This window comes from Podarcis melisellensis (assembly GCF_964234715.1).
Source record: "Podarcis melisellensis genome assembly, chromosome: 5".
NCBI lineage: Eukaryota > Metazoa > Chordata > Lepidosauria > Squamata > Lacertidae > Podarcis > Podarcis melisellensis.
This window is the reverse complement of record NC_138537.1, coordinates 83,596,538-83,668,626: the sequence shown is the minus strand read 5'-3', so window position 1 is coordinate 83,668,626 and position 72,089 is coordinate 83,596,538. Positions and strand designations below refer to the sequence as shown.

General features: G+C 43.9%; 1 long non-coding RNA gene across 1 annotated transcript; it reads left to right on the top strand.

Annotated features, from left to right (window-relative positions):
- Positions 1-48,054: 48,054 nt before the first annotated feature.
- LOC309369670 lies at positions 48,055-52,197 on the top strand. Its single transcript, XR_014168244.1, has 3 exons — positions 48,055-48,293; positions 50,870-50,928; positions 52,089-52,197. It is a non-coding gene; the product is annotated as an uncharacterized lncRNA (long non-coding RNA).
- The last annotated feature ends 19,892 nt before the right edge of the window (positions 52,198-72,089 follow it).

Below are 72,089 nucleotides of genomic sequence, written 5' to 3'. Positions count from 1 at the left end.
AGAAGTTGGAGAATTACTGAGCCAGAGAATAAACCTGCATTTACTTTAGCTATACCACTTGTTTGCTTATAATTTCATATGCTTTCATTTCTGAACTACTTTTGGGACAAATGCACACATCTGTTTTCGGTGGTGTCTGAATTTTCCATTCTATAGATAGGGGGAGCCAACATGAGGTCCCCGAAGCAAGCCCCCAATCTATTGTCATCCTTCTTTGTGCCAAGAGTGCATCTCACAAGGCGTCAGGTTGTTTTCTGCTGAAAAACATCTCCCTGGCTGCTTTCTGCCTCCAGAAGTTCTGTTTATCACAATCAGCGGTAAGTAGCAGACAGGCAGGCAATGCTTTTCAGTAGAAAACAGTCTAGATTGAGAGCACTTGACAGATCTGGGGCCCATAGCTGGTTTTTCTCCAGCAGAAAAGCGGCACACACAGTAGTTTTAAGCGGTTAATGGCTAACGCCATGCGTCGCTTGGCTCTAAGGCTCTATTGACACGTTTAGCAGAACCAAATGGCAAAGATTTTCCTCGATTGAACACTTCAGACTAGCAGTGTGTGTTGCATGTTTGAATGGCCTCCCGTTGGTGAGTCGGGGAGAATTTTAGCAGAGCATAAAGATGTGCAAGATAATTTGCTCCATGCAAACCTGAGACATGCAAACGGTCACCTTTCATGGCGCAGTCCAGGAATAGCTTTATTTTTTGGTTTGCAGAATGTACAAACTGGACCTACACTGGAGTGTGCTTGCAATGGAAATGTTGTTGTTTAGTTGTTTAGTCGTGTTCAGCTCTTCGTGACCCCATGGACCAGAGCACGCCAGGCACTCCTGTCTTCCACTGCCTCCCACAGTTTGGTCAAACTCATCCTGGTAGCTTCGAGAACACTGTCCAACCATCTCGTCCTCTGTCGTCCCCTTCTCCTTGTGCCCTCCATCTTTCCCAACATCAGAGTCTTTTCCAGAGAGTCTTCTCTTCTCATGAAGTGGCTAAAGTATTGGAGCCTCAGCTTCACGATCTGTCCTTCCAGTGAGCACTCAGGGCTGATTTCCTTCAGAATGGAGAGGTTGGAATGGAAATAGAAGGTATCAATAATGAGCACTCACACTTTACATTGTGGGTGTCCTTTGCGGAATCGCATGTGATGCTACAGTTCCCATGAACTTACTGGCAAACAGGGACTGGCCTGCCTCTCAGTGTTAATTTTTGGAGGTTGACGCCCAGCCTCAGTAATCAAGTTTCAATGCTGGGAGGTAGGGCCAGCCCCATATATATAAGGGGGTGGAGCCGACAGTATCCAGGCAGTCGGCTCTGGAGATTCACCCTCCCTACCCTCCCTTAGTTTAATGTTTTCTTGTTTGTAGGTTAACTTTTTTCTTCCTGTTTAGCGGGCGCTGCTACAGTCTAGGACTGGTTGCTGTTGAAGGACTGGGAAGAATTTTTCCTGCATTGGCAGGTTTTGTCTTCCCCGTAGCAATTCATTACAACTTTGGTGGTTATGGCCTTGGGTGGAATCCTTTAGTCTTTTCTTCCCTTTAATGGTGTGTGTGTGTGTGTGTGTGTGTGTGTGTGTGTGTGAAGTGGTGATTCACCCCCATGTGGTGACGATTCCAGGGTTCCCCTCTTAAAGGGGTTATATAATGGGTGTCACTGACCATACACCGAAAGGTCGTCAGTGAACTACCCTGCGTGTGGGGATATGGCCTGGATTGCCTGCTACACTTACGTCTCACAGAGCACCCCCATATCCCATTTAACCTGATGTGCCCCAGTTCCCCCTGGCTGGGGGGCTGGGAGGGATACACGCCCAAGACCTAAGCCAAGGTCTTCCTACATTTGGAAGTTTAATAAAGTTGTGGCCTAATTTTAATTCCATATAACATTGTCAGAGTTTTTATTCCTTCCTTATGATCCCTGGGGGCTGGGGCTGTCGCCCCCTGGTCACACAATATTTACTTATGCCATCGATATTCCAGTTATTAGCTTGACAATATTTTTTAATTGTGCTGCGCCTTGCTCAAATAATTTCCCTTGTTGCAGGAACATGTTTGTTACAGCTACGACGCCTGCTCCTCCCAGTCTTTCGGCCTTAACCCTTGTAGTTCTTCTCGTCCTAAGTGGGTTAACTGGCATAGACCACCAGAATTTCCCCTCGCTGCTATTTCTTCCGTCAAAGAAGGCCTCTTGTTTTAACATGCGAAAAATGGATGCAATTTAAGAAAATTAGACATTTAGCTTGCATAATGAACAGCCCTGATTTCTTTTTCTTTTTATCAATTTGCAGCTCTATTTTCTGCAATGTGACAAGTTTAAATGGCATTCAAGGAGCTTTTCATGGAAGGTGTCACTCTGTTTTCTTACTAATGCCTGAGCAAGTGCCTTGCCTATTGTCAGGTTGTTAATTCTCTGTTATTAAGTACTCAGGAGCTTCTTCCTTGAAAGGGCTGTCAGTTACCCCTGTAGAATGGGTGAGCTTTAGAAACCTGAGGATGTTGTCAGGTGTTCTGCACTTCCTTTCAACTGGCTGAAAACCCGAATCCCAAAAAGCAGTCGCTTCTTTGTAGTCTACTTTCCCTTTGTCAAGCTGTAAAATAAATAAATGTGTACGCAGTTTGGTGGGACTGGTGAGGGGAAGCAGCCAAAGGAGGAGGAGGAGGAGGAGGAGGAGGAGGAGGAAGAAGAAGAAGAAGAAGAAGAAGAAGAAGAAGAAGAAGAAGAAGAAGAAGTAGTGGAGGAGGAGGAGGAGGAGGAGGAGGAGGAGAAGGAGAAGGATGAGGAAGAAAGGAGTGGTACTGATATCTCCCAATATATTTTGAGGGGCAAATTCTCAAGCTGCTCCATATTTAGGAGAGTAAGGACACCTGGTTCATCATCAGCCTTGCCAAAAACAGCCTCACCTTTAACCACGGCCATTAGCATCATCCTCTGGCTGCCCATGGTTGAAGGTAGGTAAAGGTAAAGGACCCCTGGACGGTTAAGTCCGGTCAAAGTCGACTATGGGGTTGCAGCATTCATCTCACTTTCAGGCCAAGGGAACTGGCGTTTGTCCACAGACAGCTTTCCTGGTCATGAGGCCAGCATGACTAAGCTGCTTCTGGTGCAACAGGACACCGTGACGAGTGCCAGAGTGCACGGAAATGCTGCTTACCTTCCCACTACAGTGGTACCTATTTATCTACTCACACTGGCGTGCTTTCAACTGCTAGGTTTGCAGGAGCTGGGACAGAGCAACAAGAGCTCATCCTGTTGTGGGGATTCGAACCGCTGACCTTCCGATTGGAAAGCCCAAGAGGCTCAGTGGTTTAGACCTACAGCACCCGTGTCTGACACGTGGTAAAAGAAATATAATTGGTATTAAAAACTAAAGAGCCCTGAGCATGACTAGCCATCGCTTTTCCTTACCACACAACTCTGTGGCAAACATCTCTGCGATGACTTCTAATTGCATGGCAGGTGCGTGGTGCTTTAAAGATCACTTTGGAAAAGTTAATTAACGAAAGCTGGTTAATTAATACGAGTTAATGGACGGAGCCATCTCTCCGTTACCTGCATAGGGGAAAAGATGAGGCCGGTTCTCCAAAAAATTACCGGTGGGGAGGAGGAGCTTCACCACTGAACCTTGTGGTAAAATTAGTCTTTTTGGTGTGCTTGAGATTCCCCCCACCAGCCATTTAAACGGGAGAGCAATTTCTCCATTCGCATGCCTGGAGAGGGCAGAGAGATTGGCTGGTTACCTAAATAAAGAGTAGCAGTCTAGCAACCCACCATAAACCTCTATGGTAACAGGGTCCTTGCTGATATGTGTGTGACATTTCTCCCATCCCAGTCATTCCTGGGGGATCCTCTTCTCCCTCTCGCCATTTCTTTCTGTTGTTTTGTTTTGCCCTCCCTGCCCCATGCTCTCTCTGGGAGGGGGGGGGGAATGAAAAATGAAGTACAAAAGGAGTTTCAAATCAAACATAGCTGTGAGCACCGAGAAGTCGCCTACAAAACAAACAAACAAACAAACAAACATGGCCATGCAGTCACTGATAAGAAATGGACAAACCTTCCTTCCTGCAAATTTGAACTCACCCACCCTGAGGCAGAAGATAGGGTGGGAGAGGAAGGTGGCAGCTTAGAGTGCTGAGCTGGGTCTGCAGAACTGAAACTGTTCCCACGGAGAGGGAAATAAATAAATGATAGATAGATGATAGATACATAGATGGATGATAGATAGATGGTAGATAGATGATAGATAGACAGATAGATAGATAGATGATAGATAGATAGATAGATAGATAGATAGATAGATAGATAGATAGATATAGATAGATAGCAGTCTGGCTGTACTAGCATTCATTTTCCGCTTTCCTAGTCCTCTGGATCTGGGGAAAAAATGCTTCTCACTAATGAAGTTAAGTCAAGATAATTTATTGCTAATTGGATGAACAAATTTATTTTTTGTGCGCAGAAGAAAGCTTGTTGCTGGACATAGAAGATTCCAGTACAGCTGTTTGTAAATGCAAATTGCAAGTGACAGCCCAGTGCGGTCTTTAATGTTTAACCACAACAGCAAACGACTTTCCTTGCCCTCCGCGAGATCTATTTTGTGATAAGTCTCTGTGCAAAAGTGTGCAGGGGAGTGGGGAGATGTCCGGCACGATGGGAAATTGTAAGGGAGGCAACATGATAGCTTTTAGCTAGTCTTCATCCAGGATGAATGTGCAAAGAATCTTGGCTTCAATTGCCCGATTGCCCAGATCAAATCTATTTAGTGGCTCTGTCAGCCCAGCTTGGTTGCGAAGGCTATCTTCTTTCGGTCCTGCCACCCTCTCTCTCTCTCTTTGGTGATTACCCGTGGCCGAATAAGATTGTCTTCGATAAACACAGTTTTAACAGTGTGTCCGTTGGTGACTGTGGAGGCCATTTCTGGATTCACACGTCTTTCCACAGTGGGGACATGTTTCTGGGTGGGAGTTGATCACAGTGAGGGTTTGCCAAGCGTACCTTCCTCTAAGCATTTTTCTCCCTTTCGTCCTGAGTTCGAGTGTCGTCAAAGTCTATAACAACTTTGATAAAGGCTGTTCTCCCATTGGAGCGCTCGCAGGCCAGTGTTTCCCAGTTGTTGGTGTTTATACCACATTTTTAAAGATTTGCCTTGAGACAGTCTTTGAACCGCGTTTGTTGACCACCAGCATTACGGTTACCATTTTTAAGTTTGGAATAGAGTAGTTGCTTTGGAAGATGATAATCAGGCATCCGAACAACATGACCAGTCCAACGAAGTTGATGTTGAAGAATCATTGCTTTGACAAAGCCTTCTCGGTAGCTGCTCCCAGACTCTAGAATTCCACCCCTAGAGAAGTTAGACAGGCTCCCTCCTTCTGCCAGCAGATGAAGAACTTCTTAGTCCAGTAGGCTTTTGCATACACTCCAACATTTCTCCAATGGAAATTATTAAATAGGACAGTAATAATAATAATAATAATAATAATAATAATAATAATAATAATAATAATAATAAATATTATTTTATTATTTGTAACCCGGCCATCTGACTGGGTTGCCCCAGCTACTCTGGGCAGCTTCCAACATATATAAAAACATAATAAACCAAGAAGCGTTAAATAAACTTCCCTACAGAGGTTGTATAGTTATTTCTCTCTTTGGCTCAGGGGTGGCATAAATCCATACCTGACAATATTTCTCTGATGAAAATAGGGACATCCTACCATGCCCCCAACATTTCTCCGATGAAAATACTGACATTCTAAGGAAAAGTGTGACATTCTGGGATCAAATCAGAAACTGGGATGGCTTCTGTAAATCTGGAACTGTCCCTGGAAAATAGGGACACTTGGAGGGTCTACAACCATACCCCAAACCCAACCCATGTAATTTTGAATCTAAATGGACCCTTTACAGTTCTCAGAAGCAGACACCCAGAGCAGTGTTTATTACAGAATCCATTTTTTGTGTGGTTGTTGTTGTTTAGTCATGTCTGACTCTTTGTAACCTCATGGAACAGAGCACGCCAGGCACTCCTGTCTTCCACTGCCTCCCGCAGTTTGGTCAGACTCATGCTGGTAGCTTCTAGAACACTGTCCCACCATCTCAACCTCTGTCGTCCCCTTCTCCTTGTGCCTTCAATCTTTCCCAACATCAGGGTCTTTTCCAGGGAGTCTTCTCTTCTCATGAAGTGGCCAAAGTATTGGAGCCTCAGCTTCAGGATCTGTCCTTCCAGTGAGCACTCAGGGCTGATTTCCTTCAGAATGGAGAGGTTTGATCTTCTTGCAGTCCATGGGACTCTCAAGAGTCTCCTCCAGCACCATAATTCAAAAGCATCAATTCTTCAGCGATCAGCCTTCTTAATGGTCCAGCTCTCACTTCCATACATCACTACTGGGAAAACCATAGCTTTAACTACATGGACCTTTGTTGGTAAGGTGATCAGGGTAACAAATCTGAAATTAAGGAATTCTGTTTGCTCTCTAGTCCATACATTAAGAAATACTCTGCTCCCAGAACTTCCTGAAAGCAAAGGCTCTATCAATTACAGGGCAGACCAGTGTTCCTCCAGCTCTTGGGAAATAAATGTTTACAATGGTCTGTTGACAAACTATGTATTCATAAACTACACAGTAATAAATGCAACACATGATCTATTGTATCATCTTTATAATGTTTGAGCTCACGCTCATATGTTTTTGCCTCGTTTGCTCTTTTATGTAGGGAAGCAGGCCAAACCCCGTTGATTTAAATGGAAGAGAAAAGCATGTGTTTATGTCTCCACAGTTTAAATCAATGGGATTTACAAGCATTTAGCTTTGACTAGTTCATGCCCAATTTCGATAGCGGACCACAGGCAAAGTTTTAAGAGATTATGAGCAAAGACTTTAATGTTTTTATGTTCTGATATCTTTTAAAACTAGTTATTCCTAAAGGATACAGAATATAAGTGATGTGTGTGCATGTTTGTGAGTCTGTGTCTACTGTAAATGATTTTATATATATATATATATATATATATATATATATATATATATATATATATATGTACTGTATATATTTCAAGTTGCCAAAAATATGTTTTAGACTACAACTAATGTAGTAAACTGGAGGAAAAAGATAAGTCTCAATGTTCTTAAAAAATCTCTAACATTACAATTTTATCTTAGGGAAGATTAAAGCATGTTCCTGTAATTCTTAGTGAGTTGTAGGTGAATACCGTATTTTCTCCTCTGTAAGACACACTTTTTCCCTCCTAAAAAGTAAGGGGAAATGTGTGTGCGTCTTATGGAGTGAATGCACGCTGCGCCTCTATCCCAGAAGCCAGAACAGCAAGAGGGATTGCTGCATTTACTGTGCAGCGATCCCTCTTGCTGTTCTGGCTTCCGAGATTCAGAATATTTTTTTTCTTATTTTCTTCCTCCAAAAACTAGGTGCGTCTTGTCATCTGGTGTGTCTTATAGAGCGAAAAATACGGTAACTGCAGTGAATGAGCAAGGAAGGCTCTCGAATCGTTTGCAACTTGTGCTCATTTGGAGTCTGGCATGAGAAATTTAGACTTTTTTTTTACTGTATGCATTGATTTTCACTTTCAGCAGATTCAGTTTTGCTGGCCGCCAACTCCCCAGTTTTCCTGGTGTCTTTAATTGGCCAGCTGACCTCTTTTACTGACTAAAGCAATTTACTGTCAGGCTTCCTGGCCAGGCTCCCCCTTCCACTTCTCTCCATCTTAGGATCATAAACCCGATATTGTCCGATTCCCTCTGTGAGAAAATCCTAAACGTGGATAAACGGACTGAGACCTTTTGCTTGGTTAACCAAGTATATTTATTGGGTCGCTTTTGCAAAGGCGGGCTCCCATCACATCTCCGTGTGACCGAAGAGCCCCGTTCAAGCAGTGCATGAAGGTTTTAAGCCCTAACTGCCGCCCCTCCTTCGGAGGCTTGGCTTACAATCTTCCTGTTACAAAATAACACATTTCTAATACAACGTATACTATCCATTTAACTTATTGCCTTTTTAGGGATCGCAAGGTCTTAAGCTTGTTTCCTTCCCCTTTTCGCTGGAGGAACATGTGCTTGTTGCACAACCATTTCAGGTTCTGAAATTTTCCACTGCCAGCTTTTACGTGGCATATTCATTCTCTTTATGATGTTCGGGGCAGGCCCTATTCTCACAAATCCCCCCTCCTTTCCATGCTTGCCTCGAACTCACACAATAATTCCCAATGGTTCCCTTCTTCTTCGTCTGTAGGCACAGGTTCATATCTCATTACCATCATCTGGGTGTCAACATGCCGCTGTGCTTACAGGGAGAGGGAGTTGTTGATTGTCTTAACAAAAATAGGTAACACACAAGGGATCAATATACATCCTGCGGCTATTAATCCAATTAGGGCTACGATGGCTTGCAACCCTGGTAACTTTGGGAACCATGAGCCGAACAATTCCTTAAAATTCAGCCCCTCCCATGTTTGAACAGGAACATGAGCTAACTTTATCATTCGATCGGCTATGTCTTTCACTACCCTTCCACTGTCATCTATTTCAATACAGCAATTAGTTAAATTGAATTTTCCACAAACCCCGCCTTCTTTTGCCAATAAATAATCGAGGGCTAACCTGTTTTGCATAATATAAGTGCGACTCTTTGCACTCTCTTTAGCAAGTTTTGTTAGTGCTGAAGCAGTTTCATTGGTTATTATTTCTACAATGGCTTGCAAGCGGATTATACGATTCAGCAAATAAATGGGGTCCCGTCCAAAAGACCCAGCGGTTCCATCATTAGCCCAGGTAGCGGGGCCATAGTATTGAATTATCCTTTCGGGGGGCCAATCACTGTCCTCCCATTTTCCTATGCTGACCGCTCTCTTTTTCCGGGGTCCAATTTCATCATACACGGGCATACCCAGCCTAGCTTTCACTTCCAGGGGGAGCAAGAAAAAGCTTGGTCGAAGAGTGGCCAGTACACATGACCCCACCCAGTTTAAAGGCAAGCGATTATAAGCATATCCCCCACAGGCCCAATAAAACCCATCTGGGGTTGTCCATTCCTTTGAGGTGTTCTGGGGATCCTGGAGAAAAATCATGTTGGTCATGTTGGCTAAGGCTGGTGGCCAATCCTTGGATGCATTATTGGAGCTCCACCATTCCTTACCATTCCATTGTCCCAAACAAGGGGTATCTCCTACCCTTATACCCATATTGTCTGAACTGTTGCGAACAAAGCATTCTATTCCCACCAGGCTATTAGATATTTGCCAAACTTCATTACCTGGATGATGGTACGTGTAGTTTTTCTCATTCCTCAAGATTTCAGTATAATTTACCTCGTGCGCCACCCAGGGCCATTGGTTCCCCATGTTTGTTCCCCCACATACAAAACAATTCCTTACTGTTAGTTCTTTAGCTATGGTTTCAGCCAGGCTTAGAAACATGTTATATGCTTTTGGAGGTAGAGGTAAATTGTTTAGTTGTTGTATTTCTTCTTCGAAACTTTCGTATACTGATATAGGCTTTTTGCTTATCTTGGTAGTGTGAATCATTATGATCAAATACCCATAAGGATCCTTTCCAGTTCCATCTATCCCCAATCCAAGATGGATATATTTGGGGCTAGTGGAGGGTAGTTCCTTAGTCCATAGGCACACAGGGTTGCATTTCCCAGGGCTGCATGTCGTGGAAATTCCTGCTCGGGTAATATTAACACCTTCCGGACCCCGATACGGGGGTGATTCATTAACCCCCTTAGTATACCAATAATTGATCGTCCGGGTGGTCCCCACATTAGAGCCGGCAATTTTCTGGAACAAGTACTTATTTTCCTGGAGGTAAGACTTTTCCCAGCTCAGTGACCCGCAGGTAACTCCGGCTTGATCGTTAGGCCCCTGCCCCTTTGTGATGGCGGTGCATGCATCAAAACAAACATGCACCTTATCTGCACCCCTCGTAATGTTGTGGGCTATATACCCTTGCCTTTGCTGTGCCAGGGTAAACATGTGTGCTCTTTCTCCAGCCTTGTTTGCCGTTCCTCCTTTATACCCATACACATATATACTGGTTGTAATGGGCCCTACTGCTAGGGGCTCATAGCACTCAGTCTTATTTTCCTTAGTTCTGCACCTGAAATATTGGGTTTGATTATAGACACAGGGTTCTAATTTTTCTTCACATTCCGGAGCAACATTATAATACATCAATGTCCATGTGACAACAGTCCCAGTTTTTGTAACTTGGATGCAGTCCGTGCAGGCATGTTCGCCCGCGATTGCAGCCGTAGCCCATAGCAAAAGTGTCCAGGTCATCTTTGGCCAGTCCATCCTTCTCCTCCTCGAGCTCATCCCTCCTTACCTAGGTTCGTCGGATCGTGATTTTTAGCGGGTTGCTAGGGTCGACCCGAGCGGTCCAGTCCTGTGGTGCCTTTTTAACCCGGTGGTAGTGTGTCCACCCGTGCTCTTGGGTCCGTACTGCCGATTCAGTTGTCAGCAGGACTTGGTACGGTCCCTCCCAAGCCGGGGTTAGTTTCTCAGTCCGCCAGGTTTTTAGGAGCACCCAGTCTCCAGGCTGGTAGGGATGTTGGCTTCCAAGGAGAGGTGGTCTCTGTGCCAGAAGACCTCGTCTGTGAAGAGACAATAAAGACTGGGACAATGTCTGCAAGTATTTTCTCAAAAACATGTCCCGGAACTCTGGAATGGGGTTTCCCAAGCAGGCTAAATAGGGCCTTCCCATTAACATCTCGAATGGGGAGACCCCCATGTCCTTTCTCGGGGTTGTTCGAATTCTCATAAGGGCCAGAGGGAGGTTCTTCGTCCAAGGTAGCCCATTTTCCAAATACAGCTTTGTCAAATGTTTCTTAATTTCCCCATTTGCCCTTTCTACTTTTCCACTACTCTCAGGGTGCCAGGGGGTGTGTAGGTCCCATAATAATAATAATAAATTTTATTTATATCCCGCCCTCCCCAGCCGAAGCCGGGCTCAGGGCGGCTAACAACACCAAAATAGTGCGACATTATAAAAACATTATAAAAATTAATTCACCCCATCTCACCCCCAAGGCCCGCATTACTTCCTGAAGCACCTGTTGGGTGAAATGGGTTCCCCTGTCGGAATCCATCGCCTCCATCATTCCATATCTGGGAATGATGTGTTCCAGGATGATCTTAGCGACTACTTGGGCAGTCGCCCTTCGACTAGGAAACGCCTCCACCCAGCCTGTGAGATGATCTTTCAATACCAGTAAGTATTTCATCCCTCCCTTCTCTGGCAACTCTGTGAAATCTATTTGGACCCGCTGAAAAGGCCAGACAGCTAGGGGGCGACCTCCTTTGTCCCGTTGCTTTGCCCTGGTTTTATTCACCTTTTGACATATCAGACATTTCCAAGCCACCCCATGTGCCATTGCCCACATGTCTGGACTCCAATACAGAGACTTTGCGGTGTTAATCATAGCCTCAGTTCCTCCATGGCTACTTTCATGGATTTTTTCCAATATTCCTCTCATTGTGTTTTTATTCACCACCAATTGTCCTTCGACTGTTCTCCATTCCCCAGTCTCCTCTCGCGTGCATCCCATCTTTTGCAGGCGTTCCTCTTCCTCCTTTGAAAAAACACCTCCCTTTACTGGTCCTTCGATCACGGGGATTCTTAGAGCCAGTTCCTTAACCCCCGCTTCCAATTCCCCCTCCTCTGCGGCTTCTTTCGCCCTTTTGTCTGCCCACCGGTTTCCCTCTTCCTCGGGACTCTTTCCCTTACCGTGTCCCAGGACGTGTTCTACAGCGATCCGCAAGGGGGCCATCAAGGCTTTAAGAAGGCGGTCTACTAGTTTCCAATGATCTATTTCCTTTCCGTTGGCTTTTATATATCCCCGATCTCTCCACATTCTTCCAAACGTGTGAACCACCCCCCAAGCGTACCGGGAGTCCGTCCAAACCGTTACCTCTAGTCCCTGTGCTTCCTCGAGAGCCCGCATGAGAGCCATAATTTCACACTTTTGAGCTGACCACGTCCCTGGCAAAGCTGCCGCAACTATGATTTCGCCCTCCTCAGTCACGACCGCATACCCAGATCTCCTTTTTCCTTCTTTCACATAACTTGACCCATCTGTATACCATCTTTCTCCTTTTTCCAGTGGCGTCTCCTCCAAGTCCTCCCTTACTTTTGAGACCATTTCTATAGATTCTCTGCAATCATGTTCGTCCCCCTCCCATTCTTTTCGGGCGCCCGCAAGGAATTCGGCAGGATTTAAATTTCTATCCGTCCCTATCACAATGTCTTGGCTAGTTCTAAGAATTGTCTCGTAGGTCACTAAACGTCCCTCCGTCATCCAGGTGGCTGCCACGTTTGTGAGGATGGAGGAAATTTGGTGAGGACTGTGCACTATTATTGGTGCCCCAAATGTTAGTTTCCTGCTTTCTACCACCAATAAAGCAGCGGCTGCCACAGCCTGGATGCAGGTGGGCCAGGACCTAATCACAGGTTCCAGTGTTTTACTTAGGAATGCCACCGGCTGAAACCGCCCCCCTCTTTTCTGGGCCAAGACCCCGACTGCTACTTGTGGAGCTACTGTCACATAAAGATGGAACACTAGTTTTAGGTTGGGCAGTGCTAACACCGGAGCTTGTGTCAGCAGTTCTTTTATTTTTCCCCACTTTCGCTCATCATTTTCTTCCCAGGTTACCTTTTCCCCTTCCCCAAGTGTCTTTTCATGCAGAAACCGCACCACCTTGGCGTATTGATCTATCCATAGCCTACAATATCCCAACAGTCCAATCATTCGTCTTACATCCGTTTTTGTAGTCGGGGCTTTTAATTCCAGGATCCCTTTTACACGATCAGGGTCCAGCCTCCGGGTTCCTTTCTCCAACCAATGTCCCAAATATTTCACCTTTTCTTCTACAAATTGCAGTTTCTCCTTTGACACTTTCAGTCCCCAGCTCCCGAGGGCGTTCAACAGTTTAATTGAGTCCATCCTGACCTTATCCCTCTTTTCTCCCGACAGCAAGAGGTCATCTACGTACTGGGTAAGAGAATTCCCTTTAGCCGGGAGAAATCCTACCAATTTTTCACCCAGGGCTTGCCCGAACAACAAGGGGGACTCGGTATATCCCTGAGGGAGGACCGTCCACCGAAATTGCTGTTTTCGTCCGGTTCCAGGGTCCTCCCACTCAAAGGCAAACAAGTCCCTGCTTTCTTCCACCAAAGGGCAAGCCCAAAATGCATCTTTCAGGTCTATTACTGTATACCATTTTGAACTTGGCGAGACCTGGCTCAAAATCGTGTAGGGGTCCGGGACCACGGGAAAGCGGGGAACCACGATGTTATTTATGTTTCGTAAGTCCTGTACCATCCTATAAGTCCCATCCTTCTTGGGTACCGCAAGGATGGGTGAGTTAAATGGTGACATCGTGGGTTCCAACAATCCCTGGTCTCTTAACTTCTGCACCACGGGATTCAGTCCCTCCCGCCCCTTTTTATTCATGGGGTATTGAGGGGTCCACAATTTGACTATTCTGGGTTGAACCTGGATTTTTATCGGGCTGATGTTCATTTTTCCCACTGTTTCCCCATCCGCCCATACCTCAGATGATATTTGTTCCTCATCTTCCCCACGTAAGGTGTACATTGGGATCTTTCCTTGGAGGTCAAATAATTGAAACCCCAAACCTACCATCAGGTCTCTTCCTAACAAGTTGACTCCTGACATGGGGGCATACAGGAGATTTCCCTCTACCGTCTGATTTCCCCTACTCAGGGTGGTGGTTTCTAGAATGTCTACCTCGTTTGGAGACCCGCTCACCCCCACCACCCGCAGGGTTTTCCCCGTTTTTCTCATTCCCTTGACTTCCTGACCCACTGACGACCGGGTAGCTCCCGAGTCTACTAAGAACGTCAAGGGTTGCTTGTGGGGGCCCACCAATATGTTCACCAGTGGCTCTCCTCGGGCCCCCCCAGGAGAGTCGGAGGACCCCTAATCAAACAATGTGTAGAGTCCTTCGGCGGTATCTGGGTTGTCCGAGACCACCCGGTCCGCCGAAATCGTCCGTTCTTCCCTTCCTGTATTCAGTCCCATTGGTTGAGGGGCTCTGCATTCCCTGGCAAAATGTCCCCTCTTTCCACACCGAAAACAAGTCAGACGGTCCCCTGTCCTCTGTCCCGGTCTTCCTCCCCTTTGTCCCCTTCTTATCAAGGAAGGGGGGACCCCCCTCCCATTCTTTCTTGTGGCGTTTGTTTATTTGTCGCTGCTTGAAAGGCTGACACCATCATTTGGCATTTCTGTTTGTTTTTCGCCGTTTCCCTATTAACGAACACTTGCTGTGCCGCCCTGACCAGTTCGGTCATGGTGGCATCCTGCCATTCCAATTTCTGTAATTTCTTCTGGATGTCCGGCCAGGACTTTGTTACAAATTGCATGCGCAGGAGGTTGGTAAAAGCTTCAGTATCCGGTTGGATTCCTGAATATTTAATAAGGTGCTCTCGTATACGACCCGCAAAATCCCCGGGCGATTCATCTTTCGTCTGGCAGACCTCAAAGGCTTTTGTAAGGTTTCTTGTTTGGGGGACCGCCTTACGTATGCCCTCCAATATCATGTCTTTTAAATCATTCATCCTAGTTCGATCAGCCTGAACATTTATGTCCCATGCAGGCTCTGTCAGAGGAAACTTTACGTCTCCCGCTACAGCCCCCGCCGCCCCTTGGTGTCTTGCATCCCACGCTCTAATGGCCGCTGTGCGGATCATTTGTCTTTCTTCCGGAGTGAACAAGTACCCTAATATATACATTAATTCTGTATATGTGTGGGTATGTGGTCCCATCCACAACTCCAATTGTTCCGCCACCTCCTGGCTGTTCTCATGTAATTTGGGTAGGGTTTTCTTCAGTTCTCGCAGTTCACTGGGCTTCAAGGGGCTTACTACGTGAACCATTACGGCTGCCCCTCCATCATTCACCCCTCCTGGGACCTCCCTCAAAGGGTAATTATTCACTCCGGGGGAACTGGCGGGAGATGGCCAAACTGCAGCCATGGGTGTCCCCCCCTGAGTTGCCGACGGACGCCTCCGTCCACCCGACCCATGAGTGCGGTCCATGGGCAAATTCTGTAGATCCTTGTTCAGGTTTTCTAGTTCCTTTCTCAGACATCCGTGGTCCAGAGAATAAGGGGGAGGGGGCTCCTTTTCGGATTCCAACCCCTCCTCCTCAGTCTCCGGAGCACTGGGTTGGGTTCCGGAGGCATCCGCTCCCGACCCCTGCTGCGGGTCCGGTTCCGGCTGTGGGGTTGGACCCGGGCGTCGTCCCGGAGGAACCAAGTCCTCCGAGTCCGAGTCGACCGAGAGAGGACACTGCCGGAACCCGGAGGGGGGAGGATCAGGTCCTATGAACTGTACATGATAAAAAACCTCCAAATAGTCATTCTCCACCTCTTTACTTTTGTTCTGTAAATAGGCTCTCAACTGGTTCATCCAATATTTATCCACTCCCCCCCCTGGACTCCAACGATAGGCCTCATCTGGGCCAATCGGATAACCGGGCCACAAATCCTGGCAGAATCCTATCATGGTGACTTTAACCAGGTTCCGGGTATATTTTTGTAAATTTTCCTCAGACCATTGTTGCAGAAGTTGTCCCAGGGGTGAATTGGGGTCTATACGTTTCCTTTTTTTTGCGTCATTTGCCGCCCTTTTTTCAGACTCTCGTTCTCTGCAGGCGGACTTACTCTGTCCTTTTCCCATCGTCACAAAAACACTCCCCAATCACACACACAAACACGCGGAATCGCCTGGCCGTTTCCCTCGCGGGAGAACGGAACCGCAAGCTAATCCTCCCGCCGGACTACCAGGAATCCGGTCCACTCTCACGCGTCCGTTTGGACTTCTCTTTCACCAGGGAGTTCTGTCTCCCTCCCAGTTTTCCAATCCCCCGTTTTTTCTTTTTCTTCTTCCCTTCTACTCACCCTGTCGGTCAGTCCAGTCCTCTGTCAGGTAGTGGACAGGCAGGCGTCCCTGCAAGTTCTCCTGCCCGTATTTCAAACGGCGGAGATCCTATCGATCACTACTTTCCTGTGGGTCTCGTCTAGCCCCTTTTGCCCACGGCGGGTCGGGTGGAGAGGACGGACCTCCCTGAAATCAAGGAGAGGCGCCTCAAGCCCCTCGTCTGCACCGACTCCCCCGTTGGACGGTAAGGAGCCCCACGTTGGGCGCCAAATTTGTGAGAAAATCCTAAACGTGGATAAACGGACTGAGACCTTTTGCTTGGTTAACCAAGTATATTTATTGGGTCGCTTTTGCAAAGGCGGGCTCCCATCACATCTCCGTGTGACCGAAGAGCCCCGTTCAAGCAGTGCATGAAGGTTTTAAGCCCTAACTGCCGCCCCTCCTTCGGAGGCTTGGCTTACAATCTTCCTGTTACAAAATAACACATTTCTAATACAACATATACTATCCATTTAACTTATTGCCTTTTTAGGGATCGCAAGGTCTTAAGCTTGTTTCCTTCCCCTTTTCGCTGGAGGAACATGTGCTTGTTGCACAACCATTTCAGGTTCTGAAATTTTCCACTGCCAGCTTTTACGTGGCATATTCATTCTCTTTATGATGTTCGGGGCAGGCCCTATTCTCACACCTCAAAACCACCAAACATTGCCGTGGGACTTGTGCTGGCATTTGGTACTGCTTTGGAGTGAATTGGACGACACTGGGTTTGGGGCTAAAGGATCACTACACAGGTTACGGCGCCAAGGGGTCATTTTGTGGAGTGCCAGGAAATGTGGAATTTTTGACGCCAAATATCAAAGGGAGACTTGCCCTCACGTTTGGCGCTGCCTTGCAGTGAATCGTACAATGTTGAATTTTCGGCTAAATCTTGACCACGCAGATTAGGGCCCTGAGGAGACTTTTTTTTTTTAAAAAAGGCATTTATTTAGGAAAATAAGCTGCCTTGTTTCAGTCCTGCTGTTCTCTTCTTCTTCTTTTTTTTAAAAAAATGCTTTTTATGAAGTTTTCATTTCAAATACACCAACACCAACAAAATACACAAATATTTCAAGTCTTTTTACATCTGTCTTACTTTATGCTCCGTGGAGCAGTTGACTTTCCTCCTTCCCTTCCGCAGGTTTTCTTTTGTAATGAAGTGAGAGATGTAGTTTACTTGCCCGAATTAAGAGTTTGCTGTGTGTGACAACCCTGACCAAGCGTGGTTTTAATGTAAATTTGAATCACAGCAAATGCGCAGTTGCCAAAGATGGTGTTTTGTATGGACAAAATTTTGAAAATCATGGATCTGTTGGGGGTGGGGTGGCTTGTGTGCTTTGCTCCGGAATCAGGATTATAGCAGACCAGCCAAAAAACAGTTTGATGAAAGGAATGGAATTAAACCTTGTAAAGTTGACCTGAATAGTGAAATAGCCCAGGTGGGGCTTGCTAGCTTGGGAAGTAGGCTCAGGTGAGGGTCAGATGCCTCATAAAGCTCATAAAGTCCAGAGTATCTAACAGGCCTTCATCCTGGCCAGGCCCCCTCAATTTAGAGGTCCAAGTTGCCCTGCCCTCGCTTGAAGTCTTGGGTTTGCAATTTTGGGAGATGGGAGACTGCCCGCTGGGGAGCGGGTGGGCTTGTGAGGCCCCTTAGATTTAGAGGCCCTAGGCTTCAGCCTACCAAACCTATACAGTGGTACCTCGGGTTAAGAACTTAATTCGTTCCGGAGGTCCATTCTTAACCTGAAACTGTTCTTAACCTGAAGCACCACTTTAGCTAATGGGGCCTCCTGCTGCTGCCGCACCGCCAGAGCACAATTTCTGTTCTCATCCTGAAGCAAAGTTCTTAACCTGAGGTATTATTTCTGGGTTAGTGGAGTCTGTAACCTGAAGTGTATGTAACCTGAAGTGTATGTAACCTGACGTACCACTGTACATAAATCTGGCACTGGCCCTATTGAAATGTATTTTGTTAGTTTGGGCCCAGTCCTCCAATCTGTTGAGGTCATCTTGAATCCCAATTCTCTCTTCAATGGCATTGGCTATTTCTCCCAGTTTGGTGTCATCTGCAGATTGGATGAGCATTTCCTCAATACCTTTGTGATTTCTCATTTCTTCCATTTCTTATACATTCCCTTCCTCACCCGGCAAGCTCCTTATGCAGCCCTGCCGCTTTCTTTAGGTGCCTCCCGTTTTTCTTCCTTGTTGGAATTGTCCGCCTTTATGCTGATGTTTCTGAGGAAATGGGCTCCTGAGAACACAAAAAGCCAAGCCAGCGACCCAAATGCAACAAGAGTGCAGTATTAATGCTATGTCTTTTTACCAGAGTCATTCTCCCTTTCAATGGCTGCATCTGAATATTTCATGAAACCAAGCCAGCCGAGGAACATCAACCAACCTTTTTATTATAATGGTTTTCTAAATCGGGCAGAATGCTTGCGGTCCAGGACCAGCTAGGAAGCTGTCATGCCTCGTCCTCTCTTTCCTCTGCTTTAATTGGCTGAGACACCTTGCTCTTGTGCTTCAAGGCATCCCAAGAAGTCCAAGATGTCGTGCATCCAAACTGGGATCAGGGCTGTAAAGATTAATCTGGCAACTTTTTTATGAGCAGGTCCAGAAAAAGACCCTTTTTTCATCAGTGAACTAAAATACAAATTGTCTAAAACTGTTTAGAAATGACTGTAGATTAGTGATGTCATGGAGACTTGTTTTACATGCTCAAATCTATAAAATAAAATAAAAAAAAGTAAAATAAAATAAAATAAAATAAAATAAAATAAAATAAAATAAAATAATATAATATAATATAATATAATATAAATTATGAGGGCTTCCTCTTTTTTGCACCCTCTTACCACCATAGAAAAGGGACGTGGGTGGCGCTGTGGGACAAACCACAGAGCCTAGGACTTGCTGATCAGAAGGTCGGCAGTTTGAATCCCCGTGACAGGGTGAGCTCCTGTTGCTTGGTCCCTGCTCCTGCCAACCTAGCAGTTCAAAAGCACATCAAAGTGCAAGTAGATAAATAGGTACCACTCTGGCGGGAAGGTAAATGGCATTTCCATGCACTGCTCTGGTTTGCCAGAAGCGGCTTAGTCATGCTGGCCACACGACCCGCTGGTTCCCTTTGCCAATAAAGCGAGATGAGCGGCGCAACCCCAGAGTAGGTCACGACTGGACCTAATGGTCAGGGGTCCCTTTCCCTTTCCCTTACCACCATAGAAAAGCCCTTACTTTAGAGTAAAGATTTTTTGTGCACCGCTTGTCCTTAATGTTTTGGGTTTTTTTAATCACTATCTTAAATGAATATCTTTGACTGTGTTGTGAACCACGTTAGAGCTATTGGGCTCCAGTTAGCAGAGCACACACTTGATATTGTAAATTGCCCTGTGACCTTTAGATGAAGGGCGGTATAGGAATTCAATAAATAATAACAGCAATTAAAAAACAATACATTTGCAAGGGGCTGGACTAGAAGACCCCTTGGGTCCCCATTCCAACTCCACAATTCTATGATTGCAGGCAAATAGCATTAACCTAACCAGGGCAGGAGTACTGTATCCAAATATGAAAATTATAATGGTCATTTAAAAAAAAACCTGCTAAAGGCAGTTATATTATTCTTAGGTTTCCAGACCATCAATACTACGTCAAGGGGAAATGTTGGGATATAAATTTTCTGTTCAGATTGTTCCCCAAGTGCTGTATCTTCACCATCTTTCAGCAATTGTCCCTCAATTTATCTAAGAATGCTTGGACTGAATGGTTGATCTCCACAAAGCTTTTTCTTCTTCTTCTTTGGCGATCACTCGTAGCCAAGTAAGATTGTCTCCCATGAACACTGTCTTAACAGTGAGTCCGTAAGTGTCTGTGGAGGCCAATTACGGATCCACATGTCCTTCCACAGAGGGGACATAGGTTTCCAGGCGGGAGTTGATCACGGTGAGGGTTTGCCAAACATGCCTTCCTCTTAGCACGTTTCTCCTTTCCGTCCTGAGTTTGAGCGTCTTCAAAGCCCATGACAAAGGCTGTTCTCCCATTGGAGTGCTCGCAGGCCAGTGTTTCCCAGTTGTTGGTGTCCATACTACATTTTTAAAGATTTGCCTTGAGAGAGTCTTTAAACCTCTTTTGTTGACCACCAGCATTACGCTTTCCATTTTTAAGTGTCGGAGCAATGATTCTTCAACATTAACTTCATTGGGCTGGCCATGTTGTGCAGATGCCTGATTATCAACTTCCAAAGCAACTACTCTATTCCCTACAAAGCACTGTTTCCTCAACTAACCCAGTCAGATGGGATTATTATTATTATTAATGAGCTGTAGTAACCAAAAACTAGTTTTCTACAAAATGTTCCAAAAGGTTCTTTAGTTCAAACTTGTGTTAAACACCAGGTGAGCTTATGAGACTTCCAATATCAACACTGGTCCTGCCATCTGTGAAGTCACTATGTGGGGGGTGTAGTGACCTAGAGGACTGGGTGCATTTAAAATGGCAACAGAACCCCACCATTGTGCCTTAGTTTAAAAGGCTCTGCTGACCCCAGATGAGCAGCCCAAACAGACCAGGGACAAGTGGTCAATGAACAAGATCACTAGGGGGATTAGGCTAGTCCCCTAAATGTTCCCCGGGTGTCTCCTTCCCAAAGCCCAGGAAACTTCTGTCTAGCTTAGGGAGGGAGGCACGATGCTCACACTCATGATGTCATCATGTTCGTGACACCATGTTTGTGATGTCACATGTGTGATGTCACTGACATTAAAAAAAAATATCACTGCATGCCACTGAAAGAGAGCCTGTAAATGAGTCAGAATCGACTGAAGTGTGTGCCTCGTTTTAGTTTTCTGTAGATGGAGATGTTGTTTTCTAATTCATAAGATACAATTTCTCATCTTTATCGTGTGTGTTTTTTAAACAACAACAACCCCCAACTTTTTTTTAAATATATAAAAAAAATTGCCAAGAGGTTTTTCTTGCCTCCACTTGGAGAATTTAATGTAAATATGTTTAATGTAAATCACATGCCTTGCAAATAACAATTTAGTTAACAGGATTCATGAATGATTCATGGTACCTCTATACATAATGCATAATTAAATCATGGGCTGATGGAGTGGAATTTATTAATTGTGAATACACATGTGTTACCATGATACTAATTTATTTCTTTCCATTTTATTGGCATATTGCTCACTCATCTGTGACTGCCTGCTTTGTCGCATTATGCCGCAACCGTAACATGTTGTTCAAATTATCTGGACGTTTGGATAAGCTGTTTGTTCGCTGATGGGAACAATATGTATTTAGCAGGAAGACTTAATGTAAATTATTATACAGCGAACACGAGCGTGGTGCTGTGTACCATCTCATTAGAGTTTTTGCTGATGAACTGCGTTGACTTCTCAGAAAGGCAGGAAGTTTACTGAAAACACTGAAACGAGACTCTCTCATTAAAGAGACGAGACGCATTGGAAAGTGTGCAAACAAGGATCTGAGTGAGTGAGAGTCATAGGACAGCGTCTGAGAACTCAGTACCATGACTCAAGTTAGAAGAGGCTTTGATCCACAACAAAACATGTTCTCCTTCATGGAGAGCGCGTGTTGCGGTGGGGGCCGACAGGACACTCCAAAGTTATGGGCTGGGCTAATTGATCATTGGCCACTGTTGTGATTGGGCTTCCCTTGTTGTTGGGATGAAGTTAATGTTGCCATTTGATGATTGACAGCCAGAAATATTAAAACTCCCTGCACGAGGCATAGAGCTTCCTCTTTTTGCTCCATGCCTCAGATTACCTGTCCCCCCTCCCTATATTTAGGGGTTGTTCGCTTTGATCTTGCTATGCCTGTCATGGGGTCGTCTGCTCTTGGGGCAGGGGCCCGGTAGGAATTTTATCCATTTGGCTGATTGGCTGGGGCCATTTGGTTTTTGCCTGCTGCGTAGCAAATCGTCACAACTTGTAAGGCTGTGGTTAGGCATTGGTTTATGGTTTGGTTGGTTGAGGGGCATGGATTGGCTGTGCCTACCCCTCTAATGCTGCTGCTGCAAGGGATTCCATTAAAGGAATACAGGGGCTCACTATTGCTTTTGTCCTAACCCTGTCAAGGGGCTAGGGCCACACAAGAGCCCCTGGTTGCATTTGGGGAAGGCTGAGGGCAGGTTCCCTGCTCCGTCGCTACCCCCAAGTGTATTCCTCTTTTCTGACTTTCGCAGACTTGTGAAATGTCAGTCTGTCCCCCACTGGGGGGCAGATAGTCGCAATCAATGCCTAAGCAACCACTCACATCTTTGTATTTTAATAAAGTTGTGTCCAAAATTATGCCAAAAACCTTAAACAAAAAATTCTGTGTGATGTGTGAGTTATTTGGGGTGGCCTGGGGACCTCCACACGCAATAAGAACGGCTTCTCTACTGTGTCAGGGACTGACTAGATGAGGAAGGCACAGGGAAAGCACAGAGGGAGAAGATGCGGATCCGGGTTCCTAGTGGTGGGAAACTGGCCACACCCCAGAAGAGGGGAAGAGCTGGGATGTACTGGAGGCTGGGAGCTAGAAGGATGATGGAGAGGAGGGGAGAGGCAGGTGCCCCAGCACAAGGCAGGGACACGAGTCAGACTTGGCCGTTCTAGCACAAAGCCACTCTGATGGCTTCTCTGCTGACAGCTTGCAAACTCCAACCACTCCCAGAACAAAGTATTTATTGCACGTTGCTGAGCAGAGAGCCAGGCAGACACAGAAAGGGTCCCTTGGATCTTGCCATAGACAGAGCGAGGGGCCTGACACAAGCCAGTCCATACAACTGCTTTATCAAGACAGGAACAGCCTCTAGAAGTCACCGTTTGTTCTTTGGCCTGCTTTCCTTAATAAAGAGACTAACTCTAAGTTGCTCACCGGAAGGACAGATTGTGAAGCTGAGGCTCCAGTACTTTGGCCACCTCATGAGAAGAGAAGACTCCCTGGAGAAGACCCTGATGTTGGGAAAGATGGAGGGCACAAGGAGAAGGGGGCGACAGAGGATGAGATGGTTGGATAGTGTTTTCGAGGTTACCAGCATGAGTTTGTCCAAACTGCGGGAGGCAGTGGAGGACAGAGGTGCCTGGCGTTCTCTGGTCCATGGGGTCACGAAGAGTCGGACACGACTAAATGACTAAACAACAACAAACTCTAAGTTAGTCACAGATCTTTCTCTCATCTGTGAATGACCTGTTCTTCTCGTCGGCTCCCTGACATACTGTAAGGCACTCAGGTCCAAGTACCTGGAATTAATGGGGAAGAGGGAACCAGGAAACTGCCAGGAGGTTCTGAGCCTGGGAACACCTCCTGGGAGATTTCAGTGCCAGAGTTGGGGATGATAATCTTACATGGGACAACTGCATAGACCACTTTGGTACTGGCAGAATGAACGAGAACGGACAAAGGTTGCCTGAGCTGTGCTCGTATCACAGTCCTACTGAATCCAGTGGGGCTTACTCCCAGGGAAGCGGGATAATGATTGTAGGTGAGTGGGGCTAATTGTGGGGTGTTTAATCAATGCAAATCAAGGCAAGGCTGTATCTGCTAGGCTGAGGTCTGGGGTGTTAGCCTAGCAAGCAGTGAAAAAGTAAATGTTAAAAATGGCTTTTACTTCCATCAGTGATTAAATTATTGCAGGTTCTTGTGCCCCAATCTTTAAAAGTCATGCATCTGAGGATCTGATTATAGGCAACCAAATAAAGACTTCGTTAAAAGTCAGGTGATCAATTAAAATTCTTTATTTGGTCAAAGCCACTATTAATGGAGATAATGCTTCAGGAGATTTGCTTGAGCAAACCCCATTGAAACGACTAGGACAGTGCTCCCATTTAGTCAGATGGAGCTTCCTGGAGAATTGTGCTCAAAATATTTTGCGGGGACAAAGTAATAAACTAAATGCATACTCGGTGACTCTGGACTCTTTTCTTTCTGAGGTCATTTAGTGTTCTCTCTCCTGCCCCCCCCCCCGCCCCCATTGCTGTTGCTTGGCACATTTGTCTTAGGTACACTTTTAATTAAGGGGAAAATTCTTGTTCTGAATACTCATGATCAAGATGGTATTGCCCGAGGCAAAGCCATTGGCTACAAGTACTTCAACAGACCAAATACAGTTGCAAAGCTCCCTGGAAACCATGGTAGAGAGCAGATTTCTGCCTTTGAACTAACATCTGAATGCTGTGTGTCCCACTTGACAGAGGGGTTAGAATCCTGGGAGCCAGGCAACCCAGATTTGTCATAAAATAAATAGATCTTAGAACAACGCAGAATGGCAGAGATTGCAGCAGACTGAAAAGAATGGTGGAGGTTCATTGACTTACAATTCAGAGAGCCTTTTGGGCTAAAGTGTCGGTACAAATGCTACTTATAAATTAAATTAAATACAACATCCTGTTATAATCTTAGAAGGAAAACACTGGGTTCTTTTACAAATCGCTTCCACCCATTGCCTCCCCTGTTATTCTTTCTAACTGACTGGGCTTTGACCTTAGGTTTCTTAATGTTGTTTAGCCTGCATGGATATATCTATAAAAAAAGAGATAACACACTTTATTATGAAATACACACATGACCCCTGCTTGTAATAACAGAATACAATTAATGTCAGCCTTGCTTGGGTGATAAATTTGGGGCTGGGAATGGCTTTTATTCTCTGAAACATAACCAGGAAAAGAAAAAGTTTTAATCATTTGCTAAGATTTCAGAAGACAACACCACCTCCAATCTGAGAATGAAGCTCTGAAAGCCAATCTGCTTTAACACTTTTTTCTGTGGCCTGAAGGTTTCACATCCAAATAAAATAAAATAAAACAAATGACAATGCAAAGGAATACGATTTCGGGACATGATTAGGATTGCACTCCAGAATAACAATAGCAGCTTTAAATTACGAAAAGATGTTAAAAAGCCTGGGCTAAATGGAAAAGCTTGTGCCTTGTGGCAAAAGGATGAAACTGTAGATACCAGGCAGGCCTCTCTAGGGAGAGCATTCCACTGAAAGGGGAGCCACCACTGAGAAGACCCTCTGTACTATAGGGTTCATAATTCTCTGCAGCATACATGGATACTGTGGCAAATGAAATAACAAGGAAAGTGTTTGAAAACCACCACTCTAGACCAAGATAGCCTGAGTTTATGGTATGTTTCCGGGTCAGAATGCTTCCTCGATGGTTTGTTGAATATTTACAGATAAATTGTAAACGGATAAAAACATTGGCAGGATTATTGTAATAACCTGTGGTTTCATAAGAGCATATATTTAAAGAAGATGAACAAATGAGCAAATTAAGTTAATTCGGCTATACAGAAGATACTAAAAATACATTTAAGGAGCCGCAGAAAGAGGGGGGAGGAAGTCAAGTTTTGGAATGTCAAAATGATTGTAAAATGAGTGAAATGTTTGAGTAAACATTCACAAGTGTGTGTGTGTGTGTGTGTGTGTGTGTGTGTGTGTGTAGGTAAAGTAAAGGGAGCCCTGACCATTAGGTCCAGTCATGACCGACTCTGGGGTTGCAGCGCTCATCTCATTTTATTGGCCAAGGGAGCCAGTGTACAGCTTCCGGGTCATGTGGCCAGCATGACTAAGCTGTTTCTGGCGAACCAGAGCAGCGCATGGAAACACCGTTTACCTTCCTGCCCAAGCGGTACCTATTTATCTACTTGCACTTTGACATGCTTTCGAACTGCTAGGTTGGCAGGAGCAGGGACTGAGCAACGGGAGCTCACCCTGTCACAGGGATTCAAACCACTGACCTTCTGATCGGTAAGTCCTAGGCTCTGTGGTTTAACCCACAGCGCCATCTGCATCCCTATATATATATATGAATATATATGATGTAAATGTATTAGGAATTAATTGGGGAAATAATACGCAGGATGAATAAATTGAAAGTAAAACAAAGTGGAAGTAGGAGGGAAGTCCAGGGGAGGGGGGCAGGAAAAAATGGAAAATTGTTAGAGAGATATTTCATAAAGGATGTATATATATAAAAACCCCCAATAAAAACTATTTAAAAATAAAATGAAATAAAATGAGTGAAAGTATAAAATGAGTGAAACTTGAAAAGTATAAATAAAAATTAAAAGAAAAGAAAAGAAACCTTTGTTGCAACAAATAAACCATCAGGTCTCCTGGCCACTCATTTGCTCCTTCCAAAAAAAGAAAAAGAAAAAAAGAATGTTTCCTCGATCTCAGATAGTGGCAAAATAGTTTCTTTTTAGCTATCCCCCTGCCCCGTCAAACTGACTGGGTTGGACCTCCTAGTTGTGACGTGGCAAGCTACCAAACAGAATGTTGCTTTTGGGCCCTGCGCCTGAATCTCATCCATCTCCATGACTGCTTTCTTTGTCACAGCTGTCCAACACAAATACTGGGGTTGGGATTGATTCGGGGAAGTCGTGCCCGAGCGCTGATTTTCACCAAGATCGGCGTTCTCGTTAGGCCAGCTTCACGAATCAAAATATTGATGCCTGGCAGGCCGACCCGAGTTTATTTGGATTATCTTGCCCTGTGCCATGAGGTCAGGCCCGCTGTTATTTCACTTGCACCGAGTGCTGTTTAACGAAAGACAAATCCTGGTCCCCGGGGGAACAAGCCAAGGAGTGTTGGAAGCTTTCCTCAGTGAAACCAATTGTGACCCATCATCGCAGAAATATTTATTAATATAACCGAAGCACAGATGAGAAGTAGAAGACGCCAGGCTGCGCTCCGACCGGCAAACAAGGACTGGTGCAGTTTCTGCTGCTGGAGGCTGAGCCTGGCTTGGCTCGCCTTTGCTCCTCAAATGAGGTTTCTCTGTAACAAATGCTGACGTCCTCTTCCTCTTGCTCCCTCTTCCCGCCCTGCTTCAGGCCGGCTGCCTGGCCTTTCAAAGATTTGTTTTCAAAGTGCCTTGCAAATTTAGCCAATTAAATGCTTCACTCAACTGCCTCGTTGTTACCAGACCACCAAAGTTTATATATACAGTGGTACCTCGGGTTAAGAACTTAATTCGTTCCGGAGGTCTGTTCTTAACCTGAAACTGTTCTTAACCTGAAGCACCACTTTAGCTAGTAGGGCCTTCTCCTGCTGCTGCTGTGCTGCTGCAGCACAATTTCTGTTCTTATCCTGAAGCAAAGTTCTTAACCTGAGGTAATATTTCTGGGTTAGCAGAGTCTGTAACCTGAAGCATATGTAACCCGAGGTAAAGGTAAAGGTACCCCTGCCAGTACGGGCCAGTCTTGACAGACTCTAGGGTTGTGCGCTCATCTCACTCTAGAGGCCAGGAGCCAGCGCTGTCCGCAGACACTTCCGGGTCACGTGGCCAGCGTGACGAAGCTGCTCTGGTGAACCGGCACCAGAGCAGCACACGGAAACGCCGTTTACCTTTCCGCTATAAAGCGGTACCTATTTATCTACTTGCACTTAAGGGTGCTTTTGAACTGCTAGGTGGGCAGGAGCTGGGACCGAGCAACGGGAACTCACCCCATTGCAGGGATTCGAACCTCCGACCTTCTGATCGGCAAGTCCTAGGCTCTGTGGTTTAACTCACGAGGGTAGCAGTTCGAAAGCACGTCAAAGTGCAAGTAGATCAATAGGTACCGCTCTGATGGGAAGGCAAACGGCGTTTCCGTGCGCTGCTCTGGTTCGCCAGAAGCGGCTTAGTCATGCTGGCCACATGACCCAGAAGCTGTATGCTGGCTCCCTTGGCCAATGAAGCAAGATGAGTGCCGCAACCCCAGAATCGGTCACGACTGGACCTAATGGTCGGGGTCCCTTTACCTTTACCTTTTAGCTGAGTCCTTTCTTGGTAAAAACAAGCTGTTTAGGAACTGAACCCAAAGGCAATAAAACAGGGACAAAGGGTGGTGAAGAATTGTTGTCCATAAATCTAGCACACTTGTTTCTGTTTATGGGGAATGTTAAAGGCTGCCTTCAGATGTCTTCTAAAGGTTGCATAGTTAGTTATTTCCTTGGCTCGTGGGTTGCATAACTCTATACCCTCCAACAATTCTCTGATGAAAATAGGGACTTCCTAAGGAAAAGCGGCACATTCTGGGATCAATTCATAAACTGGGATGGCTTCTGTAAATTCGGGACTGTCCCTGGAAAATAGGCACATTAGGAGAATCCATAGTCCATTTTTTGTCAATCCATTTGGGGCACAATCCAGCTTGTTCTTATTCAGAAAGCATATTACAATGAACAGGAGCTCTTCAGAATTTCCAGACCGTGCTGTGGAAGAATATTGAACGATTCTCACTTTAATGATACAGTTGTTCTTGTAGCTCCAAAATAAAGTGAACAGTTGACAAATATTGCAGCTTTTAAATTTCATTAGTCTGTCCCATTACTCAGACTGTAATAATAACTGTTGCTTATTCAGACTGTCTCATGGCTCTCCCTTCTTGCCAGTACTCTGTCACTATCTTATTATGGATGTGTGAAGCTGCCTTCTCATTCGTCCATTTAGATGGAAAACAGTACAAGACAAAATTTGGCTTAGATTGCAAGAGGGACATTTTTTTCCACCGTTGTACTAGCTCTATAAATGTGCCCATGTGGAGGCGAAGTGGTCCAATAATTAGAAAGCAGTTAAAAAAATAAGGGGACAGATCTACCTGTCGATGCCTCTCCAGGATCTTAATCATGCTGCTTGAGATTTTTTAAAACCGAAAATGGGTTGAAACTGCAATCTTGTAATGAGGCATCACAACAGGTGCTTAAGTCATTTTTAGGACACTGCTATGTTATTTATGAAGGGACACAGATGGCACTGTGGGTTAAACCACAGAGCCTAGGAGTTGCCAATAAGAAGGTCGGCGGTTCGAATCCCCGTGACGGGGTGAGTTCCCGTTGCTCAGTCCCTGCTCCTGCCAACCTAGCAGTTCAAAAGCATGTCAAAGTGCAAGTAGATAAATAGGTACCGCTCTGGTGGGAAGGTAAACCGCGTTTCTGTGTGCTGCTCTGGTTCACCAGAAGTGGCTTATTCATGCTGGCCACATGACCCGGAAGCTGTACGCCGGCTCCCTCGGCCAATAAAGTGAGATGAGCATTGCAACCCCAGAGTCGGCCACGACTGGACCTAATGGTCAGGGGTCCCCTTACCTTTACTATGTTATTTATGAGAATACTTTTTGATGTTTTTACTGATGCATTTTGTTTTCTATTACCTTTTTGAAAACTACCCTGGGATCATTTTGGCGAAGGAAGGAATAGAAATCTATAAATAAATAAATCATGCACTAAGTACAATCGGTGAAATTTTGCTGTGTGGAATTGCAGAAGATCTAGCAAAGCTATATTGGGCTTGTTCACACTTCTGATTGCCCCGCGCCCACAAAGCACAGGTCCGAGTGGTTTCCCACTTGTTCCGTGTTTTTCCAGGGAAGACCCGCCCTTTTACCACTTAATCAGAGCAAACTTCAATCTGCAGAGAACCCGCTTGACGTTTGCTCCGATTCAACAGTAAAGAGGAGGTTTTCCGAGGGACATGTGGAAGTGGACCATCTTGGATGGGCAGGGATGCCGGGTGCCACCCAACTTTGGGGGAGCCCAGTACATGCGTAACATCGTCCGCACCACGTGCACATGTGATGTCACGCGGCGGAAGAAGGCCACAAGGCCTGTCGCAGCTGCAGGGAGGCCTGTCGGGGTCTGCTGAAGACCATGGAATATTGAGGGGATCTGCCCCCTTCTTGAAATTTGTTGGGAGCCCTCGAGCCCTCACCCCACCCCGATGGCACCCCTGTGGATGGAAGCCCTGGAAGCCCTTTTTCCGCCTGGCCTGAAGGGGCTCTGATTGACTCCAACTACAAAATCTGAGGCTGCTGAGGAGGCCAGAGACCATCTCTTAGTGCAGACCCAGGTGATCAAGCCTGAGCTTCCACAGTCGGCCGCCATGAACTGCCATTGGCAGGATTAACAGCAGCAGATATGTTGCATGCTTATGATAATATTTTCTTCTCTCACTGTTTTAAACATGGCTTCCTTTAGTCATGTTTATTTTGAAATCTTGAAGATAATATTTTAGTTTCCTGTAAATTCTGTTGCTTTGAATGTCTGCTTGACTTTTGTTTTACTCTGGATTGTTTTGTTTGATGGTTTAATGTAGGTTGTAAACCATTTTAAGAGTGCCCCCTTAAACATCTAAAGCTGGATAGCAATAACTATCATCATCATCATCAGTGCAATTTTTTATTTTTTTGAAATGCATTTTATTATTTTTATTATTTAATAAATTTTATTATTTATTTTCGACAAAGTAATAATCATAAATAAATAAGAATAAAAATGTGCACCCCACCACTGAGACAATTCCATTGTAACCAATCTCCCAAAATTTCAACACCTCTTGCGATGGTTTGACCCCTTTCCGTTTTAACAGTACGAATTCTGCAAACACCCTCCATATCTCCTCAGAATCATTTCTCCTGCATATTCCCCATTTTACCTTAATGGCACATGTTAATTTATCATTAATAGCTATATCCCATACCTCTTTGTTCCATTCTTCCATTTTATATTCTGCTTGCCCCTTCCACTAACTATTATAATTTGTGCAGCTGTCAATAAATTTGTGAGTAAGTCCTTCATACCCTGTGAACCTTCCACTCCATCATAAGTTGATAATAATGCTACCTCTGGACTTTCGGTCAGTGATTTCTGTTACCCCCTTAACCCTTTGCCAAAAATATTGTACATATTTTTACAATAATATTTACAATAATAGTGCAATTTTTCTAGAAAGAAAGGTGCCGGAACTCACCGTGAATTATGGCAATGGCACCCACCTGAGAGGTGCCGGAACTGAGTTCTGGAGAGTTCTGTCTGAAAAAAAGCCCTGATAATGATGACGACGACGACATGTAGACGAGCCCTATGTGGGACATGAGCGGGGAAATAACATATTCATGTAATGGTGCTTTGAAGCATCTTCTGTGACGATTCACACTTCTGTGGGAAAGCTTGGTTTAAACTAAGAAGTGAACAGCCAATTCAGCCACACATCAAAAACATCATGTATTGACATGGCTCACATTTACATACTCACATGTCTCTATAAGATTTTTGCCCAAAATCCCCACTCACGCCCCCAAATCTATTAACATTTCTGCTGCTCAAACAGACCATGTTTTGAACGAATAACTTGTATTTTACAACTTCCTCACAAACACAACATACAAATCTTTCGAATCCAGTGTATCTAAATACACACGAGTATTCCCCATGTCACTTTCTTTCTTGCATTAAAAAAAAAAAATCATTATGAGGAAATTTCATGACTCACAGAAATTCTTTTCTCTCTGAAATTCTCAAATATACACATTTTCAAAAGCTCAAATACTGTGTCAGCGTGAGCAATCACTTCTAGCCTTTTTTTTATAGCCCTGCAGCTCATCTTGTAACTGAGCTCATAACTTCTGATCTTCTGAAATGAATATAAGTTTACTGTCAAAGTGTAGCTACATTTATAACTTACTTCCCCTTAACAGCATCATCACCAAAAGACCTTTTATTTAGAATTAAGTGAGGCCTTGTCTCATGTTTCCTGGAAGAGATTCTGGATGTTATAAATCGTGCTGCTTGGGGAAGTTCTGTCAGAATAGTTCGGCTACCGCAAAAAAAGTATAAATGAAAAAATCTTGTGCAGAAATACTGCTTTTCCCGACAGGAAAAAATTAATTTGCTGGCAGTGGGAAATATTTCCTTCTATATATCTTTCACTACAGGCTCACTGCATTCTCTTATATCAGAATCTGAGCTATGAGCCAACATGATTTGGGGACTTTTCTGACAAATTCCAAACTGGTGTTTTCATTGAAGCTGTCAGGGGTTCTGGGGCTTGAATTGGGAACCTCTTTGCCAGAGGCTCCGATCCTATGCAGCAGGGGTTTCCAATGTGGTGCCCTACAAATCATAGCTGTCAACTTACAGATTTGAAAATAAGGGACCAGCAGCCTTGAAAATAAGGGACCAGCAGCCAAAATAAGGGATCTGCAGCCTCACCTGTTCCAGGCACTCCAGTCTTCTTGTCCTCCTGCAGTCTGGTCAAACTCATGCTGGTAGCTTCGAGAACACTGTCCAACCAACTTTGTAACCAGAGGTTCAACTGACTAGAATCTGAATCACATGCACCACAAGGCCTATGCAGCCTCAACTTAAGATGGCTCCCCAGCCTGGCTTTGCACTGCAAAGTTTGGAGCAGCACATGCAACAAAATGGCGTCCAGCATTCAAAAACCCCGTCAGCTTGCATTAACTAGCCACACACAAGGCATGCAAGCTCCACCCCCCAGTCATTCTTAGACTTCTTATTGGGTGAGCAACACAGCCAAGAACACAGTTGGAGCCTCCCTCCTCCCTGGCTGGCAAGGAGGGAGGGAGAGAAGCTGCTTCCTTTGAAATTTAAGGGACATCATTTAAGGGACATTTAAGGGACATCCATCAATAAGGGACAGCAGTGGGACATGGCGCTGGAATAAGGGACTGTCCCTTCAAATAAGGGACACTTGACAGCTATGCTACAAATGCGGAGGACTCCAATTCCCTTAAGTCCCAGCTAGCATTCTCTTGCTTGCATTCCCCAGCAACTGGTATTCAGAAGAAAACTTCACTTTCACCAACCTATGCATTGTTTTCTACACTCCTATTACATCTCTCCCTTACCCAATTTTTTTCTAAAGTAAAAAGACCCAAACGCTGTGACTCTTCCCTGTATGGGTGTTGCTCAAGTCCCTTGACCATTTTGGTTCCTTTTTCTGCATCTTCTACAAATCTGCAATATCTTTTATGAGGTGCGATGGCCAGAACTTGACGCTCATGTGAATTTTAACTTGTAGTAGTATTTTAAGTTTTTGTATGTGTTATGTACGGAGAACAATAAGATCCAAAATCCAGTCTGATTGGTCCTAGAACAATGCAGCAGTATGATTGGTCTGCAGGAGCCACCCAATCCAGCTCCAGGTGGAAGTGAATCCACAACCTGATTGGCCTACAGGAGAATCCTGGAATTAGCCAATCACGTGCAGCCCATTGTGTAAATAATGTATATAAAGCAGATATTGTGGGGGAACTTCCATTCCTCCTCACCACTATGAGCAGAATAAAGAGCATGAAATCCACTCTCGACTCCGAGTATATTTCAGTATGTTTTAAATTACTGTTGTACTTTTAAAATTATTGTTCTAATTGTTGTAAATCTTGCTTTGTCTTTTTGTGAACTGCCTTGAGGTTGGTTTTTTTGTTTACAATCAAGCAGTGTATAAATTTTATGAAGCAAACAAACAAATAAACAAACAAACTGTACACAGTATTGCGGGTTGCACCGTAGATTTGTATAAAGGAGCCGGGATTTTGGCAGTTTTAGTTTTGATCTCTTTTCTAACCATTTCTAGCATGGAACTCACCCTTTTCACAATGATGTACCCCAGTACAATGTGCAAACTTGGGATTGTGGGGCCATGACTGAACCATGGGTTTTTGCTTTGCGCTTAGATGTCAGATAAGTGAGAAACCCCTGGCACCCACCCTGGTCACTTTGATACACGGTCATATGCAGCACCGGTCGAATCTATCTACTTATCAGCATAATGTTGCCAGAGTTAATGCTTGATTGCAACCACTAGCTGTAATTTGATGTTTCTCAAAGTTATTTTTAAGTGTTTAAACTGTAGGATTGTTGTTGTTGTTTAGTCATTTAGTCGTGTCTGACTCTTTGTGACCCCATGGACCAGAGTATTGCAAATCACTGTCGGTGCCTGTGGAAGAAAAAAACGATTTAATAAATGTTAAAAAATAAGAGGATAATAAAAGCATATTCAAGTTCTCATAGGTACCCTGGTGGGAGACGTGGGATGCTTTAAAGTATAGATGGGTAACATAAAACGTCTTGTGTATCCTGGGTTTTCTTTTCTTAAGGATGTATGAACTCTCAAAATGGGGTCCTATTAAGACTCAAGCTGTGTACCTCCAATCAGACCATTCAGGTTCATAAATCACTTCTGTGAAGCAAGTGCTTAAATTACTGGATGAGTTTTTCCCCCTCTACTGCAACAAAATGTCAACTACCTGGGGATATATTTATCTTTATTTGTACATGGATGACACATAGATTCTCAATATCAGAAGGATGGTATATGTGTGTTACTCTGAAACACTCTCTCTATAAATCTCTTACAGCTGTTCCCTATAATTTACTAGAATTGATTATTCTCTCCACTGATTAGCCACTTTCCACCCTTCACATCCTCCGCTGTAAATTGAAGAAGGAGCCGTATTTCAGTGGGAGAAGAGATCATTACAAACCTACAGGGAGATTTATTTATTCACTATAAGTTAGCAGCTCTTTCTGAATTTGGGTTTTCAGTCAATCCCACATATATTTATATTACAGGGAATGTCCAGAATGTGGTCACTGTCGACATTCACATATGAATCCTGACGATCCCAGATGAATTTTTTGAATGCTTGAGAATAGAAATGTGTTTCCCCATTTTTCAAAGATTTGCAAGTGAAAGCTGACAATCCCATTTAGATGGTTGTCAGCATTCACTGGTACATCCTGGATTGTTGCTGTTGTTGTTATTATTATTATTATTTGGACATTGAAGGCAGTATGAGAGAGCTATCATTGCTTGTGGTGTGCAAACTCCCATTCACCCTGCCCCACACCCCAAGTTTTGCAGTTTTATGTTGTGATTCACAAACCTATGAAACCAGTTTGAAATTGTCATTGAAATTCTACTCAATATTGATCCAGAGCAGATTCCAATGTATAGTTAGCAGAGTGAAACTTAAACACATTGCAGGATTCCCCCCAAAATAGACCAGAGGCATTTCATCCAACAGAACTTTACTGCAACTGAAGGCAAATGAGCATAATAGTCACAAATTCAATACATTCACAAATCCAATACATAAGAAATCCAGTTGCAGCAGACTTAACGTTAAACTTACAAACTTATAATAAGACTAAACCTTAACACTACGTACTACGTACTGTGTACAGAACCCCACACCAGAACTAAAGAGAGATAGAAAGAGAAGGGGAAACCTGGGCTCCTTCTGGCCACTTATTATAGTCAGCATGACTTTGACAGAAGAGATAACAGAACCAGTTTCGACCAGCTGTACTCAGCTTCTCTGAAGTAATAACCCAAACATCACGGACCTTCTGCTTGTTTCTTTCACACAGAGAAGCTCCCAGAACAGTCTTGAAATAAGTAGAATAGGAAAGATCTTTACACATCAGAAAAATACTGTCTTTACTAAGAAATGCAAACTGACAGACATAACCTCCAACATTTCTCCAATGAAAATAGGGAAGTGTTATTCCATTACTACTACTACTACTACTACTACTACAGGTAGATAGCCATGTTGGTCTGCCGTAGTCAAAACAAAACAAAAAAATTCCTTCCAGTAGCACCTTAGAGACCAACTAAGTTTGTTATTGGTGTGAGCTTTTGTGTGCATGCACATGAAAGCTCATTACTGCTACTACTACTACTACTATTACTACTGTTCCTCACTCATCTGACTGCATTGCCCAATAGGGTTGCCATACGTCTGGATTTTCCCAGACATTACTGGGATTTCAATGGCAGAAGTGACGTCTGGGGGTCGGTTCTTTGGCAATTTAACTCTTCCAACCAACTCTTCCAAAAAAAGAGAAAGCTCAACTATTTATTTGTGTCCGGATTTCCACTTCTTGAATTATGGCAACCCTACCCTCCAACATTTCTCCGATGAAAATAGGGACGTCCTAAGGAAAAGTGGGACATTCTGGGATCAAATCAGAAACCAGGACGGCTTCTGTAAATCCAGGACTGTCCCTGGAAAAGAGGGACACTTGGAGGGTCTGGTTTAACAACAACAGGACAAAAGAAAGAAGCATGCACTCAAGCAAGGTGTGTGCGGGGTGTGTGTGTGCGATCCACCCCAGGTGTCATGCCGTGGGGTTTGTGACAACCCCACCCCCAGGCAGATCTGCATGGCAGGACTCGCACCCCTGGTGGGCGGATTTTCATGATTGGCGCGATCGCCGTCGTGAAAATCCACTCACTGATTGTGCAAATACCCCTGGCAATCAGCCTGGCACCCCCTGGTGGGTAGTGCTTGCATCCCCAGTGGGTGCTTTTATGCGATAAGCGATCGGATTTTCACGGTTGGTGCTGTTGCTATCAAAGGGTTAAAAGAGTAGCAGAAACGCTCTAATCACTGAGCAGCTGGAGGTCATTAGGCTTCCAGGAACATGAGTCTGTATAAATAGTCCCCCTGTTTGTTTGTTCTTCCCCTTCTCCCTTTGGGTGTGTGTTTTGCTGAGATGTGTGGTTCGTCGCCAGGATTGTTTTTTGGTGTTTTGTAAATAAACCTTATTTTTTGATTTACAAACCGCATGCTCCAGGACTCCTTTTTGGGAAGATGCTGCCTCTCCTGCCCTTCTTAGCTGCTGCGCGAAATCCTCTGCCGTGGTGAGACTTTTAAAGAAGGAAGTGCACTGGGCATTTACATTAAACTAATTAAAGTTTAATGGGACAGGTTATGGATGTTTGTACGTCAAGAAGGAGATAAGGAGAGCAGTTCAGAGTGATTTATGCAAGGACTGGAGTGAAGACAGAAGCGGTTGCCGACAACGAAAGCCTCCAAAGCAGCTTGAGTCCTGCAACGTGCCTAGAAAAGTTTTAAAGAGGCACTGCGCAGTTTGTACTCGCTGGAAGACGTCTGATTCCTCAAGGAGCCACCTCAGCAGCTGGGAGACGGTCTACAGGTGTGTGAGTATCGTTCCTAAGCCCCAGGGAGGATGGCAGAGTCCCAGGAAAGTTTTACTGTCCCGTTTACGCGACTCAATGGGAAAAATTGGCAAGATTGGAAGGCTAGAGTAAGGGTTTGGTTGCAAGCAAAAGAGTTGTGGAGCTGTACTGAAGCACCGCCTTTACAGGCAGCTGCAGACGCGTCTGCAGAAGCCAAAGCAGCAGCAGCAGCTTCACAGAAACGCGACAGGAAAGCCCAAGGTCTACTAGTTTTGGCAGTGGGACCAGAGCAAATGCCTTATGTTTCTGAGTTAAAGAACACGCATGAGGTCTGGACGGTTCTGCAGCGGTTAAATTCCAGAAACACTGCGGGGGCCAAGATCCATGCTACAAGATGTTTGTTTGATTTACGTCTCCAACCGGGAGCGTGTGTGAAAGAACATATTGCCAAAATGGTGTCTGCCTTTAATCAACTAAGGCAGCTGGGCATTCCTTTCTCTATGGAGCAGCAGTCATACATATTGTTGTCTTCTCTTGATAAAAGCTATGAGACTCTAGCTCTAACTTTGGAAGCTATGCCTTCAACTGAATTAACCCTTGAATACATTTCTTCTCGGCTTGCGGATGAACAGGATAAAAGGCAAAGAGAAAGAGGTTTGTCTTTAAAGGGGAGTTATGCTGTGCCTAAGAGTGTTGATGCTGAGTTTGAGCACACAGTAAATGCTTTTGCAGCTAGACACTGTTTTCACTGTGGTTCCCCTTCCCACCTAATCAGGAATTGCACACGTGAACCTGGTCAAGACAGCAACAAGGCCGTTACCCCTAGTTACCAGACAAGGAGTTCCAGGGGACGTCGAAGAAGAGGAGGAGGTCGTGGCTACTCCCACAGCACACAGCACATGGCTTCAGCAATGGCGTTGATGCAAGGGCGTGGCCAAGGCAGCAATCTACGCTGGTTGATCGACAGTGGTGCATCTCACCACCTGGTGGCGCCATCTAGTGTACGTTTGCAGAATTGCAGACATTTGCTAACCCCTAAAGTTGTGACAATGGCAGATTCAACTAAACGTTCCTTAGAGACTGTAGGCACAGTGTTCTTGAATTGTTTGCAAACAGAAATTGATGCCTACGTGCTAAAGGGACTGAAGGGGTGTATTTTGTCTGTGTCAGAACTTGATAGAAATGGGTTTAAAACTGTGTTTGAAAATGGGGTTTGCACTATTTCAAAGAATAACGTATCTCTTTTGCAGGTGGAATGCAGAAATGGGTTATATTATTTTGAGACAAGTCCAGATGAAGTTGAACAGGTTCATGCTGGTTGTGTGAACACGCCTACCCATAATTCTTGTGTTCATTTATGGCACCGCCGTTTAGGGCATATTAATTTTCAGTATGTTAAAAGGCAACCTGAATTATCAGAAGGGTGCAAATTGAACAAATGTACTAAGTATTTGGATTGTACTGCATGCAAAAGTGCGAAGGTTCATAGATGCAGCTATCCCAGTTCAGATAGGAAATCTGACAAAGTATTCCAACTTGTGCATATGGACCTATGTGGCCCAATGCCTGTTGCTAGCATGGGAGGTTCGAAGTATGCACTGTGTCTCTCGGATGACAAAACAAAGGTTACATGGTTTTTTCCTCTCAAAACAAAAGCAGATACTGCAGAAACAGTTAAAAATTGGGTTCATGCGGTAGAACTTGAATTCGGTACTAGAGTACTTGCTTTTCAGACAGACAGAGGGTCAGAATTTACCGGGTCTGTGTTGCAGAATTTCTTTAAGAAAAAGGGAATTAAGCATCGTCTGTCTACACCTTATTCCCCCCAAGAAGGAGGCGTGGCCGAACGTAAAAATAGGGTTCTGCAAGAGTTGGCAAACTCTATGTTGTTTGATGCTAAACTTCCTCAAACTTACTGGGCGGAAGCCTGGCAGGCGGCTACTCATATTCTGAACCGAGTATATAATTCGGTAATTGATACTACGCCTTATTTTGCTTTATATGGGAAGAAGCCCAAAGTTTATTACTTTCGGGTGTTTGGATCTCAAGCCTATGTACTTATCCCAAAAGCGTTAAGGAAAAAGGGAAGTCCAAGGGCTAGGAAACTCATCTTTTGCGGGTACGAACCACATGCCAAATCTTGGAGGTTTGTGGACCCAGGTGGGGATACTACAAGAGTGGTCCTCAGTAGGAGCGCTGATTTTTGTGAGCAGTCCGGATGGACTCACTTACACGCTAACCCTGACATTTTGAGAGATGATTTAGGCATTCATGCTGAGAAAGAAAGTCCAGAGAGTGATGAGCCAGAAAGGGATGGTGCACATGGTTCAGATGCAGATTCTGATCAGGCACGAGGTTCTTCTCCTAAGGTAGAAAAGCCAGAATCTAGGAGTGCTCCAACTTCGCCAGTCAGTAGGCCTAGCAGACAGCAAAAGCAAAGCAGGTCACCTGCAACACCAAGCCCAAGGGAGGTATCTAAACGGAGGTCTTTATCCCTAGAGGCACGTCCAGACATAAAGTCTGAGACAGATTCTGACAGCCAACGGTCAGAGGGGGCACAAGAGGAGCAATTGCGCAGGTCAAAACGCGCCACGAAGGGCAAGCCGCCAGAGCGGTTTAAGGTGACAAGTGTATACGTAAATATGGCACAGTGTGAGCCAGAAAGCTATATGGAAGTACAACAGCTTCCAAGCTCAGAAGCCGTAAAGTGGCAGGAAGCAATGGAAAAAGAGATGGCTTCAATGAAGTCTCTCGGTGTGTTTACAAGTACAGAGCTTCCGAAAGGGCAACAAGCTGTAGGTTGTCGATGGGTATATCGTTTAAAGCCCACAACTACTGAAGAGTTGCAATATAAAGCCCGACTAGTTGCAAAAGGGTTTTCGCAGCGCAAAGGTGTTCACTATTCTCAAATCTATGCCCCTACTTCAAGATCGGAGTCATTAAGAATGCTTCTAGCCTCTTCAGCTAAGAAGGGAAATAAGCTGTTTCATTTTGATGTCAATGTGGCTTATTTAAATGCAGACTTACAGGAGGAAGTCTATATGACACCACCACCAGGTTTTGAAGGAGACAAGCCAAACCAGGTCTGGCGCCTACACAAATCCATTTATGGGTTGAAACAGTCCGCCCGTAATTGGAATTCCTGCTTAAACGATGCTCTAGAGAGCATGGGGTTCAGAAAGAGCGCAGCAGATGCGTGTCTTTATCTAAAAGGCTCGGGATGTGAACAAGAAGCAGTTTTGATATTTGTTGACGATTTATTATACAGTGGAAAGGATGATAAACTTGCACAACAATTTGCCACAAAGCTTGGAGAAAGGTTTCAGATAAAATCACTAGGCAATGTATCTGTTTATCTAGGAGTTAAAATTCAGCAAGATGAAAATGGTAACTATTGGCTTAGCCAAGAAGCTAAAATCCAGCAGTTGCTGGAAAGGTTTAAAATGAACAACTGTGCTGGTGTTAAAACCCCAATGGAGTTAAGTTACACAAAGGATGCTCAAACTGAGCAAAAGGCAGAGTTCTGTAATCCCGGGGTTTACCAGTCAGCGATAGGCAGTCTACTCCACATTGCACAGTGGACTCGGCCCGATATAACATATGCTGTCAACATGCTGTGTAGACAAGCTGAAAAACCATCAATGCATGCTTGGCAAGGAGTAAAAAGAGTTTTAAGGTATCTCCAAACTACCAAAAGCTTTCGCTTAAAACTATCAGCAGAGGGCAGCACACAACTTGAATGTTGGGCCGACAGCAGTTGGGCAGATGCTGGACCAGATAGAAAATCAGTGTCAGGAATGGCGATAAAATTTGGAAATGCACTAATTGGTTGGAGATCAAGAAAACAATCACTTATAGCTTTAAGTTCAACTGAATCTGAGTTCAATGCGTTATCAGATATATGTAGAGAACTGGAATTTTATAAGCAACTGGTACAAGAATTGTTTGGAGAATGTTCCCTACCTATCAGAGTGTGGGAAGACAATCAACCTTGTATTAAACTAGCTAAATCAGGTCAATTCAAGGCGCACACAAAACACTTGGATATCCGTTATCAAAATGTATGCCAAAGTGTAAAACAAGGTTTAATTGAACTAAAGTATTGTCCAAGCCAAGAAAATCTCGCAGACGGTTTTACAAAAGCTTTGAGTCCGCAATCTCATAAATGTTTCTGTTCAGGTTTAAATTTGTATTAAGGTTGGTACAGCTCAGTGTTACGAGCGAGAGGGGGTGTTGCTATCAAAGGGTTAAAAGAGTAGCAGAAACGCTCTAATCACTGAGCAGCTGGAGGTCATTAGGCTTCCAGGAACATGAGTCTGTATAAATAGTCCCCCTGTTTGTTTGTTCTTCCCCTTCTCCCTTTGGGTGTGTGTTTTGCTGAGATGTGTGGTTCGTCGCCAGGATTGTTTTTTGGTGTTTTGTAAATAAACCTTATTTTTTGATTTACAAACCGCATGCTCCAGGACTCCTTTTTGGGAAGATGCTGCCTCTCCTGCCCTTCTTAGCTGCTGCGCGAAATCCTCTGCCGTGGTGAGACTTTTAAAGAAGGAAGTGCACTGGGCATTTACATTAAACTAATTAAAGTTTAATGGGACAGGTGCTGCTTGGCACACCCGGCAGGAAGTGCTCGGACCCCTGGCTGGTGTGCAGTGCTGCCAGCAGGGGATGCGAGCACTGCCTGCTGGGCGGCCAAGGGTGCTAGTGTCACCCGCCAATCGTGAAAATCCGATCGTCGATTGCGAAAATACACCCAGTGGCATAGGGAAGGCATGGGATGGCACAGCACAGGGCGCGCCATGGCGTCCTTAGGGACAGGGAGCACTGTGGTGCCCATAAGGATGGCACGGGATGCCGAGTGCCCTGTTCTATCCCTATGGCGCTGTGCACCGTGCCCCTATGGGCTGTTTGCCCCACTCCTGGGCACGCCGTCCCAGGTGCCCAAGAGGCTTCCTCCGATGCTGATTGCGGCTCTTCAAGAGACTGTTGTGCACCCAAAACAGCTGCATATTCCTTATGCCCCTATTTGCAAAAATACCTCATTATTGCTGCTTGGGAAAAGGAGCATGCAACAAATGTATATGTGATCTGATGTATGTACATCTTGGGATAGTACCTCTCTTTCCTGCTGCTTATATAACTTTGAAGCCAAGAGATGAATTATGTGAATTGGGGTGAGGTGGGGGAAATCAATAGCTCACATCAACAAGCTGTATTTCTAGACAGATAGCTTAAAGGCCTTTACAACAAACCCTGCCTCTCCTCTCCTCTAGTCGCAGGGCATATTCATTTCTCTCTCCGACGCACCCCCAGTTCTCTATCAAACATGATATAAGGCTTGTCATGGAGGATTAAAAATAAAAGCCTTTTGAGAAGGGATTCTGTGCATTTTGGAGCCACTGTGAAGCAGACTTAATTAGGAAGGATGACAAACAAGGAGGGCAAAAGACAGAGTTGGCTGGCTTAGCGAACTCACATGGAAAGGGCTGGGCTCCGTTAGGGCCAATAGTCGCAGTTTTAATGACGTTTTAGCACAGGATGTGATCAAAGGTTTTAAAAGGTTATTAGGACTTCCAATATACAGACCAGGACCGTACAAAATATGTTCTATATGGGTTAGTGGACATAATTTGGTGTGGCAATTCAGCCTAAGTTCTTGGTCTTCAAAATATAAAGCAGAGCTGCCTAAGGAGCTGTAGCCAGCACCTCTGGTTCCCCCGAAACCACCTCTCGTGTTGAAGATCAACCAGTGGCTCAGGGTGCAAACATTTTAAGCCCTTACTATTCTCCAGTACAGGGATGTGGGTGGCGCTGTGGGTTAAACCACAGAGCCTAGGACTTGCTGATCAGAAGGTCAGTGGTTCAAATCCCTGCAACGGGGTGAGCTCCCGTTGTTCAGTCCCTGCTCCTGCCAACCTAGCAGTTCGAAAGCACGTCAAAGTGCAAGTAGATAAAAAGATACCGCTCCGGCGGGAAGGTAAACGGCGTTTCCATGCACTGCTCTGGTTCGCCAGAAGCGGTTTAGTCATGCTGGCCACATGGCCCGGAAGCTGTACACCGGCTTCCTCGGCCAATAAAGCGAGATGAGCACCGCAACCCCAGAGTCGGTCACGACTGGACCTAATGGTCAGGGGTCCCTTTACCTTTACCTTTACCTTTTATTCTCCAGCACATTTTTCCAAGTTCTTTTCTTGCTCCTTATGGGGAGAGAGTATTGTGTGGCAGGAGTACCTGTGCTGTGGAACTCCCTGACATTAGAAAGGCACCCTCAATATAGAGAAGCCCACTGAAAACTTATTATGTTTCAGCAAGCCTACCCAGACATATATTTTAGTTACTTATTTTTGTGCTTTTTATTTTGTGACTTGATTTTGATTTTCTGTGATTTAAAATTGCTTTCTTAGGGCGCCGGAATCGTGGAAGGAAGCTTTTATCACATTGATACCAAAATCGGAAACTGAAAAGACACAACTCAAGAACTACCGTCCCATCTCCCTTTTAAATGTGGATTACAAAATATTTGCAGATGTTTTGGCAAGTAGATTTAAAAAAGTTCTAAATGAAGTAATTCATAAAGATCAGGCAGGCTTTCTCCCAGGTAGGCATATGTCTGCGAACACAAGGAACATTATTGACATTTTGGAACTTTTACAAACAGACATAAATACAAAAGCAGTTTTAATCTTTATAGATGCGGAGAAGGCCTTTGATAATATATCCTGGAAATTTATGAAGGGAAATTTAAAAGAAATGGGAGTGGGACGTGGGTTCGAGAATGGGATTGATGCAATATATTCCGAACAAAAGGCTAAATTGATAGTTAACAATGTGGTTACAGAAGAGTTTAAAATTGAAAAAGGAACACGACAAGGCTGCCCGATCTCCCCGTTGTTATTTATATCGGTCCTGGAGGTGCTCCTGAACATGATCAGAGGAGACCGGTTGGTGGAAGGGATTCAGGTCGGAGCGAAACAATATAAACTTAAAGCTTTTGCAGATGACTTAGTATTGACATTGCAGGAGCCAGAATCTAGTACGAAAGAAGTGTTACAACTGATTCAAGACTTTGGTCGGGTGGCGGGATTTAAACTAAATAAACAAAAAACTAAGGTGCTGGGAAAAAACTTGACAGACATAGAGTCGGAACGGTTTCAGAGAGAAACAGAACTAACTATGGTTAAGAAAGTGAAATACCTTGGGGTAAACATAACAGCAAAAAATCTGAGTTTATTTAAGGATAATTATGAAAAATGTTGGTCGGAAATTAAGAGAGACTTGGATAGTTGGTCAAAGTTAAAACTTTCATTGCTAGGCCGTATAGCTGCTATTAAGATGAATGTATTGCCAAAAATGTTGTTTTTGTTTCAAACATTACAAATTGTAGACAAAACGGAGTGCTTCCGGAAGTGGCAGAAAGACATCTCTAAATTTATCTGGCAGGGCAAAAAGCCCAGAATTAAGTTTAAGATATTAACGGATGCGAAAGAAAGAGGGGGCTTTGCCCTGCCAGACTTAAAGTTATATTATGAAGCCGCAGCTTTCTGCTGGCTAAAAGACTGGCTACTTCTGGAAGACACGGATGTACTGGATTTGGAAGGTTTTAATAATGCATTTGGATGGCATGCATATCTTTGGTATGATAAGGTTAAGATTAACAAGGCCTTTAAGAACCATATTGTCAGGAAAGCAGTGTTTAACGTCTGGACAAAATATAAAGACTTACTGGAAAATAAAACTCCGAGGTGGCTGTCACCCCTGGAGGCAAAGGCCCGAAAAAGACCCAATATGGAGGCCAACTGGCCAAAATATTGGGAAATATTAGAAAGAGACGGAGACAATTGGAAATTGCAGAGTTTAGAGAAAATGAAAGATAAAGTGCGAGACTGGTTACACTACGCTCAGATTAAAGAAGTGTTTAAGAATGACAAAAAGTTAGGATTCCAGGTGGAGAAATCGAAATTGGAAACAGAATTGTTAGAACCTAAGAACAAAGTACTTTCAAAAATGTATAACTTGCTGTTGAAATGGAACACACAAGACGAAATGGTTAAATCGGCTATGATAAAGTGGGCTCAGGATATTGGGCATAACATCATGTTTGAGGATTGGGAAAGGTTGTGGACCACCGGGCTGAACTTCACTGCATGTAATGCTCTGAAGGAAAATGTAATGAAAATGATATATAGATGGTACATGACCCCAGTTAAACTGGCTAAAATATACCATTCGTCTGATAATAAATGTTGGAAATGTAAGGAAAATGAAGGAACATTCTTTCACCTCTGGTGGACTTGCCCTAGAGGGAAGGCCTTCTGGGAAATGATATATAACGAGCTGAAAAAGGTGTTTAAGTATACCTTTACCAAGAAACCAGAGGCCTTCCTTCTGGGCATTGTCGGCCAGAATGTGTTAAAGAAGGACAGAACATTTTTCATGTATGCAACAACGGCAGCAAGGATACTGATCGCTAAGAACTGGAAAACTCAAGATCTACCCACACTGGAAGAATGGCAGATGCAGCTGATGGACTATATGCAACTAGCTGAGATGACTGGCAGAATTCGAGACCTGGGAGAGGAGAAGGTTGAAGAAGATTGGAAGAAATTTAAGATTTATTTACAAAAGTATTGTAATTTGACTGAATGTTAACAAGGATGTCAGAGTAGAAATAACTGTCTACCATCAAACAATATTTGAGTTAAACCTAAATTTTTGGATTTAAGATTGTAAACAAAATGATAATTTGCTTGAAAACAATTTTATAACGATACAAGTGGAAGCGTGAGGCGTGAGGGAGTCCACAGTAGTAATGAAAAGATGTTATAAAAATAATGTGGTTTGTTAAATATGTATTTCTATTAAAAAACCTTAATAAAAATCTATATAAAAAAATAAAAATAAAAAATAAAATTGCTTTCTTATTATAATGATGATGCACCATGTGTTGTTTTGATGCTGTTCTCCACTCAGGGATTTGTTTTAAGAGTGGACTAAGGGAGCCCCAGATAAATAAAAAAAACTTGGCTTTTGTGTAGCTCGAAGTCTCCTCTGGTGGGTTTGCTGTCTGTCCTTGTTATGTACTGAAGTTCTCACCCTGGGCCAGCAGGGGGATACTGTAGATAGTTTTCACTCAGGTCTACATATGCAAATAAGGAATTGAAAGCGACGTTCAGTGATTGGATAGTTACAGAAAGTTGTTACTGTTGCTTTGTAGTTGAGCTCTATATAAGCAGGTTGACTGAACCCTTCAGCCCAGTTCTGTTCTGGGCCTGTGAATAAACAAGAGCTGTTTGAAGAATCACCGTGTCGCCTGTTCACCCACAACTTAACAGTCCTCTCTTGTTTCAGGATTACAAAAACCCAGAATTAGACAAATTGGATTCATTGTAGATTGCATTGGGATTGTAAGAACAGACAGTTGTATTTAATAGGCCTGGGCTATGTATCGATACATTGTCCAGGACTGGTTTGAGAGCTAGATCGCAAAGGTGTTTTCACCTGGTGGTATATCGTGGGTGGGGCTAGCTGGCTGGCTGGTCCCTTACCTTCCTTCTGTGGCTGAGTGGGTGGGTTGCCTTTTTCCTCCCTGTGCCGGACACTGGTGACAGCGGAAGTGGTGTTGGTTTCACCCTGGGGGTGGGGCCAACGCTCCTTCCTTTTCACCACTGCGATGTATTACTATATTGCAATGTTTAGCCGGTGATGCATTGTGATGTTGAAAACGTGATATCACCCAGCCCTCTTATGTAATGGTCTGAGGTTCTCAGTCACCTGGCAGGTCACAAAACGCGGTTGGTGGGTGGGTTGCAATAGTCTTCATGGGTCACAAGTTACGTAGGGCAGGATAGCATTCCAGGACACCCCCCCCCCCCCGCAAAAGCAACCACTACAAACCCAATCCAGGAATTGAAAGCCAAAATAAAGAAGTCAAAACTGCCCCCGCTCAGAGGGCTGCTGCTGACAGCCATAGCAGAAATGTTGAACAACAGACAAGGCAAGGGTTTGTTCAGCTTTCGACTGAGCAGAGCCTTTCAGTCGCCAATATCCCCTCATCCAGATTCATTCTCCCTCCAGTGCTTCGAGCAAAGCCACAGAAAGCTCCATTGAGGAGATTAAGGCCAAGAGCTCATTCTCTCCCTGTGCCTGGGATATTATCATTCCTGTGCAGGATGGGAAAATACTTTACCTCTGGCCTTTCTGCGCTTGCAACACTCTGGTGTGTGGGTGTCTTTTTTAAAAAAACAGAATGGTTATATCTCCGAGTAGCTTCTGACCAGCTTTTCACATTGAAGCTTAGCAAGTGCTCGAAGAGAAAATTTCTGCTGAATGCGTGCCCTCCAACATTTCACAGCTGAATGTAGGGACACTCATATGGACTTATAAGGTCCCTGTTTCCACTCCAAAAACCACTGCCTGAGTGCTCCCCCCATCATGCCACTCCACTGTGCTTTAATGAAAGCTCTTCTCTGCTTCCCAGGCTCTGTTGTAATTTACTCTGGATTCCCTGGCTTTCACGAATTTCCGAGCTATGTGTGTTAGAATAGACCCATTTTTTAAAAAGCCACGTGGGCTAAAATTGCTTCTGGGGTCCCCCTGTGTTTAGGGGGCTTCAGCTTCCTTAGTTTCATAGTAGATCCATCCCAAATCCTTTCCACCAACATTGAACTTCTATAGATTTGGAGGAGTGCCCTTACAAAAATAAAATAAAATAAAAATCTTCAGCAGCCTCAATGCTCCATACCAAGTGAGCATGCTCAGTTCTCATTGGATTTTGGGGGGAGGTTCTCCTACCTTTACGCAGGTGGTGCTGTGGTCTAAACCACAGAGCCTAGGACTTGCCGATCAGAAGGTTGGTGGTTTGAATCCCTGCGAGGGGGTGAGCTCCTGTTGCTCGGTCCCAGCTCCTGCCAACCTAGCAGTTCGAAAACACGTCAAAGTGCAAGTAGATAAATAGGTACCGCTCCGGCAGGAAGGTAAACGGCGTTTCCGTGCACTGCTCTGGTTCACCAGAAGTGGCTTAGTCATGCCTGCGACATGACCTGGAAGCTGTACGCCGGCTCCCTCGGCCAATAAAGCGAGATGAGTGCTGCAACCTCAGAGTCGGTCACAACTGGACCTAATGATCAGGGGTCCCTTTACCTTTCTTCTCCTACCTCTAGGGTTCCCTTAAGCCTGTTTACACCTCTCTCTCTTGTGGCTTTTGGCTACAGAGAGATTGACGCTTGCTTCTGAGCTATGCATGCAGAGAGAATGATAACGCCAAATGGAACCTTCAGGTTCAGTGACTAGCACTGTAACAATGGGAGAGGAATAGTAACAATGTTCTGCTTGAGGGTTTCTTGGAGGCATCTAGTTGGCCATTGTTGGCAAGAAGATGCTGGACTCAGAAGCCTTTTGAAGGGCTCTTCTTATGTTCTTATAACAAAATATGAAAGGAATTTGTTTTAAGTCTGCAATGATGACTTTACATAAATTAAAGATGGTCTGTGCAGATAAATATAACTGAACCTCGCACGTTAATAAATTACAATAGAAGTCAGTCCCACCCATCTCTTACAAAATGCTTTGGCAGAATCAGCATAAGAAAAAAAGTCAACTTTTTCCAAAGCAAGTAAGCATTTGATATCAACGAGAACATTTGGTAGTTCTCAAAGAACAAGAGTTTCATTGTCCGTATTACCGGCTTTCCCCAGATCCTGAATTTTTTTCAGTAGTAGTAGTAGTAGTAGTAGTAATAATAATAATAATAATAATAATAATAATAATAATAATAATAATATATTACTTATACTCCACCCAACTTGTAATACTGAGCTTTGGTGTTATTCTTTGAAGGAGAACTACTTGAAAATGATTTACAGATGGTATTTAACTCCGAGCAGACTTGCTAAGATGTACAAGACTGAATCAGATAAGTACTGGAGATGCAAGGAGGTTGAGGGAACGTTCTTTCATATGTGGTGGACCTGTTAAAAGGTAAAAGAGTATTGGGAAATAATTCATAATGAAATGTTAAAAAAATGTTTAAAAGTACTTTTCCAAAAAACAATGTTGGGGATAATTCAGATGGAAATTCCCAGGTGTCAAAAAAGGCTATTTATGTACCACGGCCCGGGTTTAGTTAGCCCCAAAATGGAAAACGAGCGAGGTCCAAACTAAAGAAGAATGGCAACTTAAGCTGATGGAATATGTGCAGCTTGCGGACTTAACATATAGAAGAAGATAACAAGAAGAACATACGTTTAAGAAAGATTGGAAAATGTTTATTGAATATTCAAGGGGAAATTGTGTATACTTTAAAACTTTGGCAGCTTTAAGATAAATTCAACAGTGTAAATAAGTTTTGATGGATGCAATGATGGAATACTGAATGGTTTAGTTTATGTAAAATATGCAGGGATTTATGACATGCAAAATGAATGATGGAAAGAGAAGAAGGGAAGTCATGGATATTTTAAGGATGTTTAAATGAGTATTCTAAATTGTAAAACAGAAAATTTAATAAAAGTGCTCTCTCTCTCTCTCTCTCTCTCTCTCTCTCTCTCTCACACACACACACACACACACACACACACACATACACACATGAGAAGTTCCTGGGATGCTCTTTTGTCTGGTCTGGTTTCCTCTGGAAGACACTGAAGCCTTTAAGGCGTTGTGCAAAATTTAAGTTTATTAGCAAGCATACAGGCTGAGCATAGGAGGAAGGCAGACAGCTTAAACAATACAACAGCCAATCCGTTGCATCACAAATGATCTGCCAGAGATGCAGCCCCACAAAAGTACATTCCAGGGCTCAACGTTATCTCTTCCTTTCTCTGTTTCCCAGCTGACTGGTACAGTTGCGTTGGACTCCAACTCTCGTCATCTGCAACCAGCATGTAAATAGTCATGAACGATGGCCATTGTAGTCCAACAGCATCTGAAAGACCACAGGTCATCTGTCCCTGTCCCACCCCCCCGGCCCGGTCACATCCCTGCCGTAAATCAAACTCACAGTAATCATTCTAACCACTGACATCTGATAGCAAACAATAGAATAGATACTAGCATCTCAGGACTGGTTGTCTGAGGCAAGCAAGATGATGAAGAAGAAGAGTTTGGATTTGATATCCTGCTTTATCACCACCCTAAGCGGCTAACATTCTCCTTTCCCTTCCTCCCCCACAACAAGCACTCTGTGATGTGAGTGGGGCTGAGAGACTTCCAAGAAGTGTGACAAGTCCAAGGTCACCCAGCAGCTGCATGTGGAGGAGCGGGGAATCGAACCCAGTTCACCAGATTACATGTCCACCACTCTTAACCACTACACCACGCTGGCTCAAGAGAAGTTATGCTGGAAGAAGTAGACACAGCAACTTTGATGAGCAAGTAAAATCCTCAGTGATACATTGAGCAATAGATATTGGTCATAATATAGACATGGGAGCATGGGAACGATTGTGGAATATGGATATCAGATTTACAGCATGTTATGGTCTAAGAGAAAATAATATGAAAATGATATATCAATGGTATCTAACACTGAGTAAATTGGTGAAAATGTATAAATCTAAATCAAATAAGTGTTGGGAATGTAAAGAGAAAGAAGGTTCTTTTATCATATGTGGTTGTCTTGTAGTAAGGTTAAAGTTTATTGGGAAATTATATATAATGAATTGAAAAGGATGTTTGAAACAACGTTTGTAAAAACCCCAGAAGCTTTTCTTTTGGGAATTGTAGGGACAGAACTACTGAAACTGTACAGAAACTTATTCATGTATGCTACTACAGTGGCAAGAATGTTACTTGTCCAAAAATGGAAAGGAGTCCCAGCGAAGGAAGAATGGATACAAAAACTTATGGAATATGCAGAAATTGTGAAACTTACCAGAAGAATAAGAAATCAAGATAACAAACTTTTGATAAAAGAATGGAAATGGTTTCTTGAATATTTACAGATAAATTGTAAACACATAAGAACATTGGCAAGATTATTGTAATAACCTGCCGTTTTATAAGTATGTATTTAAAGTAGATGAATAAATGAGCAAATTAAGTCATATGCAGGATATGCAGAAGATATTAAAAATAAATTTAAGGAACTGCAGAAAGAAGGGGAAGGAAGTCAACTTTTTGAAATGTTAAAATGATTGTAAAATTAGTGAAAGGTATAAACCTGAAAAGCATTTCTTTCTTTTTTTAAAGACACAGGAACTTTGGAGATCAGAGCAAACCACTTTGACACTGTCTGGCCACCTATTGGGGTAAGTGCAGCAAGAGATCAAACCAACAACTCTCTAACTCTCTCTCTCTCTCTCTCTCTCTCTCTCTCTCTCTCTCTCTCTCTCTCGTTTTTGGCAAACTCCCACAGAGATTGATGCACTCAGGAGTGCCTGGTTTCAGAGCACCAGTTTTGCAAACCGTCTTGGTGAAATGCTAGCTAACTGGGAAGGGTGCTGCGAAATGTGGATTTCTGCTGGCATAGTCCAAGCATTCGGTGGATGGTATGGACAGATACATTGGTGCAAATGTTAACAACTGGGATGTTACAAGGGTGGGTTTAGTGAATGGGGTGGTTCCACTGCACCTATGTATAATGAGACAACTTATTCCCTCGCCCGCGATTGCAGTCTGTGAAAGAACAGGCTGTCTCTTCGAAGCATTTGTGCTAGCTTGTTTGGGGAGCTGATATTTTTGCCTTTGTGCTTGGCATTTAAATCCTTTTCTTTTCTCCTCCTTCCGGTGGCAGTATCAGGGACATGAACTTTGAACATGTTGCGCCTGATTGCTGTAGGACAGGTGTACAGATAGGGTTGAATAAATGCCGAGAAAATGTTGTAGTCACCAAATGGCTATAGATGTCCTAATTCAAGACACTCAACGTTATATATTAGACAGGAGCCCTGCTTGAACAGTAAAAGAACACGTCACTATATATCCCTGTCAGATTAAAAAACTAATTTGAAAAGATTAATGTATTCCATTCCTGTTAGCCTGAATCAGATACCGCTGTGCCTACAGCACCACTGCCTCCTGATTATTGAATTTTTATGGCCTTGTAATTAATTGCAGATTCCCTGTTTTGTTCTATTTCTTTTTCTCTGACATTTTAATTTCAACAAAAAGCAGCGGTCTCCATGCAGCCTCTCTCAGGAGATCCTAATGGCCTATAAAACAAAATGACTTATAGATATGGCACCCACTTCAGCTGGCTAGCGATTGTTCGAAACCTTGCTGATCATGCGGAATTTAATTTCCCCCTGTTCCTCTACTGTACTTATTCCTTGCCTATTAAATTGCAGCTCTGCCGTCTTGACTAACAAATGGATGTAACAAAGTGCAACCCTCCGGTAATATATTACCGTTACTACGGGCAAATTTTTATCCCTTAAAAAAACCCCAGTTTGTTTTATCTAATTATCAGTGAATAAATGGCCAGGGCACACGCGTTGAAGGTTGGCCTTGAAACTGCACGTGAGGATCTTGGATCCTGAGGAATCATCCGAAACACTGAGGAATTTAAAGAATCACACACACTGCTTTACATGTCCCCAATTCCCCTTTGAATACCTGAAGGAGTATACCTGTATACCTGAAGGAGAGTCTCCACCCCCATCGTTCTGCCTGGACGCTGAGATCCAGCGCCGAGAGCCTTCTGGCGGTTCCCTCATTGCGAGAAGCAAAGCTACAGGGAAGCAGGCAGAGGGCCTTCTCGGTAGTGGCGCCCGCCCTGTGGAACGCCCTCCCATCAGATGTCAAGGAGATAAACAACTACCTGACATTCAGAAGACATCTTAAGGCAGCCCTGTTCAGGGAAGTTTTTAATGTATGACATATTAGTGTATTTTTGGTCTTTGTGGAAGCCGCCCAGAGTGGCTGGGGAAACCCAGCCAGATGGGCGGGGTACAAATAATAAATTATTATTATTATTATTATTATTATTATTATTATTATTATTATTATTATTATTATTATTATTATTATTAAACTAAATGACCCGACATGTCAGTTGTTTATGCAGTCTTGACAGGAGTCTGGAAAGAGACCACAGGCTTCATTGTTGAATTATTTTGAACTTCTGGGTGGTGTCTAGAATGATTCCAAGCACAAAATTCCTGAGAATTCTTTCTCTTTTTAAAAACATCTTTCTAGTCCTCATGGTTGCAGAGATAGAATAGAATGAAAGAATATCTGCAGCAAGGTCATTAAAGTTCTAAAACAGGGGAAGTCTTGGGCAACGTGGGAGAGAAAATTATATTTCGGGCTGCATGTGTTTTTTCTTTGTTGGCCACCTTACTGGTATTACCATGTAGCCATGGTTTTATGGAATTAAATGATCAGGCTTATGAGGGAAGTATCTCAAAGGCACAAATCCTTTCACTTTTAAAAAGTGACTGTTGTGCCTGGGTTGAAAACATTGCTATATCTTTTACAAGGTTTAAAAAGTAACCACAACAAAGAATGTCACTTGCCCAAAAATGGAAAGAAGAAATTCCAGCAAAGGAAGAATGGATACAAAAACTTACGGAACATGCAGAAATGGTGAAACTTATCAGAAGAATAAGAAATCAAGACAACAAACTTTTTATAACAGAATGGAAATGGGTTATTGAATATTTACAGATAAAGTGTAAACAGATAAAAACACTGGCAGGATTATTGTAATAATCTGCAGTTTCATAAGAGTATATATTTAAAGAAGACGAATAAATGAGCAAATTAAGTTAATATGCAGAAGATATTAAAAATAAATTTAAGGAACCGCAGAAAGAGGGGGAAGGAAGTCAAGTTTTGAAATGTCAAAACGATTGTAAAATCAGTGAAATGTATAAATCTGAAAAGTATAAATAAAGTTTTTTTTAAAGTTATCACAACAAATGTCCTTAAACGATAATACAGTATATTGGTTAAAAAAAATCCCTGAAGGAAACCAAAACCTTGAAATGGTACCTATGTTTTCATCCTTCAAGGCACCATATTCTTCCCTCTGGGCTCCATTTCAAATTTCCTATCTCCAGATCACCAACATGTCATCTGACTCCCAGCCCTCTTCATCTTCAGTGATTCCTCTGTTGCAGTCTTAGAGAGCAATCCTTTCCCCTGTTGATGGTTTAAGATGGTACCTTGATGCCTATCTGCTTGTCTCCAGTGGCAGAAAGGATAATGCCAGGGGTGGGGACTCCCTTGCAATGAAGGCTCCAGTTGTGCCCTAGTGGATGGAAAGCTAGTGTCAGCAGTTCTCCCACCAGTGATATCAAGTGCAAAGCTTCCAAGCTGGAGTTTCAGGGACAGGGCTATGGTAGCTTTGAATCCACTGGATCTAAATCTCTGAAGGTCCTCCAAGGGGCCTGATCTCTGGGCCTCTCAGCTATGCCAGCCCAAAGGAAGAACTGCCTTCCAACTTTCTGCATGTGATGAGGTGGTGGAGCCATTGTTCTACTCCTCCCTGGCCCCCCAAGCTAGAACTGATCCATTAGACAAATAAGGAATGGGTACCTAAACTTAGCATACCAAGGAAACTGTCTTAGATAAGCAGATAGCACATTTCCTGACATTCAACAGTGCCTTTCCTGTCCAATATATCAAACTCGATTAGTATTTATCAAGCAAATTATATTTCCATGCTTTGTAAAACAAATTGCATATTTGGCTTTCATTGGGTTCCATGTTTTAATTTATGAGTTGCAGTGAGCAATCTGGAGGGACACGGGTGGCGCTGTGGGTTAAACCACAGAGCCTAGGACTTGCCGATCAGAAGGTCGGCGGTTCGAATCCCCGCGTCGGGGTGAGCTCCCGTTGCTCAGTCCCTGCTCCTGCCAACCTAGCAGTTCAAAAGCACATCAAAGTGCAAGTAGATAAATAGGCACCGCTCCGGCGGGAAGGTAAACGGCATTTCCGTGTGCTGCTCTCGTTCACCAGAAGCAGCTTGGTCATGCTGGCCACATGACCCGGAAGCTGTCTGTGGACAAACGCCGGCTCCCTTGGCCAATAAAGTGAGATGAGCGCCGCAACCCTAGAGTCGGTCACGACTGGACCTAATGGTCAGGGGTCCCTTTAACTTTACCTTTTAAGCAATCTGGGTTGCCAGCTACTCTTTATTTTTCAAGTCTAGCCAATAAAATGGGGCTCTAGTACTGGGATATGGAAAGCCAAAGGACTTCAGATGTTCTAATGCAGTTCAATGCTTTCCTGCTGCAGTACCTTGCTGCCAGAGGCAGAAGAACAGTTTGAAAATTGATTGGGAGATGAATGTTATCGGCTGTGTTTGGAAACTTGCAGCCTTTCACCTGGCACAGAGACCCATGAGCATGTTTGAGTTTTTTTTGTTTTGCTAGTGACCTCCCAGCCCCATCACCTCCCAAGTGATGACTCTATCCTGGTCATCCCCAACAGATCAGTACTTCAGAAATCAAAGTGCAGCAGCCCTCCAGACCAATACAATCTTCATTCCTTTCATCACAGCAGATACACAAGGACTAGGAAATCTTCCTTAACCTCAAGGCCTGTAATCCTGGCATTAGTATAGGCCACAAACCAGCATACAAACCAAAGTTAAATTGGCTTAAGTCACGGATGGGGAAATGGTGGCCCTCCAGGTAATGTTGGACTGCAACTCCCATAATCCCTGACCATTTGTGATGATGGGCTGGATGCTGATGGAAGATGGAGTTCAACACAACTGGAGGCCAACCCTGGTCCTCCATACCAAGCCCTGGCCTAAGCCATAACAAAGTTGCCCCGCGTTCTCCAAAATAACGATACCCATTATTCCTCAGCTGAGTTCCATCAGTAGAACCTGACAGGTTGCAGCAACAATCAAGCAACCATGCATTAACAATTTAAACGGCTCACGAAGGGAAAACCAGGTACTTAAAAGCATGGTTAGAGGCTTACAACAGCCTGGTACATTTTCTCTCATCACTGGATTGAGCATTTCTTGGGAACCCTAAATCTGGTGATCTGCTGCCTTTCAGGACATCTCTGGAAGAAGAAAAGTCTAAGAAGTAAACCCTACACAAATCTGGAATGGAGTCCCTAAGGTAGTCAGATGTCATCTTTATGCTTCCTTCCCACACAACGCCTTCAGCTAATCTGGTGCCAAGTGCATTGCTCTGCTTTCCTTTGGACCACAGAAGCAAAGGTGAGAGGGGCATCATGTCATCTGGGCAGCCAAGGACCTCAGTAAGCACTGCCCAGGCCTGCACCCTGGAGAGATCATTTTGGTACTGCTAACACAGCAAAAAAACAACGCTGGAGGGAGCAGTTGAAAGTTATAAGCTCACCCTGATTGGCTTTAAGGTAGAAACACTACAGGTTGCCTTTGTCGTCAGGAGAGATCATCATGTCTCACTGGTCGGTGAGGTGGTCTATGATTTTGTTGAATTGGGCTCCACCATGACCAGAAACATCTCAATAGACGGTCTCTCCCATATTGGTCTCTACAGCCACAGCAGGCTCTGTAACTCTCCAACGGTTTGACTAAACATCTGAAGGAGCCCTCTTCCACTGTCTCCCGAGACAGACGGAGGCCAACCAGCTGAACTCTCTGTGAAAGAAATCCTACACTGACAGCCTTCTGAAGAGAACAGTCCCATGTCTCCTTTAGTATAGATCCTCTGGCCCCCACATCCAGTGGCCAGTCTTTACCCTTCCCACTGTGCATTTGTTCTGCATGGGGTTAGGATTCATGCCGCGTGGAAATGATGTTACATGACTTAGGTGAGGAATGAGTGGAGAGCAAAAAAGGGCAAATTATAAAGCAAATACTTTAGTTGTTGCAGTGAATAATGCATGAGCAAGCCACAGGCAGAAATGTGTTCAGATACATCAAATAATTCCACATATCAAGCACATTTCTGAAAATCAAAGTCAGGGAGAATAGTGCCTAATTTTTTCCCCGTCAGATAAATTATTAACAAAGTATTTAGTGCAATCTTGGCAAAGCCTCGCTAATTAATGCAAGGAAGCTGCTTTCCATTTCCACCCAACGAGGCCTTTGAATTTGTGCTTGCTTGGGGTTGGGGTAGCCTAAAAAGCAAACAAAAAGAAAATCCTTAGAAATGTGGCTGCTTCTCACCCTGTCTCATGTTGAACATTTGAAACGCAGAAAGGAAGAGAGAAATAGAAGGCTTGGGAGTCACTCCTCACGACTGAAAGCCACGTCTGTTCTGGTACCATTTAAAACTCTAAGAGCAAACTCCTATACATGTCTACTTTGAAGTAAGCCTGGTTGAATTCAATTGGACTTGCCCCCAGGTAACAGAAAATTTAGAGGTGTGCTATGAATTAGGAAATCCTACCTTTGCAATGAGCTGAGTTGATAACCCCCTTGGCAAGCCTTTTGTTCTCTGAATCAGCCTCTATCTGCAATATGGTGGCAATAGTACCGGCCTACTTTTTTTAAAAAAAATTATTTATTCAAAGTTATAACAAAACATATTTTCCAAAAACATTCCCCCCACCATTTTTCCCCCCTCCCCCCTCCCCCCCCCACAAAACCCATCCTCCCACCCCACCCCCCGACCTCCCTCAGTTCCAGTCTTTGGTTTCTCCAATAACACTATTTTCTGCATGTTACAGAATTGTGTAGATCTTCAAACTGTTTCGCTAATTATTATCAGTAAAAAAAATTGTGAATGTTTATTTATAGTACCGGCCTACTTTTTACCAGGGACGCGGGTGGCGCTGTGGGTTAAACCACAGAGCCTAGGATTTGCCGATCAGAAGGTTGGCGGTTTGAATCCCTGCGACGGGGTGAGCTCCCGTTGCTCGGTCCCTGCTCCTGCCAACCTGGCAGTTCGAACACACGTCAAAGTGCAAGTAGATAAATAGGTACCACTCCAGCGGGAAGGTAAACGGCATTTCCATGCACTGCTCTGGTTCACCAGAAGTGGCTTAGTCATGCTGACCACATGACCCAGAAGCTGTACGCTGGCTCCCTCGGCCAATAAAGGGAGATGAGCACCGCAACCCCAGAGTCGGCCACGACTGGACCCAATGGTCAGGGGTCCTTTTACCTTTACCTTTTACTTTTTACTAGGTTACAAGATAAAGTGTGATTTTATTTCAGGAGAGAAGAAAAGGTGTTGACATAATACCTCCATATATATATATATATATATATATGCTTTCGTAGATTTTCACGGGTACAGGAATGCAGGTTTTGGTGTCCTCGGGTGTCTTCCCGTGTAAAAGTTGGGGTGTCTAGGCGACGTTTCGACGAGGTCTCACTCGTCATCTTCAGGCTGGTGCTTTCGGCTTCTTGTTACTGGAACAGAGCAGGATCTCAGTGTTTGAGTTCCTATAAATACTGTTGAGGGGTGTGGTGTATAGCCTCCAATGTTCTGGGCAGAGAGGAAGTTCCCAGGCTAGTGTGCCTTTTCTTCTTTTGTTCCTTAATTACTTGAGGGATATCTTGAGTGATTTCTTGAGTGATATCCTGAGTACCACTTAGGTGGGTCATTAGGTGTGGATTAGTTGCTAAAGTCTTTGTGTCTTGACCTCTTGAACTTTGTGAAGAGTTTTTCTGAGAAGATGGCTGTACTGCACTTAGTTGTGCTCTGGCTTGGCTTCGTGTATAGGGGCGAGCTGTGGTTTTGTGGCCTGTGTCAGCCAGATCTGTGTAGGGATTGCAGGGGGGTGCAGCATCCGGAGGTGCCACCATGGTTTGGCTACTGGATGGTGTCTGTAATTTATCTGTGGAGAGGGTCTGGGTTTGGGTCTGGTGTGGTTGATTGGTGATAGCGTTCTGTGTGCCTCTGGATCTGGTGTCAGTTTTTGTGGGGAGGGCTAATTTCCAGATGTCTGGCAAGCGGGATGTGTCGTCACGCTTGTTCATGTTGTGAGGGTGTTTCTCTATCTCGATGGCTTCCATGATTATTCTCTTGTGGTGATGTTCCATGTTAAAGAGCAATTTGGAATCTGCAAAATTAATTTCGTGTCCTGTTTCTTTCATGTGTTGGAAAAGAGAGGAAGTTTTTTCTTCTTTTTTGACGGCATTCTTGTGTTCTGCGATACGTGCATTTATTCGTCTGTTTGTTTGTCCAATGTACGTGGCTGGGCAGACTTTGCAGGGTATTTCATAGACCCCTTGGTTTTCCAACTGGATTTTATCCTTGGGGTTTCTGAGGATATTGGCTATTTTTTGGTTGGTGCAAAAGGCTGTTTTGATATTGTGTTTATGGAGGATTTTGCTAATTTTATCTGTAGTGCCCTTGATATAAGGAAGGAGGGCCATGCCATTGTTTTCTTCTGTGTCTTGGTTTTTGGGGGGTGTTTCTTTTTGGATTAGCTTCGTAACCCTGTTTTGCTGGTATCCATTGGCAATTAACACATTTGAGAGATTCTGTAACTCAGTTGTCAAGTGGTCTTTGTCAGCCAGGCGTTTGGTTCTGGAGATGAGAGTCTTGGCTACGGAGTTTATTTGTGCAGGGTGGTGGTGTGATTGTGCATGTAAGTAGCGGTTGGTGTGTGTTTTTTTCCGGTAGATAGTGTGTCCTAGGGAGCCATCAGGTTTTTTGTAGATTAGGACGTCAAGGAAGGGAAGTTGGTTGTTGGCTTCTATTTCCATAGTGAATTGTATTTTGGGGTGTAGGCTGTTGAGATGTGTGAGGAAGCTATCCAGTTTTTCCTTCCCGTGTGGCCAAATTACAAAGGTGTCGTCAACATATCTGAGCCAAAGTTTGGGTTTGTGTTCTGACTTGTCTAAAGCATTGGTTTCAAAGTGTTCCATGTACAGGTTTGCGATGACCGGTGAGAGGGGTGATCCCATAGGTGCTCCTTCTATCTGTTTGTATCTTTGTCCATTGTGGATGAAGTACGTGTTGGTTAGGCAGTGGTTGGTCAGGTCCAAGATGTATTCGGGGGGATTGTATTTGTTTTGAATGGCTGTCAAGGCTTCATTAATGGGCACTTGTGTGAAGAGAGATACAGGATATCACTCAAGAAATCACTCAAGATATCCCTCAAGTAATTAAGGAACAAAAGAAGAAAAGGCACACTAGCCTGGGAACTTCCTCTCTGCCCAGAACATTGGAGGCTATACACCACACCCCTCAACAGTATTTATAGGAACTCAAACACTGAGATCCTGCTCTGTTCCAGTAACAAGAAGCCGAAAGCACCAGCCTGAAGATGACGAGTGAGACCTCGTCGAAACGTCGCCTAGACACCCCAACTTTTACACGGGAAGACACCCGAGGACACCAAAACCTGCATATATATATATATATATATATATATATATATATATATATATATATATATCAGGGACACAGGTGGCGCTGTGGGTTAAAGCCTCAGCGCCTAGGACTTGCTGATCGAAAGGTCGGCGGTTCGAATCCCTGCTGCGGGGTGCGCTCCCGCTGCTTGGTCCCAGGGCCTGCCAACCTAGCAGTTCGAAAGCACCTCCGGGTGCAAGTAGATAAATAGGGACCGCTTACCAGCGGGAAGGTAAACGGCGTTTCCGTGTGCAGCTCTGGCTCACCAGAGCAGCGATGTCACACTGGCCATGTGACCCGGAAGTGTCTCCAGACAGCGCTGGCCCCTGGCCTCTTAAGTGAGATGGGCGCACAACCCCAGAGTCTGTCAAGACTGGCCCGTACGGGCAGGGGTACCTTTACCTTTACCTTATATATATATATATATAGAGAGAGAGAGAGAGAGTTAGAGAGAGAGTTGTTTGAATTATTCCAAATAATTCTCCCTCTTAGTTAATGTGGATTTTTCAGCACTTTACTGTTATGTTATTTTCTCCAAACATTCACGTCTGAAAATGCATTAAAAATTATTGTATTGTTGTTATGGTATAAGAGATAGAAGATAAGGTGTAGCAAAGAGGGAGAGAGAAAAAACTCAATGGGAAATGGGAAGTTGGCAAAAACAGAATAAAAACTTATTATGTATTGGGGTGTATATGTGAAATTTTTGAAAATTTATTAAAATATAACTCGGAAAAGGTACATTTGAAAACTTGCAATGTATTTATTAAATTACTAATGGGTTCAATATTTAAAGAAAATTAACTTATAGTATATAATTGAAAATCTCCCTGATAAATACTGTGGGCTGACAGTATTGTGGTGGGAATGCACCACAATCCTGAGAAAAATGGACAAAATGATGCTGAGTCAAAAACAAATTCACCCCAAGATGCACTCGGGCATCTATAACTTATTCTCATGGTTTTTAATAGTCACTTAGCAATGCTGTGTCTATATTTGATCACAATTGTGGCACTGAAAACCCCTCGCAGTGTTTGGCTGTGCTGCTGTGACATCACGGAATGCCTGCAGAGACTTCCATGCATGCAGCAAACCTGCTGGCAACAGGTCCAGTGCCATGTTCTGTTAGGAAAGGCATGTCATTCATTGCCCTTGACAATGATGTCCCCAGCAGGGACTTAATAGGAACGGATGCAAGTATCTGTTTCCGGACTGAACATCATATTCACAGGGTTTCCTCTTAGTATAGAGGCTCTTCCTTCCTCATGTTTTGCTCATCATGACAACCAAGTAGTACTAGTAAAATAACAAATAGCACAATTCAGCCATCTAGTAACATCCCTGCATTTTTCTAAGGAACCATTTTTCTTCTCCTGTGGTAAAGGCGGTGTATATGGATTGCCACAAGAGAGGCAAGCTTTTGCACACCAGCATAATTTCACCACAATGCAATGCCTTACTTAGTCACTCTGAAAGTAGACAAAATGGTGATGTTTTGGCTCGCTGAGCCTTCAGAGTACATAAATAACATCTATTATAGCACATAAATTACACTGGAGTGCGGCAGCTCATTCACCTTTCGAAATTTATCTGCATAGATTAACATCTCCTCACACAAGTTCATGAAACAAACTGGAATAGAGAATAATCCAAGCTACAAGCTCGCAGAAGAGAATTCACCATGCAGGGCAGGCATAGTTGAGGGGGCGCCCTCCGCAGGTTGTTGGACTATAATTCCCAGCAGCCCCAGGCAGCATGGAATGATGAAAGTTGCAGGGCAGCAACATATAGAGTATACCACATTGGTTACCATGGCATAAGGTTGTATGGAATGGTAAGCTCTCATTTATATGAACAAAGGTGAAGAGTTGTTTTCAGGTTCAGAATTGTTCCAGGACAAATTCTGCCTCATGTCTCTGGTGGCCCCACTGTTTGGGGGCAAGGACTGCCCCACAAAAAGTGTTGCATTGAGCTTGCTCCTATCTGCATAGCACATTGTCCTTAGTTTTGTTTCTTGTGTTAAGGGCAGTGCTATTTTTCAAGAGGTGCCGCAACTTACCATGAACACCTCTCTTATTCTCTTAGAATGGCAATGGTGCCCACCTGATTTCTGGGGGGTGAGAGCCCTGGATAGAATCAGTTTGCCCATGGAGCCTGTGGCTATGGTGTCCAGTCCCTTGGAGGCTCCAGCAGAACTGGAAATGGATGAGATTTGTCTTCTTCTTATTTGGCGATCACTCGTAGCCGAGTAAGATTGTCTTCTGTGAACACAGTCTTAATAGTGAGTCCATAAGTGACTGTGGAGGCCAATTCTGGATCCATCCATCCATTCATCCATTCATCCATCCATCCATAGGTTTCTAGATGGGAGGGGGGCTTAGGTTTCCAGATGGGAGTTGATCATGGTGAGGGTTTGCCAAACATGCCTTCCTCTTAGCACATTACTCCCTTTTGTCCTGAGTTCGAGCATCTTCAAAGCCCATGACAAAAAGCTGTTCTCCCATTGGAGTGCTCACAGGCCAGTGTTTCCCAGTTGTCGGTGTTTATACTACATTTTTAAAGATTTGCCTTGAGAGAGTCTTTAAACCTCTTTTGTTGACCACCAGCATTACACTTTCCATTTTTAAGTTCGGAATAGAGTCGTTGCTTTGGAAGACGATACATGGCCAGTCTACCGAAGTTGATGTTGAAGAATCATTGCTTTGACACTGGTGATCTTTGCTTCTTCCAGTACACTGGCATTAGTTCGTCTGTCTTCCTAAGTGATGTGTAAATTTTTTCGGAGACACCGTTGATGGAATCTTTTGAGGAGTTGGAAATGGCATTTATAAGCGGTCCATTTTTCACAAACCTACTGTAAGGTCAGTAGTGCAATAGCTTTGTAAATAAGCATTTTGGCTTCCCTATGAATGTCCTGGTCCACTTGTACAGCCCTTTCACACATAGGGCTATGGTGGTGCATTTGGTTGTTGCTTGTGGTTGGAGTGGGTTGGGGTTTGGCGGGCTAGCTGGTGTGGCCCTGCTATACCCCATTGCAGTTTTTTCTTGTATGGCAGGAAATGGTTTGAACCTCCCTAGAATGGAAGCTGAGGGATGGATGGATAGGCAGACATACTGTGGTACCTCTAGTTATGAACTTAATTTGTTCTGGAGGTCCGTTCTTAACCTGAAACTGTTCTTAACTAGAGGTGTGCTTTCGCTAATGGGGCCTCTTGCTGCCACTGCGCCGCCGGCACACGATTTTCGTTCTCATCCTGGGGCAAAGTTCTCAACTTGAGGTAACTCTTCGAGGTTAGCGGAGTTTGTAACCTGAAGCATTTGTAACCTGGGGCATTTGTAACTTGAGGTACCACTGTACAGATATTGTGTAAGGTAAACAGCACCCTATTTGCTACTGTCCATGGTACTGCCCATAGTCTTTGTTTTTTTTTTTGTAATAATCTTTTATTCTTTTTTCCCATATAGAAAGTTACATTTGATAACAATTCTATTCCTGTTCCAGAAAACTAGTGACTTCCCGCTCACCTAACATCAATGTCTATAACTCAAATTACATACAATTGTGTTTAAAGATACCGTCTTATTTAATCTTCTCTAACATGCTTATTGACGCGGGTGCCGCTTTGGGTTAAACCACAGAGCCTAGCACTTGCTGATCAGAAGGTTGGCGGTTCGAATCCCCGCGACTGGGTGAGCTCCCGTTGCTCGGTCCCTGCTCCTGCCAACCTAGCAGTTCTAAAGCACATCAAAGTGCAAGTAGATAAATAGGTACCACTCCGGCGGGATGGTAAACGGTGTTTCCGTGTGCTGCTTTGGTTCACCAGAAGTGGCTTAGTCATGCTGGCCCCATGACCCGGAAGCTGTACACTGGCTCCCTCAGCCAGTAAAGCGAGATGAGTGCTGCAACCCCAGAGTCGGTCACGACTGGACCTAATGGTCAGGGATCCCTTTACCTTTACCTTTAACATGCTTATTAATACAGTCTGCTGTTTCCTTACCCTTGAAACCCTGCTGTGGTCTTTGCATATGGGAGCTAACAGATAGACTCGATAGGGCTTCCAGTCTTCTTTAAAAGATTCTAAATTTGTATCTTTTATCACTGCTGTCAATTTTGCCATCTCTGCCTATTCCAAGATTTTCGTCAACCAATGGTACCGTCCATACTGATGAATTCTTTTTCAAGGACTTATGTTCTGAGCTCCTTTTCATAGAATCATAGAATTGGAAGTAACCCTTAGTGCCATCTAGTCCACCACCCTGCAATGAAGGAATCTTTTGCCCAACATGGTAGTTTTTTCCTTGTTTTCCTCCTCCAAAAACTAGGTGCATCTTGTGGTCTGGTGCGTCTTATAGAGCGAAAAATACAGTAAGTCTTAGGTGCTACTGACTCCACTGTGCTGTTGCCTTGAGCTGCTTTTCTGGACACTTGCTTGTCTATATCAACAACTGGTGGTACAGTGTATTCTTGCCAGGCTTTTCTGAACAGATTTCAGAAAGGAAGGCCACAGAAATAGTTCAATACATTTCTTTGCCACAGTAATTGTGGAGCTGAAAGGTTATACTCTCAGCCAGCAAAAGGCTCCGCTAAAGAGGTCAAAGAAGGGGCTTATTATTACCTCACTGGGAATAGCATTCTATGTACTTAAAGCTGTGTGAATAGAAAGCTAATTCCTTTGGGGACACTGCATACTCTGAACTTTCAACTAAAGTATGTACCTGAATTGCTATATTAGAATAATGTCGCACAAGGGTTCTATAGATTAAAGACCTATCGAGTCAGGAGTGAAACCCAAGAGGAAATGGGTAAATACCAATAATTTCAATCACAAGTATACTATTTAAATGGAAATCCAGTTTCAGGTTTCTTGTCCGCCTTCCTAACTATAGCAGTATACTTATCTAGAGTTCACCAGAGAGGTATTCTGCAATTGAGATTCCTTTGCAGTTAGCTCTGGGGGTGAGTTATACTAACATTAGCTAATGGCATGAGCTTATTAACCAGGCACGCAGCCTTGGTTAGAATGAATGTGTTTAACTGTAAATGTAGGTTTAACTCTGTGATTCATTCACACAATTTCTTTTGCATAGCAAGGGATAAAGTGGCTGGCCTGCTGCAAAGAGATGGGCAAGCTAAAATCTGTGACACACACACACACACACACACACACACACAATCAACATCCCCCCCATTTTTTTTTTTGCACAGGTAATTACAGTAAAATCGTAATAGTGCTATAAACTTATTTAAACAACCACCACCACCTTAGTTTATCAAATAAATAAATGCAACCAGAAATGTGAAATATACAACCCAGAGTCTCTTAAGACAATTAAACATCAAATGCTTACTCAATGCACTCTGAAGGGCCTTCTTGGCAGTGGTGCCCTCCTGTCAGATGTCAAGGAGGTAAATAACTATAAAACTATGCAATTTTTAGAAGGCATCTGAAGGCAGCCCTATATAGGGACGTTTTGGATCTTTCATGTTTTGTTTATTACATTTGTTGTAAGCCACACAGAGTGGCTGGGGCAACCCAGTCAAGATGGCCGGGATACAAACATCATCATCATCATCATCATCAATACTAATACTATTACTATTGTGTTTGGTTTGCTTATATACTTATGAAGACCCTTGTTGTGTTTTTATTAAATATAAGCTATTGGAGCTAATAACTTGCTCAAGGTCTAAGGCTGAGCAGGATTTTGGGTCCTCATCCCTGCCTAACCTTGATAGCCTATGCGTAATTTATTTCAAAAAGCCCTTTTAATGTGATGGAGTTGAGAAGGGTTGGTTCATCTCTGTTTACCTTGCTCTGCCAAGTGAATTATGATTGACTGGCTATGCCTTGCAACTCATGCAGCCAAGTTTGCTGTCCCCTCCCAGTGTCAAAGGGAATCTTTTCTTTGGTCCCTAAATCATTGAATCTGCCGTGTGCGTCTGTGTTTTCAAAAACAAGAATGTAAATTACCCTGTTATGAATTAACCGTGTCTGAGCTTGAATTACATACCTGTCTAAGGAAGCCCATGAAATCACTCAGACACTAATGCGACTCCCAAATTCTAAAAGGATGCTTGGATATATAAATCCTTGAAGGCAGGTACAATCCTTGCGCTCGGCATCTACTGGTTTCATCAAGTGTGTGTGATAAAATCTGTAATTCACGTAGCTTCCAGGGCTTTGTTTGAGCCAGGTAGAAGAATGTAGGCCTGGTTTTTTAAGTAAACTACAAATGTACTCCAGTCTCTAACAAATACTTGATCCTCTTGGTTTCTGATCTTCCTCGTCAGCTTCACCATTTCCACATATTCCATCAGTTTTGTCTGCCATTCTTCCTTTGTTGGTAATTCTTCTTTCCATTTTGGGCTAGTAGCACTCCCGCCACCGTCATTGCATATATAAAAAGTATTTTATCGTCTCTTGGTATTTCTTCACCTATTAAACCTAAAAGAAAGGCTTCTGGTTTCTTAACAAATGTATTTTTAAACATTTTCTTTAATTCATTATAATCATTTCCCAGAAGTCTTTTACCTTAAAACTGACCACCACATGGGATAAAATGTACCTTCTCCCTCTTTAAATTTCCAACACATATTTGATTTAGTTTTATACATTTTTGCAATTTTACTTGGTGTTAGGTACCAACGGTACATCATTTTCATATAATTTTCTTTCAACAAACAGCATGCTGTAAATTTTATTTCCTTTTCCCACAACATTTCCCCCATGATGAAAGTTAAATATTATACCCAAAATCTCTAGCCCAGTGTATCATCACTGCCTTGACTTCTTCATCTTTCGTATACCATTCCAACAATAGTTTGTACACTTTTGATAGTATTTTCACCTTATTTTCCAAGAGATCAGTTTTCAAATCTCGATCTTTCTGTATCAAACCCTCTTTTTTATCTACTTTAAAAACATCATTTAATTGGTGATACTGTAGCCAATCTGTTAATATTCCTCTTATCTAGGGAAGTTTTTAAATGTTTAATGTTTTGTAATGCTTTTATATATGTTGGAAGCCGCCTAGAGTGGCTAGGGCAACCTAGTCAGATGGGTGAGGTATAAATAGTATAACAACAACAACAACAACTGAATAGGACATCCCTATTTCCATTGGAGAAATGTTGGAAGGTAAGAATCTATAGCCAGCCCTAGAATGTCTACAAGTACCCAATGAAACCAAAGTTGGAAAAACTATTTCCATGGTCCACGCCTTGTTGACTTTGAGAATGATATAGTTATTGATTTATCCATGAACAAATCTCATATATATTGTTGTGTCCTGCCTCTTAGAGAGGCAAGCTCAGAAGACTTCAGCTTAGCAGATCATGTGAGAGGAAAAGAAGTGAATGATTTCACTTTTGGATGCAATACGTGAGAAAGACCTTGGGTCTGCTAAGCCCTCAAAAGTCCTGAGCAATTCTGGCCAAGATAACCAGCAATCAAGCCATTATTCAGTTAATGTTTATGTTCCCCTTATGAGTTAAAATTGTTAGCCTGTGTTCTATAAGTTTAAAAAAATAATTGTTAAGTCTGAAGACATCTGGCGTGTCCTGCTGTTACCCATATACAAACGATTTGGATTCAAGGCAAACCAGTCGTTTATAATTCACATGGAAGAGCGAGATAAGCAAACGTCAACTACCCTTTGAGTGAGTAACAGGCAAAGCCGGTGGAGAACAAGAAAACAAAGCTTTTTGGGATTTCCAATGGATTTCCATTGCTCAGTGATAAGGCAAATGCGTTGCACACAGAGGTTGCTAGCTTCAGAACCTGGCATTGCCAGTGAAAAAAGGATGTTGAGTACTAAGGGCTGGAAAAGATGTGGGACCACAAACTTGGAGAGCTGCTTTCAATCAGGACAGAAAGTTGGACTGCGATGGACCAGTGATCTCAACAAGGCTGATGCCCTGTATCAAGAGTGAGGAATTGGACCTAGCCAGTGGGCCCAATTGTTATCCCCCCGCCCCTCATGGGCCAAGTTTGACAAGCGGGTGGGGCTGCCCACCTGTCAATAACCTGATGCCAAGTGACCCATTTTTGCCTGCCTGGCTTGAAATTAAACCATGCAGGCAAAGGTGGACTTTGGTAATCTTTTGTAAAATGGTGCCCTGCGCAAGGCCAATATTGGGTGTCCCCAAATGGATATTCTCAATTATGGATCATCTCGATTTTGCATCCCCTTGGCTTGGTGCCCTGTATGAGGGAACCACCCAAAATTGGGTGCCGGCACAGCCCTTGCATAGCACTCTGCAAGCCCAACAAACAGCTGATGGGTTGTCCAAAGCCCAGTGCAGCTGGCTCCACAAGCTATAAATAAGAAAATTAAGTCCTTTGCAAAAAAAAAATAAAAAAATATTCAGGAGATTCTAAACAAATGTCAGTGGCAGAAAACCAATATGGGAGCCAGCATAGTGTAGTGGTTAAGAGCGGTGGACTCGTAATCTGGTGAACTGGGTTCGCTTCCCCGCTCCTCCTAATGCAGCTGCTGGGTGACCTTGGGCCAGTCACACTTCTCTGAAGTCTCTCAGCCTCACTCACCTTACAGAGTGTTTGTTGTGGGGGAAGAAGAGTAAGGAGATTGTTAGCCGCTTTGAGACTCCTTAAGGGGAGTGAAAGGCGGGATATCAAGTCCAAACTACTACTACTACTACTACTACTACTACTACTACTACTCTTCTTCTTCTTCTTCTTCTTCTTCTTCTTCTTCTTCTTCTTCTTCTTCTTCTTCTTCTTTGCAGATCAGCTGATCATTGGAGTGCACAGGTTGTGGCAGATGGGAGGCAGTTCCTGCAAGCCCACTTTCAGCTCAAGCCACGTCCTTACCCACCTCAACACCTGGCATCAAATACGACAGCAGGTGTGGGATGGGTAGACCTGGCTTGGTCAAAATGTGGGCCAAATGGGGAGACCTAAATTAGCCTGTGGGTTGCTTACCATATCCCTTTGCTTGGCAGGAAGCCCCACTAAATTCAGTGGGACTTACTTCTGAGTGGACATGTCCAGGCCTGCACTATTTCTATAAATACACTTCAATGGTTAGGTAGGGGCAGGTGTTTTTCCCCACTGAGCCATTTCCCAATGCACATTCCCACTGCAGGGCGGACCTCTTTCTGGCAGAGAACTAAAATACAAAGTTATTGGGTAATGACAGGGTTGCTGTGCAAAGGGTTGCTCTCCGGTATGGCCCTCACATGACTACAGAGAGAGCTATTCCACGGCCTCCTCAGTCTCTCTTTTGTGCCGTTCAGAATTCTCTTTAAAATGTAAAGAGGATTAAAGCCCAAATCCGGTTAAAATTATCCTTTTCAAATTTTTGCCTGAATCTATGTTCTATTAATTTAGCCGCCCTAAAATGTTTTGTGATATGCGTCATGCTTTTAAACCCTGTAAAGGGAGATGGCCCCCCAGGCTTCCATGGAAATTATGTTTATAGTATGAGATCTCTGTTTGCTCCTCATCGCCGTAAGCAGCGCAGCGTCGCCGCTCGTACATTTTCCCTGGCAAAAATGGATGCATCATTTAAGTCATTACGGGTCTGGTGATCATTTGTTACAATAAACTATACCATCCTTGCTAGGAGGCCAGAGAGAGCCTGTAGTCGCAAATATATACATCTTCCTGGGCTAACTCGATTCAAAGCAGCAGTACGCCAGGGTAAAGTATTACTTAATTTATACTGTAATGTTTAACATTGATTCTGTGTGGGAAAATGAAGCCCAGCACATTCGGAGAACCCACATCATTAAGGTTTAATAATTTAGGCCTAGTTAATGCAATAATGAATTTACTGACACCTAAAAGTGCAGCGTTAGTACTTGCTTTTCTAGAAATACTTACTCTGAAGCTTGGCTTTCGAGACAGAAAATGTTTATTATGAGATTGGCTTTTGCAATTTCCCCATTCACTCCCTTCCCCACACAGACACTTTTCTCACCCGATGAAGAACAATTCTTTAGATGTATTTATTAACTTCCTGGTACACAAGGACTTTCATGAATTGTATAACTTCTATCACTAGGAACTAGGGTCTGGAGGCTAGAGGAATCTTGCTCCAACCCTGAATTCCCCTCTTCTGTCCAATCCCATATTTCCACCTCACCAACATTTGCCTCCATACCTTATACTTCCTCTCAAAGCCCACTCACTTCCCCATCAGAAGAGAGACTCCAGTATCCTCCATTGCACAAACTTTCAAGCTGGATTCATCTTTGGCTTCCTCCTTCTGTTTGCAAAACCGCCAACGTCCAGTGTTTCAGCATCTTCGAGACATGTCTGTGCATTGGTGACCCTACCACCATAAGAAACACCACTCTTATTTATTTTGCATTGAACATTAGCAAAAATGCCTGCTGTCTTGATGGGTAAAAATGAGGCCCATAAGTGTTGCAGTGCGACTGTGTGCTCTGCACATGGAGACACAGTGCAACCAACTATGCGGTTCTCAATGGTCAAATTCAGGCTACTAAGCACCGAGCATGAAGGGTAGGTTTCACCCTCACTGAAACAGTGTCCCCAAGTCGATTGTTTTCATCTCCTCCAAGGAAGGCATAGCATATGGGTGGACGCTGAACTTGATCCTGGTTCATGTTGAGCCTTATGACCTATAGAACAGGACTAGATAGTGAGACTCAACCCTGCAGAGCGTTGTATTCCAAGGTGTTATCCTTGTCTTATTCAATCAAATCGAAACAGCTGAGCCATAATCGATGCCTGACAACTCTAGAGGGAAGCTCCTTTATATAGGTACAGTAAGGATGGATGGAAGCATGACTTTCTAAAACAGTGTTTCCTCTGCTTGCTCCTGATCTTCCTATGTTACAGCCTGGACTCCAGCCATCTTCAGTTGCCCCTCTGGGTACCCTATGCCCACCAAGCTTCTTTTGAAATGGCTGAAATCACGAGTATCCTCCCTATGTCCAGATGTGTCAAGTTCAGCTAAGAGATGAAGGAGCTCAGCAGGACAAATTCAACAAACACTAATCCATTTCCAGTTTTGCTGGACCCTCCAAGGAATATAACACCTTAGCCACCCGCTCCATCAGCAAAATGATTCTAGGCAGGGCTCCCCCCCCCCCAGCCAGAACTCTGTTCCAGCACCTGTCAGGTGGGTCGTAATAAGAGGACAAGGGAGGCATTCATGGTGAGTTCCAGCTCCTCTTCTTCTAGAAAACAACAACAACAACAACAGTGATCTGCTCAACCCAGCAGCCTGACTTGTTTGGAACATCTCAGGCAAGGAGGACTCTTGCACTCAGGCAAAAGTCTTAGAAATCTTACCCTGAGAGTGAGAATCCTTCTTGTGTCTCCTTCTCCTCTTCCCCTTAGATGCTCCAGAAGAGGGTTCGGCTGCAAGTCCTGGTGCAGGCATGCCAGCTTGCGCTGAAGATTGGGGGCAGCGTTGCACACACAGTGTGTGTGTGTGTGTGATGATGATGATGATCTGATGTCGGGATGAGCCAGAACCGAATGTGGTGCCAGCATGTCTTCAATGGCTGGCAGCTCCTCCTCCTCTGATGCTGTTGTCATGAGAGGGGCACATGCCCCCCAAATTATTGGGGGTCCTAAAAGACCTTAGCCCCCAGGAGATGGTACCCCTGCCCTTGTGAATTGTCCTGGAGCACAATTTCTGCAAATACATGTTCATTCGTCTGTGGCCAAGGTCCTTTCTGAAAGATGTTCCTGCTTTCTCTTATATGTACTGTCATTTCCCTTCAGTTCCAATAGAATATCATAGATATCTAACAGACATTTATTTTTAGTGGGGAATTATTAAGGGATGGGTAATGCACTGATAAGCTCTGCTAAAAGTAAATGTCCAATAAAACATTTAACTTTCTATCTCAGTTGTCCTCTCTGCCACTCCTTAACCTCTACCTCCTATCTTGGAGTAAGAAAAATGGCTGGCTTTGTTGTAGATGAAGAAATAAAAAGGGAGGGCTACAGATGACTGTTCAGCACTGCCACTGATATTTCGTCAAGACAAATGTCACATTTGCCTAATGGCTTGGTTGGGCCAACATCTGGGGCTACTGGCCACTTCTGTTCCCTGTGGCTCCTGTTTAAAGCTCTGTTATTTTGACCTATTACTTCATATGACTATTGGGCTACAGAAGACTTTTGAAACCAATAGACTAAAGTTCCCCTTTCCTGCTGGTCTGGCTTGAGAAGCAGCTGAAAGAAATGCATACTGCA